Source organism: Rhincodon typus, chromosome 15 (genome assembly GCF_021869965.1).
Source record: "Rhincodon typus isolate 14 chromosome 15, sRhiTyp1.1, whole genome shotgun sequence".
In the NCBI taxonomy this organism is placed as follows: domain Eukaryota; kingdom Metazoa; phylum Chordata; class Chondrichthyes; order Orectolobiformes; family Rhincodontidae; genus Rhincodon; species Rhincodon typus.
Genome location: NC_063346.1, coordinates 41636095 through 41708183, shown reverse-complemented (window position 1 = coordinate 41708183; position 72089 = coordinate 41636095). Strand labels below are relative to the sequence as shown.

General features: G+C 38.6%; 1 long non-coding RNA gene across 1 annotated transcript; it reads right to left on the bottom strand.

Moving 5' to 3' along the window:
- Window positions 1-12632: 12632 nt before the first annotated feature.
- Window positions 12633-70857, bottom strand: LOC125485072. The gene is made up of 3 exons (XR_007263837.1): window positions 70789-70857; window positions 62568-62741; window positions 12633-13133 (listed from the first exon to the last, which is right to left on the bottom strand). It is a non-coding gene; the product is annotated as an uncharacterized LOC125485072 (long non-coding RNA).
- Window positions 70858-72089: the final 1232 nt, after the last annotated feature.

Sequence of the window (72089 nt, the reverse complement as noted above, 5' to 3'; positions counted from 1 at the left end):
GGACATAGGTGTCATTGTCAATTTTCCACAGCTACAGAACGTTATCAACTGCATGCATGTGGTGATCAGAAATGTCTGCAAACAGCCTTTCAAACTTCATAAACAGAAAAGTGTTTCACTCACTAAATGTGCAGTTGTTCTGGGACAGTAGTTGTGCATGGTTCCCAGAGAGCTTTCTTTATTCATACATTCTTCATAACTCCCAGGTATCATAGCTATTCAAGACCTATACTTGTCAGCAGGGTTGGAGTTTGGGAGGCAGGGGGTTTTCAGTCATGACTGGTTGATGACCCTAGCCAGAAATACCCAAACTCAAGCTGAAGAGCACTGCAGTGTTTCCATAAGGGTTACAATACAGGAGACCTTCAGAATGTAAAAACTGTCCAGTTTGTCTTCAAGAGTTTTGAGGATTATAGTTATCTGCTGTACCTGCACAACCTACTAATACAGAGGGAATGGACTTACCAGCTACAGACATAGAGGAACCACACTCATCAGCTGAGGATGATGACAGGATACATCAGAGCGGGAAGACCTGCATGTTGGAGTTTTAGTATAACATGAAGAGATGCATGAGGGAGGCTCAAAAAACACTCTGAATAGGTTTCAGCAAGCACAATGCCTTTTACAACCAATCAGTTCTGGGTCTTGCACCCAAGTGATCCCTGCATTTCCACCTGAAATCAAATCACCAATGAATGCAAACAAGTGTCTCCATCTTTGCTACCACAGTCATTGAAGGTGAGGGACAAAGATAGAGGAGGCAGGAAGGAACCTTTCTGCTTGGTGGATCTACCTAGGGGACATTGATTTAAGGTAAAGGGAAGGAGATTTAGAGGGGATGTGAGTAAAAGATTTTTCACTCAGAGGGTGGTGCAAATTCGGAACTCACTGCCTGAAAAGGTGATCGAACTAGAAACCCTCTTAATGTTTAAGAAGTATTTAAATGTACACTTGCAGTGCCAAGGCACACAAGGCTATGGGCCAAGTGCTGGAACATGGGATTCATTAAGTGCTTGTTTTTTACTGGTGCAGAATCAATAGATCAAAGGGCTTTTTTCTGTGCTGTAGATCTTTATGATTCTATGATTCGGTGACAATACTTGCCTTTCAGGAGTGCCACTGATCACACAAGCGATTACTCTGCTAACCATGTCCCACCATATGAATAAAGTAACTAAGGCAATTTAATCAAACAAATAATGCAATCTAACATTGGAGCATCTGTGCCAGCTTTGTTCAACTACCAGCTCTTAGGTTTGTAGTCACGATGATGTGGCATGATCCTGTCTTTTCATGTTCTTTCTATGGAAAAAAAGATGCACAACTCTAAACAGAAGGGGAGATCAAATTTCAATCAAATTTCAAATCGATGGACGTGTAATCTCTGTATCAAGCAGCATTCCTCTGACAGACAATGAGATCTCCTGAGTTACATCAACACTCACATTCTCTTACCACTTTTACCATGATGGAAGTATGAGCCTGCAAATTCTGGTCCACATGCATCCAGGCCTCATGATGCTGATGAGCCTTACACTGCATTCTATTGCTTGCCAGCTCTATCTCACTGAAAAACATTGGTTGTTGTCTATTTAAAACTATAATAATCTATCACCACCATTCTGCTCCCCTGTTGTACAGTAAGTGATTGAGCCTTTGAATGCATTGTACCCAATTGAACCCCAGAACTGCTAACTTCCACTACAGTCTCCATCAAGTTTCTTTTGTCAGAGGGGATAATCTCCTGATGTTGTCATTGGAGAAGAAACCCTGCTTCCCAGACAGCCTAGAGGAGAACTTACAAGAGGCAATATGAATGACAAGCTTGAATGGAAAGGTCATGGTGATGTCCCAAGGGTCACCAGTAGAGAGAAAGGCTGTGAGGTCCGCCTGAAGCCCTTGGCCTCAGCAGTAGAGAGGAAGGTTGAGGTCAGCGATGTTCCTGGGGTTTATATCAGTCTGTGCCATACCAATGCTTCTGACTTGTAGGCGCTGCAAGCATGTCCAGGTGCTGCTTAACAATGACACCTGGATCTCTGAACCTGTTACCTGACAGCATGTTCAGTAACTTCCCGCTGGCCACTGCCGCATAATTAGCCACATTGCACACCTCCACATATATTTCATTGCTAGCATTGGAAGTTCTGAAATGGACCCGAAAGTGGCTGGGACCAAGCCAGGAAAACCAAGTTATGGTGGTTTTTCTCTCCAGATACTTTCTGACCTGCTGAGTATTTCCAACATTTCCTGTTTTTGTTCCAGATTTCAAGCAACTGCAGTTTTGCTTTTGTAAGACAAAGCTCTTGTTTCCCAGCACTCTGGAAATGTTCTTCAAATTCAAATACAGTACAAACAGAGAGTTCTGAATTCCCAACAATTGGCTCATGTAGAATTAATCATTTATGTGACATTACAATGTGGAAATTTTGCCTCTCCTGTCCTTTGCAAATGAAACTTGTCCCAAAAAAGGCAATGGAAATGAATATGGACAATCTGAACTGAGTTGTTGGTGTGCATGATTTCACTGTAAAACTTTTCATATAACAAAATTATTTCATAATTTACAGTAGAATGGCTAGTGTGGAAAATAAAATGCCATTTTAGTACATTAAGGAGTGTACTTTTGGAGTTGTAATTGAGCATCAGTTATTGGAGAGAGTGCTTTCTGCTTGAACTTACAAAATATCTCACCAGATGTTGGTTCTGACACGAGGCACTGGAGAAGAACTAACTTGTTCCTCTCTAGTACTTTCTCAGGATGATGAACACAATATTCATAACTCAAGATGATAATTGGAAAGCGTATAGAAGAAGAGTTGTAGGCTTTAGGATATTGCAGAACAGAAATAGGCCATTTTGAGTCTCTGCACTTTCCTTTCCTCTGCATGAGTCACTTAGTTGAGGACTATGCTTCTGCTCTCTCTTTGCAATCCCACTAATACACCCATTTCTCAAAAAGCAGTGCAATTTTTTAAAAAAACATTATGGAATCTGTTTTGTTAGTTTACATTTTATGAATAAAATTGTATTTTCAAAATACTTGTTATTATGACCACTTTACTGTGTATTTGCAATTATATTGTTTGATATTAACACTAATGTTGAAGGATGCTTGATTTGATTTTAACTGAACAATCCAGACTTATTGCTGTCATGCAAATAACAGAAGATGATATCAGAACCACTTGACTATCTACAGCACAGAAAAATGTTAATACCTTTTCATTGTGACTTGTGGTGTTATGCTATATTTCATTATAAAAGATACTTCATTTTAATAATGTCATGTCATTGAGGTATGAATACTCAATGAAGACTATTGTAAGTTTGCTATGTAAATTCTTTATTTGATTTAGAATGGCTACAAAACAAATGTTAAATTATTTTGTAGTTTAATCAAATGGAGATATTCTGGCCGTGATTTAAACTTTAAATCAACTTTTCTTCAGTTATGTTTTTATTAATGGTAACAAAGCAAGGATTTAGTGAACCTTATCTGATCACTATCTTAGCAAACCTTGTTGTAAGTGCATGTGTCAAATGAAAACAGGATTGAACTTTGTCATGAAGGCCCCTGTGGTAAAATAGCCTGCCAACATTCACTGTTCAGGCTCTCACGTAAATAAATGGCAGTATTTACAATAAAGATGAAGACTACTTGTGGAACTGCATCCCAGCAAGATATCAGTACTTTCCGGAGAGGACGAGAAGGGAGACAATTAGCAAGAGATAAAAAGAACTTTGTTGAACTTTGTTCTTTTTAAGGGAAAAAAAGGTGTTCATATCTATTTGAATAAAAGGGCATTGAACTTAATGCATTTCTTTGATTATCTGCAGAATAACCACAAATCAGAACTGAAAAAGTATGACACCTGGTGGGATCTGAGCTGTGATGCACAATTGCTGAGAAATGAAATGAGGCCTCTTGTGAATTAAGTTGTTGCAGCTGTGTCTTTAAAGGTAACTATTTCAAACTTTTTTGATTAATGTTTACAATAATCGCATAAATGCTAGAATTCAAAGCAAAAAATACAAATAATTCTGAGCAGGAATGTTTTGGGAAATACAATATGTGCAGAGACTTTGCAAATCATGTTACACTGTCTCTGAAATACCTTAGGTCACAATCCTGACTGTTATCTTGGAATTGTGCTTAAGGGTATTCTCCACCAGAGTTTGCGGGATCATTGCGAGAATACTTCATTGTATAGGGTAGGGAGCATTTTGGATCCTTCCTGCTCATAATCTAGAAACTCTAACCTATGCATGCCTAAGGGGAGTTGGCTGCCAGAATTGCCCATGTTTTCCCGTTATCAATGGTCTATTTTACTACTGGGCATGGTGGCCACTAAGATATTTGGAAAAAAAATGAAATTTATCTGGGTGAAGTTCATGTGGCTTCTGGAGTCATTTTTAATGTTCATAATGAGCCAATGTTTCTCAATCAGTGTTTTAGCTGCCACATAAACATCAGGTCCCACAAGAGTCTGAGGAGGGAGCCCCTGAATTAGGAAGTCTCAGCCTCCACTCTGTCCTTTTCAAATATTTATACAAAGTAGTCAGGAGCCTACTGGAAATTGCAGAGACCTGACACATCCAAGTGTAAGTGTCGAAAATGTGAATTCAAACAACTGAACACCATGTTGTTTGATTTGTGCCGTGTAGTTTTCAGTTTTTATTGGATGTATGACGAGCCCTTCACATTTCTCCATTAACATCACTTATGGTTAGTTATATTGTTCAAATTTATTTCTCTGAATATTTATTTTTGAGTTAGTACATTGATTATATAAAAGTGTAATTACAATTGTGTCCTCATATAATTTAAACTTTAGAAAATCTTATTTATTATTTACCTCCAATATCAGCTGCTAAAACCCTTCAGGCAGAAAGGTGATTCAGATATAAGTCACAGCTTATCATTTTTATAAGGGTTTAAGTGATGCTTTATAAATAATTTGCCTTTGCAACAATGAAGAAAGAAGTTGCAGTGATGATTTTGCAATTAGTTGATTGATTGGGTTTTGATATCATCTTCAGAACTTGTGTCAACAATGATTAATGATGTGTGGCAATCTATTGGTTAATTTAACTCATTTCCTGGTTATTTAGGGAATTCCTTCCAAGCAAACTACTAAACTTACACACACACACACACACACACACACACACACACGTACAGACGACACGTATATTATATATATAAATAACATGCAAGTGATAGTTAATGCAAAACTCTTATTTCGTGCAGCTGGTGGTACAATTTTGCTTTGGAATTGAACTGGAATAAACCAGTCATCTAAATCACTGCCCATCACCTAGAAATATATTTGAATTAATTTCACGGATGGTTGCTGAATGCTGGCACCAAATATTCCATTCCCAGTATAGTTAGTCCTTACGTAAAGGAGTAGAAAAAATGTAAGCTTCTTCCTTACCTTGCCATTGCTGCAGTTTTCCTGAGCTTTTCTCCTTTGTGTGCTCGATATGAAACTCTGCCTCATTTAGTCTCTTTTTCCATGTCACTGAACTTTCATATTGGTAATACTACATTTTAATTTTTATTTCTCTCTCTTTACTGGGCTTCTCATTTACCTAAGTTGTCACATTAGATTGCTAGGTCCCTGTTTCGGACATCCATCTTAATAAATGCTCATCAGCTCAATGCCTCCAAAAAGTAATCAAGGGACCAGGGAAGAGTTTAAAAAAGAGGCTGCTTAAACAGTCGGAAGAAATTCATATCAGGAATTTCTGATTTTTATTCCATCTAATCCAGAATTAAATGCTTGCAAGTTGATCTCTTGTAGCATTGTAATGGATAAAAATAAAATGTACCACTTTCTCTTCTGCATTTGGTCTCTGTTCTCACGAGTAGTGCTTGTTTGTTATTGCATCTGTTTTTAAATTTGCTGTTTTTAAATTTCAAATTCTGGTTTTGTTTACTGCATCCCACATCATTGTCTGAAAGCTTGCTGTGCACCAATACATTTTATCAAGGTATAAGAATCCGAAACGGTTAATATTGAGGAGTGGCTATTATCGAGGTCTACCTCGTAGACTTATGTAACAATGTTTATCATGTCAGTGTAACTTGTATATAGCTACTGTGTTTAAGACAAGATCCTCTTCTCATTCAACCACTCAAGCTTAAACAATATGATGGGCATTTGTGAGAATTCATCTTACAACACAAGACATGTTACTCTTAATGTTGGCTAGATACTTTTGTCCCAGTACGGGAAGTATGAAGTGACAAAGTCAATCTTGATCTCATGTACAGGATCAAGACAAATTTGAAAAGCAGCAGTTAAAAATAAGCATACAGAAAATATTAAATGTTAGATGAAAAGAGTGCAATAAAGGACAGACAAAAATGATACAATATTTTTGAAAAAATGCAAGATCAGTAGTTGGACTCTTGCAGAGAATAGGGTCCCATATGTGAGTGCTGACTGCAAGACCAAACAAGGCCTGAAAATACAACAGAATCTGTGCACAAGAAAAAAAGACATAGATCAGATTGTATCTCAGAAATGAAAGAGTCATCTGAGAATGAGCAACACCACACAGACAATTATATAAGTTTAATGATTTTTGAGGAATTCATTAACTTTTATATTTTTGCTATGGATGTCTTAAAGTTTTGTTCAACATGTAGCAATCGTGGATTTCTTAGAGATTTACCAAGAAATAGAATTGATGAAAGCTTGACAACAGGTTCCTACCTTCTGAGCTATAATTTCATGCTGCAAATGAAATTCAGAAATGAGTATTAGCTGGTTGGACTCTCGCCTCTGTAACAGAAGGTGGTGGGTTCAAGTTCCACCCTAGGAGTTGAGCACAAAAGTCAAGCTTCACTGCAGTACTGAGAGATTGCTGAACTGTCAAAGGTGTCATCTTTCAAATGAGATGTTAAACTGAAGTCCCACCTCCCCTGTCATGTGGATTTAGAAGATGCCATAGAGTTATGTGAAGAGAAGCATGGCACTTGTCCTTGTCAACCTGGCCAATCTCTCGATCAACAACACAAAAGCTGATTATCTTTTGTTGCATATCACATTGCCATTGTGTGAGCTTGCTGTGCATAGTTGGCTGCTGCATTTCATAAATTACAGCAATGGTTACACTTCAGTACTTCATGGATTGCAAGGTAGCTTGGGAAGTCCAGTGGCTGTGCAAGACATAATATGAATGCAAATCTTTCTTTCCAACTACAAACAAAAGTTGAAGCCATTTTTGAACATAATATGAGCTTGGTGATTGAAATTATAGTCATTGAAGTTGTCACCTTATTGTGCAATCTTTGATAATTTACCTTTGAATGAATTTATGTAAGTTAGTTATTTACTTTGAGTCAATGGCAGTGTATGATGTGCTTCCTTTTTCTCGCACAGAAAGATTTATTGTGCTTCCCTACATCATTAATAATAGCAAGAGCTTTCATTATGTTTGGAAGTTTCATACAAAAAAAAACTACTGCATTCTCTATCAACCAGGTTTTAGGATTTAATTTGAGAAACTCAAGCAGCATTCCACAACTGGAATCTCAATAAAAAAGTGAGATGTAACATACATGATATAGAAATTGTAAAGTATCACTTTACCATGAAAACATTGAATGCTGCAGAGATTTTTTTTTTGCCTCAAACCATAGGTTCAGTGGCCATAAGCAAATATATTCAGATGGAACTGAAGGAAAATAATCAGGCACCCTGAATCACGTAGGGAATAGTACAAGTATGACTAATAACGGGTTCTAGCGCAGATTGTCAGCAGTGCATGACAAGGTCCAGGCTCATCTGGGAGATAGTAATTGAGATATTTTGCCTGATCGACAAACGCAAGTATGGACACAATTGACCCTAAACAGGCAGGGACCATGCAAGTTATTCAACTGCTCTGAATTTTATAACACAGCGTTTACAAACATTTCTAAAATTTGTGCAGTTAAATAGTTTTTTTAAGCTAATTTTAAAATGTATCAGAGAAGGCTATTACAAAACCAATGGGACTGATTGACTGCTCTTTTTGTTGCTTCTAGTCCCATTTCATTCTCGTAACTTGCCCATGTAAAATCCATGTTTCCCTGTGACTTCAATATTATTTTATTAAAGCAGTCAAAAATGCTTAATTCCTTTGGTATTGCAATCCCTGTGCATCATTTTTTTATTTACAACACCTTGTTAATTTCTTGTTTCTCACCTGATTTTATTTCTAATCTCCTACACTTGGCACCTCACCCTATATTCGCCTTATAAAATTGAATTGGCCACCACATATAAGGAAAATCTATGTAACTCCTCCTAAAATCCTGTGATTCAACCATGGTTGTTCAAACTTCTATGTCACATGCTGTAATCCTTCATATTCTTTTAATCAGTGTTGCAGTCAGTGGTTGTAAGTTGAGACGTACTTTGCCAGGGAATTTAGTATTCCCTAGTTTGCCCTTTTGTTTAGTTGATAGGTCATTCGTTGTAAGGTTTTTGGAAATCTTAGATCAGAAAGGGATTTACACTATATTTAAGCTGTTCTGACGCCTGAATTTCCCTCAAGAATTCTTCAGTTATCCATACATCTGATTTTTCTACAATGTTTCCACATAGTATTAATAGCCTTGCTAAAGGTTGCTACTTTGAATTAAATGAAATGCTACCATGAATCTGGCTTCCTGAACCATAACTTTCATTTGAAGAAGAGAAAGAATTTGGCAGTTACTCTTTTTAAGTCAAGTGGATCTTGCTTTTAGATGATCAAAAGAAATTTTTCTTCCTGGCATACTTAATTCTATCCATGAGAAATGGAAGTCAGGGGTTCTTGAAATTCCAGGCTTAGACTGTAACTAGTTACAGGGCAATTAGCAAACTATCGGTAACTCTGGTTTAAACACCTTTAGGTGTTTTTTTCATTTGATACTTCAATTTTGCTAAGAGGAACTGAACCATTCTTTGAGATTTCTAAGTTAGTGTTTCATTTGCTTTCTTTAGGTCTTGAAAATAAGCTTTGTTTTTGCAGGCTTTTAGGTGGGATACTTACCTTAATCCTCTTATGTTTGTGTGCCTGGAAGTCAGACTGTTTGAATGGCTTAGGATTTAATGATTCTGACATTGCTGGAATTTTGAGGTCAAACAAACTTGTTTTTGTTGAATCTATATACAATTGTATATTTTTACGTTTTGTATTGGCAGACTTAGGCTTTTCAGTTTAAATCTAAAATAATAGTGGGTAAATAATACATACAATGGTGTGACTTATTTATTCTTCCAATATTTATTTTGCTAAACTAAATTGTTCAGTTTAAAATAGTGAGAATGATAGGAACAAATGCCACAGACATTCATCCAGTTCCATTTTCATCCCTCTTCCACAACAACCCAACATAAAACATTGATGAGATAGGGAAGATAGTTCATATGTATAAGTGGACATGTGTACGACCATTTGAAGCTGGAACTTTTTGTTCTACTTTGCATTCAAGAATATCTCACCTAAGGGATAGTCGGAAGAAATGGGAGGGGATGTGCCCCACTTCAGCAACTGGGAATCTCCAGATCCTAAATTGTTTTATGTGAAAGATAATGTTTGCTAAAACTTCCAAGTAGCAACCAATGCAGAGGATGACCTGCCAAATGAATATAGCAGGGTATAGTGGAAGTTCACGGGTGCAATGCAGGAAAGGGTTCCATAACCTACTGCACTCCAGCATGGTAAGTTTTTCAGCACAAGCACTGAGGTCCAAGTGCTGTTCACAAGTGAATTCTACACCTGTTATAGGTGACCTGGCACATAATTCCTCTGTGTTATAAGAGAAGAATGTTGAATAGAATTAGGTTTATTGTCACATGTACTCAAGTACAAGGATACATGAATACAGTGAAAAGTGTGCAAAGTTGCTGTTTCCATCACCATCTTAGGTATAAAGATACCTAGGTACAAAATCTTAGGTATAAATTAGAAAAATAATAAAAAAGATAAAAGTTCAACAAGTTTTTCTAAAGCAGGGAGCCCACAGTGGACATCACGTCGAGGCCAGGAGTCTGAGCTGGGCTACTTCGAGGAGGCCAGAGCTCCGTGCTAGGCTTCCTTGAGCCCAGGACTCCCCAGTGGGCTTCCTCAAGGGGTCCAGGAGCTCACCCTTCCTTGAGAAGGCTGGAATATGTGCTGGGCTTCCTCGAGGAGGCCAGAGGTACAAGCTGAGCTTCCGTGAGCCCAGGAGTCTGCGCTGGGCTTCCTCAAGAACCAGAGTCCACGCTGGGCTTCCTCAAGACCCGGAGTCCGTGCTGTGCTTCCTCAAGACCCAGAGTCCATGCTGGGCTTCCTCAAGATCCGGAGTCCATTTTGGGCTTCCTCGAGACCTGGAGTCCATGCTGGGCTTCCTTGAGAACTGGAGTCCCTTGTTTCTGTGCCTGATCAACCATCCATCATTGATGCCCTCCAAGGAATGGAGGTAGTAGAGAGAAAAAATAGAAGAAAAGAGAAAACTAAAAGAGGAAAAAGAAGAAAACAATTGGATGGAGTAGACGAGCTCTGGCTCAGGAGCCTACTCCACTGCCATGTCCTCTCGATGAAATATCTAAGCCACTCCTGTAGGTACACACTGAGATGTCATACATTACCACATTCACGATATTTGTCCCTGGTGGAAATACATATTAGGCCAACATCACTCTCTGTTGTATGTGCATGAAAAGAGGGTGCATGGGGATGGCTTGGCAAAGCATAGGTGCATGAGCCTATGAGCAATGTGGAAAGTGGATGAGAGGGGGCGGAGGTAGCAAGGGTGCTGCTAGCTTGGCAGTTTGTTAAGGATGGAGAATTTTGTCTATTGCAGATGCTAGAGGCATCTTTGAAATAGTGGTAATGGTGGTTGTAGTTCGCTGAGCAGAAGTTGCTGATATGAGAGGGTGTGTAAAAATTGGCTTGGATGACATTATAATTGAATGTGAGGGCATGTGTCAAAACGTGCTTCACAATATGAAAGGTTACATCTCATTCTCATTTCTTATTAATGTCTCATGTTGTTCCCAGCACTGCTCACAGAAACTCACCTCCCTATTGCCCACTCCCCCCTTACCCTTTGCCAACTCATCCCTTGGGCTTCAGGAGAAGGAAGAGATATCTGAGAAGTCAGACTCACATGTGATTTGCTGATATTCAACCAGCACAAATACAAGCACATCAGAGGGATATAGTGTATATTTAAAATCAAGGTTGTGTAGTGAACAGCATCACAGCAGAATCCACAAGGGAGACATCTGTGAACAGTTCCCCTTCAAGGAGGTGGAAATTCACCATGATGCTCCAGTGGGCAAGGAGGGAGAGTTTCAGGAGTCAGCCTATTGAGAGCACAGTAATTAAACCATCAGTCCTAAATGTGGTTTTCAAACAGCATGTGAGCTCATTCATGCAAATGGAGGAGTCCATTGCAGTGATAAATTCCATCTTGTCTGAGGGACATGACCATATGGCTTCAACCACAAGACAATGGCCAATCTCACGGAGTGATACATGCTGCATCACTTGGAATACATGCCACAGCAACATATATGTCTGTGGAAAGGTTAGGGCTCACTCAGTAGTTTGGAGCTGTCCATTCTGAGGATGAGCACTGACAGTCATCAAAAACATGGGGAGTTGCATTTCCTTCACAGGATGTTTGCAGGGTTGGATAATGTTGCTGGAATGGATGACTGCCCAGAAGCTAGCCCCACCAAATCCACTAAAAGCCAACTTAGGGCTGTGAATTCATGAATGAGCAGGGTCAAGAAACTGAAATCATCTCAGCACCTTCATCTTCTGCCAGCTCCCCAACCCTTTTGCCAGAGCTCTCATCTGTTCTACTTCTGCCAGTGACAACTGCCACCTTTGAAATATAGAGGTTGCAGACTGAATTAAGGTACCTGCATGATGATGCTGTCCACCACGCTCCTCAATGCCATACGATACAACAGTTGAGCAGCTTGTCTTCACCTTGTCTGAGGTCACATGGGAGGACACTTGGAAGGGGGGCTGGTGCCATTTTACCTTACTGGGTTCACAATAGTAACATTTCATTTCACCCTGTAAATATCACAGTTTAGAACTTTGTAAATATATACCCAAAATTGTGCTATGTCTGCTTTTGTGCACTTGTACCATCTATAGGAAAGTCTGCAGGATGAAGATTGTTCTTGCCAGTGACATTGAAGACTGCATGCTTAAGTCCATCTCTCATTGTCATCATCAAGAGCAATGATGTGCCCATGCATCTTTGGCAGTGAAAGGCTGCTTCCTTCTCCAGACCTACAGATAAGATTTACAGATTGAGATCTCTTTGCAATGTTTCTTATCCATCAATGATTGTCTTTTAAGAGAGGATCAGTGATTATATTGAAGTATCATCTCCCAGTTTAGCAAGTGCACTTCAAGATATTGTAGCTATTGTTATTATATGATATGATGCCTGGGTACCAACCACTAGTAGTTTGTAGTTGGAGTAGAGAGCTGCTACCAATCCTCCTCCATATACTAATCTAAGGGTCTTTCAGTGGCCTGTGCTGGAGGATAGACCATCATTTTGTATCGCCAGAAGAGCACTTATTTTTCATGATAAGATATAGTTTATTACATTACAGTAATTTTGTACACATTACTTCATTCTTAGACATGTGACTAGACTCTAGCTGATTCTTCACCCAGAGGCTGTGTACAGCACAGACTGGGCAGAGGTCAGTATACCTCAAACATTAATCTTTTGGAATGATTATTTTGTATAACATCTTCCTTTAGTTTTCCTTTAGTTTTAACCCAGAATACATTAATGTATATAACTGTACTATATTTATCCCTACCAATACACTCCAAAATCTCTGACTTCACAAATTCAAACTCAAATTCAAATTCGGAGCAATCTCAGCATCTCATAATCCTTCTGGAAAGTGTTTTTTTTTTGGACTTGGAAGACTGGTGGATCTTTGGAGTGATGATTGTTTTGATCTTGATTCTAATCTTCATCTTGAATGGTCTGTGAACAATTACTGTCATGACGTTCCTCGTTAGTTTCATCTCAATGGAATGCTATTGGTCTGAACCAGGAGGCCTAGGTTCAAGTCCCCAACCTGCTCCAGAGGTGTAAGATGACATCTCTGAACAGTCTGAAAAACAACATGAAATGTTAATGGCTAATGGTAATGGTGAGACAAGGTTCCTGTGTTTCCTCTCCACAACTATCCTCACTATATGGACAATGTACAATTACTGCTAGTCCATCAACTCTTGCACACCGTACCACTCCTTTTGAGGTCCCTTCTCCGTACCCAATGCCATTGTTCCAGGTCTGGTAACCATTATGTATGGTGACATCTATCATAGCTGCCGACAGTACTGTTCATAGAGCCATAGCCATCCAGCACGGAAACAGACCCTTCGGTCTAACTTGTCCAGACAATCCAATCTGACCTCGTCCCATTTCCCAGCATTTGGCCCACATCCCTCTGATCCCTTCCTATTCATATACCCATCTAGATGCCTTTCAAATATTGTAATTGTATCTGCCTCCACCACTTTCTCTGGCAGCTTGTTCCATACACACACCACCATCTGTGTGAAAATGTTACCCCTCAGGTCCTTTTAAAATCTTACCCTTCTTACTTTAAACTATGCACTCTAATTTTGGACTTTTTAGAAACGTTTTTACAGTCTTTTGGACTGTATTATAAATTTAGTCTTTTTGATACATCGTGAAGTTAAGTATTCAGTTTTCACCCCACGCTGGAGTTGGGTGGCCCAGTAATGTAGCAATGCTGTATAAAAGTCGATAACTTTTCTCTAAAGGGATTTGATCATCTGTACCCCCTGTTCAGCTTTTCCATTTGATTGTGGATATCTTGGGAAGCTGGTTACTTGTTGAAATCCAGAAGTGGCTGTATACTGACTAAAAAACCCATCAAGTTGTGTCATTGTCAGATATGACTACGGATCCCATGTGTAGTAAACATTTCACAAAAGACCCCGATAACTGCATTCATGGTCACAGTATAAAATCTTTTTAACTTCCAGTGGGGGAAGTACATTCCATGGCACTAGAATAAGGACTGCCAAACATAAATAGGTAAGTTCCCACTCATTCCCATGGCCTGGTGTAGTAAGAACTGAGGATCAGTAGTGGTGTGTGTTCAGGTCTATAAATAGCACAAGTTTCCCAGTCAGCAATGAGGCCCTTAAATAAAAGCAAAATACTGCAGGATGCTGGAAATATGAAACAAACACAGAATATGTTGGAGAAACTCAGCAGGTCTGGTAACATCTGTTGAGACAAACAGAGTCAACATTTCGAGACAAGTGTGACTTCTTCAGAATGAATGAGGCCTTCAATCTCTTTTGGGAATCCCTGACCACTACATCAGTGTCTGAGATCTGGTTCTGTACTTGGTAAACCCAAGTATTTCTGGTGCAATTTGCCTAGGATATCATCTTTGAGTGAAGCTGCAACAACTAGCCTGTCATCCAGTACCAACAAGCCATCTGCATTGGTGAAATGATTAAAATAAATCTTCATGGCTAACCCACTGGGCCTTTTGTCTGGCCAACCTTCGACTAGATACCAATAAATAGCAACACATTACAGGTCTTTTTTTATTCTTGACAGATTTGATTGAACTTGTTTTGGATTATTTCCCACTGTAGTATTGTGACCTGAGGGTATGATTCACAAGGGATTTCCTCATCAGACATTGTAAGGTCTTGGTCAGTCTGAAGAGGACATCCACTGTCTATTGCAGCCTCTCCTGCAAATATTTGGTCTCATGGGCAAACCTTGTAGGGTGGAGATGAAACCTCTTTCAATCCTGGTCTCTCTGTTAGTTTAGAAAATGAGAAGGCTGAGGGCAAAACACAAGGTTTTGCTCAAAAGTGAAGTTTACTGATTCTGAACTGCGCATCCATTCTCTATTATCTGACATTCTTAATTTTTTAGTGTAACTTACAGCATTCAAAGGAAGGTAAAGGTGGATGCAGGAGGAGCAGGATTGGTGGCAAGGCCAGGAGCAGTAGCAGGAATCTGCAGAAGACAAGGAGCACCTGGCTCAGGGAGAGCTAGCTACGGAAGGGCCCCTCAGGATGTATGGGATGCTCAGAGGTCCAGAGTTTTCTGGCACCAACTCAATTTGAATCCCCCAAGACAAGGTCAGTGCTGCAGCCCGTCAATTGGATTCAGGAAGATTGGTGGGTTCTGTCATGTGCAGGATGCCATCAATTGCACACATGTGGCACCAAGAGGTCTGTCATACAACACTGCAAAGTTCATCAACAGGAAGGGATTCCATTCCATTAATGTTCAGGTGATGTGTCATCACTGTCCTACTTCCTGGAGGTATGTACCTACTTTTCTGGCAGCTGCCATGATTTCTGCATCCTGGAGCACTCTTGAGAAGTTGATGTTCGGGGATCTGCAGACCTTACAATGCTGTTTTCTGGGAGACAAGGTATACCCACTGCATTAATGGCTCATGACAGCTTTACACAATCCCATGACTACGTGCAGCCTTACTGCTGCCCAAGCCTCAACCAGAGCTCTGGTGGAGCAGATGGTGGAGCTGCTGAAGATGTAATTTTGCTGTTTGGATCTGGATGGGGGTGGGATGGCCTCCTGTATAGTATTTTTTTTTACTTACTCAGGCAACATGAACATTGCTGGCTGGTCCCACCCCGAGTTGCTCAAGAAGATGGTGGAGAGCTGTCCATTTGAACCGCTGCAGTCCATGATACATCCGGGTATGGAAATGACACATGATGAAATGGGATAAAAATTGAACAAAAGAAATGCGTAGGGGTGTGTTAGATAATTAATGAGGAGAGTTTGGCAAAATATGATGAGAGAACTCACTCAACCTCATGGCATCAAAATATCAAAAAAAAACTCAACTCAACTTGGGCTTAGCTATAAAAACATAAGATTCAGCCCTAGGTAATTTCACAGCTTGTGTGGACATAAAGGAACAGCGTTTCAGATTCTTTCCACTGCAGAAGAGTGCGGCTGCCATTAATTGTGGGAAACCCCTAATTTCCAAACAGATTATTATTCAGTGTCTCAAAATGACATATTTGCTGATACATGTAAAAAATGCAAACATCTATTTTTAACACTGTGCCTTGCAGTAATTGGGAAAATCCCTTTATGGTGAGGACTGTTATCTAACAGTATGTTTATAAATATAGGTCACTTCAAGGCTTTTGCATCATTTCAGACCAAAATTTACTTATGGCAATAGTAACACTAATTCTCCTCTCTCCTTCCCCTCCACATTCATTCACGTGCACTAATATATTCAGATGACATTCTTTTAACTACCGTTTTAGCTAAATTGTGTTAGTGCATCATCCATTAACATCATTAACAGCAATCACTGTGTGTTAATGATTAAGTAATGTTTGAAGTGCATTTTCAAACACTGTTAATGGTTCCCAATAGACATCCAGGGGTGAGTTTTATTTTTCTCTAATCAGAGGAAATTGGTGTGGTGGCATTTAAAATGTAGTAGGCAACTTACCTGCTGGCTTCTCACTCCAAACACACAGACTGCAATTTTAAATTGCAGGCAACAACACACACGCAAAATCAGTAGGGTTTTGTTTTAAATATAGCCCCACTGAGACTTGACTGCCTTCTTACCACTGGCCTGAGTACGACCAAATAGAGCAGACGATTATTAGAAATTTAGCCAGCAGCGTGTTACTGAAATTCAGCTGCTAAAATTGTAAGGCCTCATACTACTGCTTCCAGATGGGCTCGCCCTACACTGGGCTACTTTTCTGACTGTGAGTTAACATTCCCCAACTACCTTCCACCTCCACATTTGTGTTTGTCCCCTAAACAGATCGAACTACCATTTTATTTATCATGTTACATCTAAAGAGAAGATTTAAACCAAGTTAGATTTGTAATGAAATTAAGCCAATAAATTATTGTATGCTCTGATACTGAACAAAAATAAGCCTTTAACTGAAACATGGCCCCATTCTAAAGTAACACTGAAGCTGCTGAAGGTTGTTAATCTAAATGTAACCAGCAAATCCTTTCACTGAATCTAAGAAAACTGAAACAATTTGATGGAAATAATTTGAAATCAATTCATTGAGAAGTACTGCACGCTAAGGTCACAACCTTCTATGATTTGGGCTAAATATTGACTGATTCATGGCTAATAAGCAGAAAATTTATTTGGTTGTATTTTATATTTTGAATTGTCCATTGCTCCCTTGGAAAAAATTTAACATGCCTATGCATCTTACAAAAATTCCAAAGAAAAGATCCCATTAAAATACTTAATACCACTATAATAATAAATTAAATATTGCGTAAAATTTTTATTTATGTTTCAAAGAAATAATTACTCGGAACAGATTTGTAACCTTTGATCCCACAGCAAGTGAGCTTTTTACTGCTTACTGCTTTAAATAGCTGCATGTATTACTTTCGTGAAGATGAATACATTGAATCTTAAACTAAATTAAACTTTTGCTATATTTTTAAAAGTTGTGTACATAAGGTGTTTTGAAATAGCCATGCGAAACATTTGAGCAACATATATCCTTTTGCGTTCATAGCAACCAGGAGAAAGTTTTTGCCTGTCCTATTGCTGATTGTCCAGCTGCATAGATCAAGAGATATGCCTATCGTTTTTGTTGTGTGTGTCAAATATGGGAGGATTAAATGTCTCTCAGGTGACCTGCTGAAAGGAAGGGGTGTAGTATTTGTCTGGCAAATATGTCCTACGATTTATATCTGTGAGCAATCCTCATCATTTCCCTGACATGACAACCTTTGTGTATTCAACAGGGGGCAATGCTTGGAGCACAGGGGCAAGGTGTGGCTGATGAGGCCCAGATAAATATACAAAAAGGCCACTGTGTTGCTGAACGGGTTTTCAGTGTCGTTTTTTTAATTTCACTTGGTGAAAATGTTTCGCCCTTTTCATCCTGCTGCTTTATCTTTACTTTTGATCTAAGTGAAGCAGCAGCCTTTCAAATTGAACAAACCTTGTTTCAAATAGCCTCTTCAGCTTCTGACAAGATGTACCTCATTTTCACTTAGAGCCCTCAGCAAGGTCACACCTTTTTAATTTATTTTCTGTAAGGAAATCTACCAGGTTGATAGAACAACTGCCAAAGCTAGCTGGAGGTCAGTCCTGTGGCTAGTCATACAGTGAAAGGATAAAAAGCAGTTAAATACTATGGATCACAAAATGGAATGTTATTAACTATAGCAGGTTTCATTTATTGAAGGCATTGTTTATCGTAACTATTTTTAGGATTTTGTGAGAAAAATGCATTGAAAAATTCTATGAAGTTGATTTTGGTTAATGCTGTTCAGGTTGGCTTGTGAAATTCACATAAACTGTAGATATTGAAAAAGACCATGATTAGCACAAGGTACAAATTTATTGCAGCCATTTTGTTTTAGTTCAAGTTATGGGAAATGATATGGCCATGGTTAGCTTATTGTTTAACAAAGAACTTCCTGACAGGAAAAGCCAGCTGACTAGGTTCGGTAGGTACGTTACTTTTTAAATATTTTTTTAATATTCTTATTTTTCTACACTTGAATGGCTTAGACCTATATTAATTAGAGTTTGGAAAAATGAGAGGTGGTCTTATTAAAACATATAAATTCCTGAAGGAATTTGACAGAGTGGATAGTACAAAATTTTTTCCTCTTACAGGGTAGTGTAGAACTAGGGGATATAGTTCAAAAATAAGAGATTTCCCATTTAATATGGAGATGAAGAATTTTTTTTTCTTTCAGATGGTCATTAATCTGGAAATTAGCTCCCTTGGAGAGGACTGAAAGTAGAGTTGGATAGATTCTTGATTGACAAGGAGTTGCATGTTATTAAAACAGGCAAAAAAGTGAAGTTAAGGCCACATTCAGATCAGCTATGATCTTATCAAATGGTAATTTTTGACTGAGCCCAAGATGAAAGTGAGGTTCTGAGTCTAAATTGCTCTGGGGGGACCTTGCAGTACACTCCAGTCAGAGTGTGATGCACCATGCAAACTTGAAGCAGCTAAGGAGGGGACGTGATGTACACTGAAGAGCTGAGAGAGCAATAGCAGTCTTCCAAGGAGGCAGATGAAGATATCGAACATTGCCTTATGCAATGTAGAATTCTTTGGCATTGGCTGCAAATGCCAGAAAGGATTTAATTGGCATCCAATCCTAGTAGATGAGATCTGGGTGCAGTGATCGTTCATTGACAGTGAATTTGTTAGCACTTGAAAGGCAAGCAATCCATTTCTATTCTGAGAGGCAAATGCAGTTTCTCTTTGTTTATTATTCACTTCTGTTGGTGCTGAATAAAAGTGAGAACTTTCAACCGTTTGAAGGCTTCCCTGGACATGATGGCCCCAAGTTGAATGATGGTTAGGTTTAGGATAACACTGAGCATTGAGGAAAGTGAAACACTCCCTCAGACGGGAGGCTAAACAGGTAAGCTGGGTGGCTTGGACGCTAAATAACAATATATTTGAGACTATGACACATATATGTGTAATGAAGTGTCAGCCATGCCATCTATGTGCCCTGGAAGAATTGGTTTGTGGTTACTCTCCCACGATGGGTATGGTGAAGAGCAATTCCAGATGGCCAACACTTGACCAGGTGCATAAGGGCTGGACCTCAAAGATTATGCCAGTGCCAGAATCCCAGGATGTCCCAGCAGAAATGGATTGCTAGCATTTCAAGTGCTAACAAATTCACTGTCAGTGAATGATCACTGCACCCAGATCTCATCTACTAGGATTGAATGCCAATTAAATCCTGTCTGGCATATTGCAGCCAACTGTTGCAAGTGGCAGAATATAATGAAGAGGACATTATATTCTTGTGCTATCATCCCATACTCACATCATTACCATGTATGCGGATCCACATACATATGAGGAAGGGTCACCGGACCCAAAATGTTAACTCTGATTTTTTCTTCGCAGATGCTGCCCGATCTGCTGAGCTTTTCCAGCAACTTTTTGTTCCTGGTTTACAGCATCCACAGTTCTTTCATTTTTTTTAAACAAGAAACTTGACGTCTTTTTTTAGTTAATGGACAGGTTATTAGACTCAAATTGCCCACTCAGATATGGTTTAATATAATTGAATTGAAGTAGGAAGTGGTAAAATGTGATATTATAATAAGCACAACAGATCACCAGTATGTGGAGGTGTTTTGTCTTTTGAGGTTGTTTTGTCTTTATGTACTTAAAAAGGATTCTATGGACATAACAAAAATCCAAAAAGTGAAACATGCTAGACTCTCAAAGAAGCTCCTGTAACCTCCAAAGTCTTATCTGAACAATATAGTAGCCTTTTGGGGGTGAGGGCCACTTTACCTATTATGACTTTTGCTAGTAATATATACTGTTATGACCGTGAAGTTGTTGAAAACGTTTGCGTGCATTAAAAGTGCACATGGCCTTCTTACATTTTCACACATTTAATACAGTGTTTGTAAAATTTGGGTTTATGGTTAATGTTACATAAGTCAGAAAAAAACTCAATTGTCGATTACGTCTTAATAACTGAGTAGTTCTCCCAAGGTTTCTACTCTTTGTGAACAAGTAATATTCTCGAGCATTTGAGCTCCTGCTAGTTACAATTCCATAGAAAGATTGTGGGAAATATCCTTTGAAGTTCATGGTTAAAGAATGTTTACTGTAGTTTGATAGAATGAGGCATGGTGTACATTGCATTCTATTCCACTTTTGCAACTATGTATACACAATATCAGTTTTCGATTGTAAAGTAAGTATAGCTGTGCACCAGAAGTGAGCTCTTACATTTGGTTAGGACAGGCTATGTATCATTTATTATAGGTTCATAGATTCTATAAAATTTTAAGTTCTCTAATTTTATGTTAAAGGATCAAGTTTCACATAAATGAGATAAAATCCTTATTTTTTTGAAAAAGGTGCATACTAATTCAGCCATAAATTAACTTGAGGATAAACAAATTGTTATCTGTTCTTTTCATGGATTTTGTCTGAAGAATGGCTATCACTCTCATCATTTGTAAAATTAGAGATGTAGCATTTTTGCCTGTTGACATGGGTTAATGTATCACATTCTGTGAAGTGGAAAGTATTCTGAAAAACATCAGAACTCACAGCCATCCATTTTTGATTTGACTTCTACCTGGCTGAATGTAGTTGGCAGATCTTCCTGTCACTGCATAGTTATCTAAGAAATGCCTCCTTGCTTTATCCTTCACCCCCTCCTTTTAATGGTGAGCAATTAAAATTGGGATGCACAAGAGGCCAGAATCGAAGGAGCACAGATATCTCAAAGGGTTTTGGGGTTAAGAGTTTACAGAACCTGGCAGAGTCAAAACCATAGAGAGATTTCAAAATAGACATTTTAAAATATTTTAAAAGATTTTAAAATAGAGACTTTGAGCTGGGAGCCTATGTAAATCACCCATCACAGGGCTTCAGGTCGAATGAGATTTAATGCAAATTACCATGTAGGCAACAAAGTTTGTATGAGCTCCAGTTTTCATGAGGAAGACGATGGGAAGCTGGTCAGAAGTGCCTAGAAAAAGTGTCAAGTTTCGAGGTGACAAAGCCATGGATGAGAGTTTCAGCTGCAGATGAGGTATGGTAGCATAGTGCCAGATGACTTTATATAGGAAGTGGGTAGTCCCAATGCCAAATATGACTTCAAAGTTGCAAACGGTTAAATTCCGGTTCAGAAAACCTCTAAGGAAAGGATTAGGCTCAATGGTTAAGGGATGCAGTTTGTGGCAGAAACCATAGTCAATAGTTTTGATCTTCCCATTATTTAGTACTAGAAGTCATTCAAGTATTTGTTCCTTGTTTATCAACATGCTAAAAAGTTTCAGGCACTCTTTCTTCTTCGACCTATGCAATATTTTCCATGATCCTGAACCATATGTCTTAGTCAGTACCTGTTCAGTCCATCACCGACAGAGCTTTCAACAGTTGCAGCTGTACTATCTGAAAGTCCCACAATAAACCTCTTCACTGTACTATTTCATTAACTTTAAAATTTCTCTCAATCAATCTATTCAAACATGATTTTGGCTGTCATTCCCAGTCTTTATGGAAGTAGGGCATCAATTTCTCTTCTGTACTATGCAATACAATACCTTTGGCTTCAAAGGCATAAAATATACATGTAATTTGTAGCTCCTAACTAGATATGATAATTAAATGCCTTTAAATGTTTGCCTTTTATTTAAAATAGACCAATGTTTACACACACAAAAGAATTTAGGTCTTCTGTATAGTTATTCTGGATTTTTACCCATATTGTCAGCCATGGCTCAGTTGTGATTATTCTTGCTTCGAATCAGAATGTTGTGAGTTCAAGTCCCACTCCAGTGCATTACTGAGTCAGTACTACACTGTCAGAGTTTCTGCCTTTCAGATGAGATGTGAAACAAGGGCCTATCCACCCTCTTTAGGTGAATGTTAAAGATCTCATGGCATTGTTCAAAAGGAATAGGGGACTTCTCACCTGGTCCATATTTCATATCCTGGTCCATATTTCATATATGTTCATGGGACTTATGCAAATTTGCTACTGTGTTTCTAAAACTACAGCAGTGACTACACTTCAAAAGTGCTTTATTGGTTCTAAAGCACTGCACAGTTTTGAGAGTTTCGGAATCGTGCTGTATAACTTCAAGCCTCTCCTGTCTTTTCCCTTCCATTTAGAAATTGTGCATTTTGGCTAAAATTTACATTGAAGAGAGTACCTGGCAAGATTTGTCTGGTCACCTTCTTAAAACATAAGACAACTAGACTATTGACTGTGAAATGATACACTTTTATTTCTGCTGTAACAGTTGCTTGCACCTGTTTAATTTCCTGGTTTGGTTTTGATTTCAAACATCTCAGACCAATTTTGCAGCTATTGATCATTTTTTAATGTTAATTGTTTGAATTTTGTGTGCTTTCTTTATTGATTTGTCCCTTTTGAAGAAAGCTTGAAATATGTAGGTAATAAAAAGAAGTCCAAAATATTCACTTATTGAACTATTTATGCCCATTATCTAAATTTCCAATTACTAAATAATTTTATTCCTCTATTCAAATATTTTTCTAAATTACACATTCTCAAATTACATGTTTTATTATGTTTGCAATCTAGAATACTCACCATGGTTTTCTGTGTCACTTTCTATTGGCAATTACCTATTGCATTAAATAGTTTTTGAAGAAGTAACAAATCATTTTTGATAGCACGGTAGATCCAATTTAAAATAATATCATAAGCCAGTTTGTTTTTGTCTCCTTTACATTGTATTTCACAGTCAAACAGACATTTTCTATTAAAACCCACTTTCCACAATTTGTATGAAATGCTTTCAGGTGAATATTCCTGAAAATCAAACAGAATTTCTGCTAAAACAGTTATTCCTACAGTTAGAATTGCCGTCCAAATGAAGGCAGTAGTGATTACAGGTTATGATTAAAGAAGGTATTTTCCATGAATGTTTTAAGAAAATAATGAAACAGCAACAACTGTTTTAATGTCTTCTGTAGGTTCTTTAATCTGAAAAAGACTTTTGAGCCTAATAACAGGTTTAAGCTAGTCAATTAATGACATCTTGGCAAAAACTATTTTCTTATTGCTTCAAAAGAATTTAGATCCAGTTGCTAAATTAACTGATTTATTTTAAAGTAGCATGACAATAAAATTGAGGTGCTTTTATCATTCCATTCTAAATATCAATCTCTGTAATTTTATATTTTTAACATAGCTAGTGTATATCATTGCATGGCTGGAGATTTAAATAATGATTAATTGCCATAGTCTTGCCAGTCAAGAATTACTGGTCTGGTCATGAAATTAGAAAATGTACACAATGCAAGAAAAAAAATTGAAGTGTTCAAAACAATGAAGGCCTCAGATGGAGTGTCCAGGAAAGACCTGTTTCCCCTCATAGGTAGGTCAAATACCAAGGGGCACAGATTGAAGATAATTCTGGAAAGATTAGAAGAAACATGATGAAAATCATTTTGACCCTGAGGGTGGCTGGGTGTCTGAAATTTTCTGCCCGGTTTGCTGGTTGAGAAGAAAATCCTTACCTACTTTAAAAGAAAACCTTGATCTGCTTTAACCTGCAAGGCTATGGACCAATGCTGGAAAGTGGGATTAGAATGAATGACTGGTTTATTTCAGCCAAAGCAGACACAATGTGCCGAATGGTTCACTTACAAATATACTTCATTTACATCTATTGTCCAAACTCTAACTTTCAAGAAGAAAAAATGGGACAGACTCCTCTGGGATATATTCAGATAGGTAGAGTCATTGCTCCCAATATAACTCAAGTGCGTCTGAGAGCTGGAAAATCAGGAGAGGATACATTTCACAGGATGTCTACTGAGAATATGCAGGAGATTCCAGCTGATAAAACACTATTTAAGTGGAAAGGTCGGCATTGTTTTCCTTGGAGAACAGAAAATTGAGAGGAGATTGGATAAATGTATTCAAAACCAGTGGGTCGGGCAAAATTAGATAATGAGAAATTGTTCTCATTAATGGAAGGTTTGAAAACCAGAGAGGACAGGCTGAATGTATTTGGCAAAAGAAGCAATAACGAATGAGGAGAAACTTCTCATGTAGTAAGATCTAGAATGCACTGCACAAGAGTGTGGAGAAGGTAGGTTTAGTCAAGGCATTGAAGAGGAAATTCATTTGTTATCTGAAAAGAGAGAATCTATAGGGTTACTGGGAGAAAGCAGGGCAACAACACTAGATGAATTGCTCCTTCAGAGAGCCAGTACTGACACAACAGGTTACATAGCCTCATGTGCTGTAAGTATTCGGGAATTTTGTGACTCTGAGAGTACATTTGATGTCAAGATGCATCAGGAAGTAAAAGCCCTACATGTTTCCCGTGATCATTGTTGTTCATTATCCTGTCATAATCCAGAGCAGCCTGTTGAGTCAGTGGAGGAGGAGACCCTTACATATTAGTTGCGTCTTGCTCATTACCCTCAAGGTATCCTTGCTGATGAATTGTAACAATCTAGAAGAGTTGGACACCAGACTTTTACTGAAAAAACCTTAAGCTAAACACCTGAGCTACCAAATAATCCTGTCCCCATATGCTTAAGCACCACAGTGCTTTGGTGTATGAGCTCATTTATTATGTATGTACAGCCTTTAATTTACTGCTCACTTTAATCTGTGCAATCAAAAGTAAATTCTTATGACAATATTCAAATGAATTTGAAAAGTTGAACTAAATTGTAACTGATTCCCTTATTAGTGATGTGTGGTGATCAAAAGGTATGTTTCTTCCTGAATTTTAGCATTGCCATGTTTTGTGTTAGCAAAAGGGAATTTTATTAATTTCAGTGTAAACGAACAGGTTGAACTTTCCTATTTTCATGGCAATGTGTTTGCTTCTGTGATATTCCTGATAATCCCATGCTGACTGTTTTCATACAATCTTCATCTTTTCAGCTCATTCATTATGCAACTGACCTCTCCAGTGGCAGTCTGGTGGAATTATGTGGCAGGAGAGGCAGAAGTACTTGCCGATGTGGGTGCCTTGTAACATTCATGCCGTATTTAAATCCCTACTCCAAAGTGTTTCAAGTTTGCAAACCAAGGACTGCTCTTCCTACTATAGTCCAGCACTTTTATCCCAAAGAAAATGCTTCAGAAAGATGAGTTTGCACCTTAGATCACCAACTGGATCTGGAGGCATGTGGTAGAAAGGAGGGTAGTGCTTTTCCTGCTGACTAGCAAAGTATACCAGGCCACCAGACTCAGCCAGCCTGGAATGAGATAGCAGCCTGCCAACATCCCAAGGTGAAATGCAGCACACAGTGGTACAGAGAGAAAGTTAATGATTTTCAATGCTCTGCAAGGGCAAGTGCCTCCATCTTCTAATTGGAGAGTGGCAAATGTACCCTACTGTTTAAAAAAGAGACGGTGAGAAGAATCAGGGAGTTACCAATGAGTTAGCCTGACATCAGTAGCAGTGAAAATACTAAAGCTTATTCTAAAAGGTGCATTAACAGAACACTTGGAAAACATTAAAGACATTTAACAAAACCAGAAGGGGTTTATGAATGATAAATCATGCTTAATAAATCCACTGGAGTCTTTTGAAGATGCAACTCATAGAATAAATAGGGGAGAACCAATGGATATAGCGTATTTAGATTTTCTGAAGGCTTTTGATAAGGTTCCACGTAAGTGTTTAGTGAGCAAAATTAAAGCACATGGAATAGGCGATATTGGAATGGATTGAAAATTGGATGACAGATAGGAAACAGAGAATGGAAATAAATGGGTATTTTTCCAGCCGGCATGCAGTGCCTAGTGGGATACTGCAAGGATGAGTGCTTGAGCCCCAGTTATTCACAATATATGTAAATGACCTGGATGAGCGAACCAAATGCAACATTTCCAAGTTTGCCAATGACATAAAACTGGTTGGGATTAAAAGTTGTGAAGAGGGTGCAAGGAAGCTTCACTGTGATTTAGACTACTTGAGTGAGTGGGCTAACAAATGGCAGGTACAGTACAACATAGCTAAATGTGAAGTTATATACTTCAGTGTGAAATGCATGAACAAGAGTATTATGTAAATGGTGATATATTGATAAATGTGGATTATCAAAGGGGAATCCCCCTCGTCCTCACGTACCACCCCACCAACCTCCGGATCCAACGCATCATCCTCTGACACTTCTGCCATCTGCAATCCGACCCCACCACCAAAGACATTTTTCCCTCCCCACCCTTATCTGCTTTCTGGAGGGACCACTCTTTCCCTGACTCCCTTGTCCGCTCCACACTCCCCTCCAGCTGCACCACACCCGGCACTTTTCCCTGCAACCGCAGGAAGTGCTACACCTGCTCCTACACCTCCCCCCTCACCCCCATCCCAGTCCCCAAGAAGACTTTCCACATCAAGCAGATGTTCACCTGCACATCTGCTAATATGGTATACTGCATCCGCTGTACCCATTGTGGCCTCCTCTACATTGGGGAAACCAAGCGGAGGCTTGGGGACCGCTTTGCAGAACACCTACGCTCAGTTCACACTAAACAACTGCACCTCCCAGTTGCGAACCATTTCAACTCCCCCTCCCATTCCTCAGACGACATGTCCATCCTGGGCCTCCTGCAGTGCCACAACGATGCTACCCGAAGGTTGTAGGAACAGCAACTCATATTCCGCTTGGGAACCCTGCAGCCCAATGGTATCAATGTGAACTTCACAAGCTTCAAAATCTCCCCTCCCCCTACCGCATCCCAAAACCAGCTCAGCTCGTCCCCACCTCCCTAACCTGTCCTTCCTCCCACCTATCCCCTCCTCCCACCTCAAGCCCCACCCCCATCTCCTACCTATTAACCTCAGCCCGGCCCCTTGACCTGTCCGTCCTCCCTGGACTGACCTATCCCCTCCCTAACTCCCCACCTACACTCACCTTTACTGGCTCCATCCCCGCCTCTTTGACCTGTCTGTCTCCTCTCCATCTATCTTCTCCTCTATCCATCTTCTATCTGCCTCCCACTCTCTCCCTATTTATTTCAGAAGCCCCTTCCCCTCCCCCATTTCTGAAGAAGGGTCTAGGCCCGAAACGTCAGCCTTGCTGCTCCTCTGATGCTGCTTGACCTGCTGTGTTCATCCAGCTCTACACCTTGTTATCTCAGATTCTCCAGCATCTGCAGTTCCTGCTATCTCTGAAGCAAGCTGCTGATGTCAAGTAGCCACACTGACTTTCACGGAATCGGTGCCATTGCTTTTTTCAGGAAATAGATAGGAGTTGAGAGCCGCATAGAAATGAGGTGAGAGTAACTAATAATGAACTATAAATGCATGGGAACAAGGTAATCACCACTCATTAACAAGAATCAGAACTCACCATTTAATTCTAAGGGGAAAACCAAAAATGTTTCTCTTAGTGTTCAGAATCTGATTTTCTATCTTTGAAGTATTTTACCAACTTTCTCACTTTTGCCACTACCACTTGAGGAAACAGAAAATTCTGCCCACCACCTTTGTTCAATGAAGCCCACTTGAACCATTTGTGCGGACATTGCAATATTTGGGTCTAAGTTTTATCCGCAAAGTTACTCCCTGTTAGTCAGAATTTATTAATACATTTTGTATTGCTTTTTGATAGCATATCCTGAGGTGCTTACAATAGGAGGAATGCACACAGGAAATGTTTTGATTCTGAGTTTTGGAAAGATTAATGTGCCAGGTTAAAAGATTATTAGGCTTCTCTATTTATTGTCAGTAATTTGCTTGAATACTTCTCCTTCTTTCTCTTTGAAAAGAATACCAAGCTGAGGCAGCAAAGGTTTTTCACCACTACCAATAACTTTTCGTAACTGGAAACTGCTTCTGTGCCTCAAAACAAATAAAGTTCTTGCTTGAAAGCATAAACTCAGTGGAAATCTTGCTACATTATTTGCCTCTTGTGTTATGGAAGTAGTTGAATGTTCCAATAAAAACAGCTGCAATTGCTTTTTGCGTTGTATATTCTTCAGACTTGTGTAACTTAATAACATTGGGCCCAGTATCTCATAAATAGTAGATTTAAAATAATTTGTATTAAATAACCTGTTTTAGTTATTCAAAACATATTATAAGAAGCTGTGATCTGGATTTTCTTGTGTATTAATTTGGAATTCTTTAGTAGCAATGCTAATTGTAGAAATCTTGCTGCAGGAAATATATTTAATTTACAAACTGTAATTAAAAAGAGTTCAAAGTGTTGGTTGCTGGCAGAGTTCTTCAAATGTTACTACCTTTTCTTGAGGCTACACTTTGACATTAAATGACTTATTGCTGAAGGTAATCTACATGTAAATTGCATTTGTGTTAGTGACTGATCAATCCTTTTATGTAAACAATACAGAATTTTAAATATTTTTAGATATCAACCATAAAAAACTTAGAAGTCTTGCATGCATATTCAGTGATGAAGCTGCAAAGTTTGATATTCATTCTTCCCTATGCCATTTTACTGTGGTTCTTTGTATGGTTTATAAACTCATGTTAACTATACTTAGTTCAACAACTTGTTAGAAAGTTGTGCAAACTTTGTTTATTGGGAAAAATTGTCTTTAACATGTAGAATTTACCATTTGCATTTTATGATTTTCATTCCAATTCAGTTAAATTCAGACCTTATTTGTTCAGAATTGTTGAGCTTTTTTTAAAGATTTGTCACTCTTCTGTTTATTTCAGAATTTCTTGTGCAAATAGTGTTTTCTATAGTGTCATCCATGAGAAGTTGTTTAGAGTTCCATACCTGGAATATCTTCATTCTGACAGCTGTTCTTGAAGATACAATGGGCCAAATGGCTGTTTGCTTCTTGTACACTTTGCACTGGCAGTTACTGTTAGCCAAGTGTCAAGAAAGTGCAGCACCCCCTGCTGAACATTTAAGATCTCTATCAACAGGGGAAGCAATTGCATGTTTGAAGCAATTGCATCAGCCAATCTGATTTATGAATGGCTGATGTGTATCACCAATTCTGAACGAGGAAATGTTAGTAATATTTATTCAAATGAGAAATCAGGTACAGTAAGCAAAACAAAGAGCAGGGAAAACAGATTGGAATAAAAGAGAGAGAAAAAATGTATTCCAATTGCTTTTTAAAACTCTAAATATAATCAAAATCTGGAAGTATGAGATTCTATACCCTTAACAGTTCAATTTCAGTACCAGAAAGGTTATTTGTTCGTAATTAAGAATCCCCATACTATTAAAGGGTATACGTTATGCTCCAGTATATGGAAATATCACATTTTTAAACAGTACCAAATTTATTTAAACAATATTTTCAGTCGTAGTTAGTTTATCTTCCTTTCATGATAATGTTCAGTAGATGCCTGAACTGTTAGCTTTTTATCTCAAGAAAACTGTAATATTTATACATTTGACATATGCTGATTTCTATGCAGACATCCTGGAGTAGATTTGAATCTTCAGTATCTAAATGTGGCATCATCTAGGCGGAGAAAATCTGGTGGGAATTTTTTAAAAATTTGTTATGAAATACTGCTGTGCTCTGAAGTGGGACTTGAACCTGCACTTTCTGATCCAGAGGTAGGATGCTACTTCTGCACAACAGGACCCTGAGATGGAGATAGTTGCATGCCTCTTCATTTAAATGAAATGGAAATCAGGTGAGTTCTGTTCTTGCTACTCACCCCCCTCCTCCCCAAACCCAACCACCACCCAGTGATGCATAATGCTCATGTAGTAAAGATGAAAACCCGCATGAATGACTAAATCGTCTTTACTGGAATATAATAGCGCATAGAGTCATAGAGCTGTGCAGCATGGAAACAGACTTGTTGGTCCAAATCATCCATGCTGACCAGATATCTTAAATAAATCTAACCCCATTTGCCAGCATTTGGCTCATATCCCTCTAACCCCTTCCTATTCATATACCCATCCAGATACCTTTTAAATGCCATAATTGTACCAGCCTCCACCACTTCCTCTGGCATCTCATTCCATACACGCACTACCCTCTGCGTGAAAAAGTTGCCCCTTAGGTCCCTTTTAAATCTTTCCCCTCTCACCTTAAACCTACGTCCTCTAGTTTTGGACTCCCCCACCCTGGGAAAAGATCATGTCTATTCACCCTATCCATGCTCCTCATGATTTTATGAACCTCTATGACTCTCAGCCTCCGATGCTGCAGGGAAAATAGCCCCAGCTTATTCACCATCTCCCGATAGCTCAAACCCTCTAACCCTGGCAATATCCTTGTAAATCTTTTCTGAACCCTTTTGACTTTCACAACATCCTTCCTATAGCAGGGAAAGCAGAATTGAACACAGCATTCCAAAAGTAGCCTAACTGATACAGCTGCAACATGACCTCCCAACTTCTGTACTCAGTGCACTGACCAATAAAGGCATGCATACCAAACACCTTCTTCACTATCCTATCTACCTGGAACTCCACTTTCAAGGAATTTTGAAGCTGTACTCCAAGGTCTTTTTGTTCATCAATACTCCCCAGGACTCTACCATTAAGTCCTGCCCTGATTTACCTTTCCAAAATGCAGCACCTCACATTTATCTAAATTAAACTCCATCTGCCACTCCTTGGCCCATTGGTCCACCTGATCAAGATCCCATTGTATTCTGAGGTAACCTTCTTCACTGTCCACTACATCTTTAATTTTGGTGTCATCTGCAAACTTACTAGCCATACTTCCTATGTTCACATCCAAATCATTTATAGAAATGATGAAAAGCAGTGGGACCAGCACCGATCCTTGTGGCACACCTCTGGTCACAGGCCTCCAGTCCGAAATGCAACACTTCACCACCACTCTCTGTCTTCCACTTTTGAGACCGTTCTGTATCCAAATGGCTAGTTCCCCCTGTATTCCATGTGATCTAACCATGCTAACCAATCTACCATGAGGAGCTTTGTCAACCACCTTACTGAAGTCCATTTAGATCACGTCTACCATACTGCCCTCATCAATCCTCTTCATTATTTCTTCAAAAAACTCAAGTTAATGAGACACGATTTCCCACACATAAAGCCATGCTGACTATCCCTAATCAGTCATTGCCTTTCCAAATACATGTGAATCCTGTCCCTCAGGATTCCCTCCAACAACTCACCCACCACTGATGTCAGGTTCACCGGCCTATAGTTCCCCAGCTTTTCCTCACCACGTTTCTTAAAGGGTGACACCACTTAAGCCAATCTCCAGTCTTCCAACACCTCGCCTGTGTCTATCAATGATACATATATCTCAGCAATTGGCCCAGCAATCACTTCCCTAGCTTCCCACAGAGTTCTAGGGTACACCTGATCAGACCCCAGGGATTTATCCAACTTTATGTGTTTTAAGCCATCCAGCACCACCTCTTCAGTAACATGGACCCTTTTCAAGATATCAAAGAACAAAGAACAGAGAAAATTACAGCACAGGAACAGGCCCTTCGGCCCTCCAAGTCTGCACCGATCCAGATCCTCTATCTAAACCTGTCCCTATTTTCCAAGGATCTGTATCCCTCTGCTCCCTGCCCATTCATGTATCTGTCTAGGTACATCTTAAATGACGCTATCGTGCCTGCCTCTACCACTTCCACTGGCAACGCATTCCAGGCACCCACCACCCTCTGCGTAGAGAACTTTCCACGCATATCTCCCTTAAACTTTACCCCTCTCACCTTGAAATTGTGACCCCTAGTAATTGAGTCCCCCACTCTGGGAAAAAGCTTCTTGCTATCCACCCTGTCTATACCTCTCATGATTTTGTAGACCTCAATCAGGTCCCCCCTCAACCTCCGTCTTTCTAATGTAAATAATCCTAATCTACTCAACCTCTCTTCATAGCTAGTGCCCTCCATACCAGGCAACATCCTGATGAACCTCCTCTGCACCCTCTCCAAAGCATTCTCATCCTTTTGGTAATGTGGCGACCAGAACTGTACGCAGTATTCCAAATGTGGTCGAACCAAAGTCCTATACAACTGTAACATGACCTGCCAACTCTTGTACTCAATATCCTGTCCGATGAATGAAAGCATGCCGTATGCCTTCTTGACCACTCTATCGACCTGCGTTGCCACCTTCAGGGTACAATGTACCTGAACACCCAGATCTCTCTGTGCATCAATTTTCCCCAGGGCTTTTCCATTTACTGTATAGTTCGCTCTTGAATTGGATCTTCCAAAATGCATCACCTCGCATTTGCCTGGATTGAACTCCATCTGCCATTTCTCCGCCCAACTCTCCAATCTATCTTTATTCTGCTGCATTCTCCGACAGTCCCCTTCACTATCTGCTACTCCACCAATCTTAGTGTCATCTGCAACTTGCTAATCAGACCATCTATACCTTCCTCCAGATCATTTATGTATATCACAAACGTGGTCCCAACGTGGATCCCTGTGGAACACCACTGGTCACAGTTCTCCGTTTTGAGAAACTCCCTTCCACTACAACTCTCTGTCTCCTGTTGCCCAGCCAGTTCTCTATCCATCTAGCTAGTACACCCTGGACCCCATGCAACTTCACTTTCTCCATCAGCCTACCATGGGGAACCTTATCAAATGCCTTACTGAAGTCCATGTATATGACATCTACAGCCCTTCCCTCATCTATCAACTTTGTCACTTCCTCAAAGAATTCTATCAAGTTGGTAAGACATGACCTTTCCTGCACAAAACCATGCTGCCTATCACTAATAAGCCCATTTTCTTCCAAATGTAAGTAGATCCTATCCCTCAGTATCTTCTCCAGCAGCTTCCCCACCACTGACGTCAGGCTCACTGGTCTATAATTACCTGGATTATCCTTGCTACACTTCTTAAACAAGGGGACAACATTAGCAATTCTCCAGTCCTCCACTATCGCTATTTATTTCTCCATGTTCTCTATTTCCCATGTCCTTTTCCACAGTAAACACTGATGCAAAATACTCTTTCATTATCTCCCCCATTTCCTCGGTACCATACATAGGTGGCCTTGCTGATCTTTAAGGGGCCCTATCCTTTCCTTAGTTACCCTTTTGTCCTTAATGTAGTTGTAGAATCCCTTTGGATTCTCCTTAATCCTATTTGCCAAAGTTATCTCATGTCCCCTAAGTGCCCTCCTGATTTCTCTCATGTATACTCCTACTGCCTTTATACTCTTCTAGGGATTCACTCTATCTCTGCAGTCTATACCTGACATATGTTTCCTTCTTTTTCTTGGCCAAAACCTCAATTTCTCTAGTCATCAGCATTCCCCATATCTACCGGACTTGCCATTTACCCTAACAGGAACATACTGTCTCTGGACTCTTATAATCTCATTTTTTGAAGGCTTCCCACTTTCCAGCTGTCCCTTTACCCGCAAACATCCGCCCCCAATCAACTTTTGAAAGTTCTTGCCTAATACCGCCAAAATTGGCCTTCCTTCGATTTAGAACTTTTAGCTCTGGCCTATCCTTTCCCATCACTGTTTTAAAACTAATATAATTTATGTTTGAAAGAACCCAACCGTTTTGCATGATTATATATTCAGATTCAGAGATGCAAACGCTAAGTGAAAACACAAATGTTTCTCTAAGTAATCAAATTAGACAGCACGCAGCTCATCACCCAGCCTCAATTTTGAAATTGGTATTGGAAGGCATCTTCTATTTTAACTTCAGCTGTATCAACTATATTGTGTACACCTCACATGTGTGATCCTAGTTTGCAAGGCTGGTTCTGTCTGTGTTAAAAAGGTTCACAAGGAGACACAAGCTAAAAAAAAACAACTGGGTGGAGGTGAGAACAGAAAAATGATTGCAATACGCCGGGATTCTCTGGATCAAAACTGAGACCATAAAGAGCCTTAACATTATATGATGCATGTGGAAGAAAATTCAGGAAATTGTGGCAACACTTGAAGCCTTTAACATATGTATTGGATAACAAATGTCAATCAGTTGATATATTGCTCAAAATAGTTCAGGCATTGCACCAAAGAAAGTGCCTAACTGAGAGGATTATGTACACTCATTCAAACTACAGATTCAGAATGTCTATGAACTTAAGAATAAAGTTCACAACAATGTTCCCTTCTGTCAAGTTTAAGGAAATTTGTTATACAAGATGTATCCGGTGAAAATGAATAAATTTTCAGACGCTGATTAGAGATGGAGGGTGATTGAGTGGGAGAATCGACATCAAATTGGGTACAGTAAAAGTATCAAGAAGAAAATAAAGATTGTATTGAAAGAGAAAGAAAAACAGGATGGAAAAGTAAGAACAAGAATTAAAACATTAAAATGTTAAAGCACATCTTTAAAATATCTGATGAAAATTTACTGCAAGACAATAAGACTAAACACTTGAAAATTGTTTCCTTTCTATGTTGAAGAGGTTCTATGACTTTGCATTAATGTTGCAATACCTCACTGTGTTACTGTTTTCTCTAACTCTTGATTGTGGTTCTCTCATATCCCAAATGTCTTGTTGCCCTCATCATGGTATTACATGTTTGCGCTGCCAACAAGTTATGACACACGTTGAAACACACAGGAAAATGTCAAACTAATGGCATGTTAACTAACTTTCTGCAGTGAACTTAATAGGTAGCTAACAGGAAATTCGGGCAATTTCTTAAAATTAACAGATAAGTTACGGGTAAGATGCGATTTATATGAAGCAAATGATGGTGCTGCAGTAAAAAAGCAACAAGGAGATCCACAATGGACATCAAATCTTTTATTCCTCTGAAATTGTTGACGGACATCAAATCCCTTATTCCTCTGAAATTGCTGGCCAATTTGTACATTAAAAAAATATGCTTAGCCCTTGGTCTTGCTGTACTTCTGAGCTTCATGCATAACTTTAATAATACATTTTTGCCTCAAACAAAGACAGGGGCTGTTGCTTTATTTACTTGTAATTCTGTATCATTTTTGGTGGCTCAGTCTATCCAAGGCAACTTCCACAGGCTGGACCGTTGAACAACCACTGTTTTTCCTTGTACACATTGTTTATATAGTTCTCATAAAAGAAAGCATTATCTTACTGAATATTGGATGTTTGAAATTGTTATTGAAACCAAGATTTCTTGGCAACACTGCCTTCATGTCTCAAGTGTAGAACACCAGATATTTAGGGTAGACTTGTAAAGCTAAACAGGTACCTGACATCTCCAATTATGTCATCTGTGTAAAGTTTTTTTTTAATACAAGAATCCCTTGATTAGTGCTTCTGTCTTTCATGCAACTCTTCATAGGTTCTATTAAATCTGCCTGATAAAAATCTGTAAATATATGTCAGTGTTTCCAGTGAAACTGGCAAACCTTAGGATGATTTCTAACCTATCAGTGCCCTGGAAATAGCTGAACAATCTACACAGTCAGTACAAATTAATTTGCGGACACAAAAATATTTAGTGAAATACTTAAGATCAAAGTCTCAACATTCATTCCTGAAGTAGTCAACATTAATGTTTGTTTAACCTGCAAATACATGACTTCAACTTTATCTGCCAGAAGCACCACTTGACTGCTTTAACTTAACAGTCATAGTTTCCTTTTGTTCACTATATCTCTGAATTACTCTTAATGGTGCATTAAATTAAAAAGAAATTCCTCAGGATGTTGCATTCCTGTAGCATGATTAGGTGGATATCTTCACTTATCTTTACTAAAAGTAAATTGATTTGAACAAAAAGCCATAATTATTTGAGGTGAAATTGGTCCCTGCTGAGTGCAAAATGGACAATAACAAATAGGCAGTCTGATTCACGCCCCACACCTGTTTCCATTCCACTAATGTTTTCTGAAAACAATTACAGTGCATAGACCCATTTGTGTCTATTAGGATACCCTTCTAATTTTGCAGATGATAATTTTACACTGTGTTAAGACCATAAAATATAAGAGCAAAATTAGACCATTCAGCCCATCAAGTCTGGTCTACCATGTGATCATGGCTGATATATTTCTCAACTCTATTCCCTTGCTGTCTGCCTGTTACCCATGATCCCCTTACTAATGAAGAGTCTGTCTATCTCTGTCTTAAATACACTCATGACTTCGCTTCCACAGCCTTCTGTAGAAATGAGTTCCACACATTCGTCACCCTCTGGCTGAAGAAATTCCTCCTCATCTCAGTTCTAAAAGGTTGTTCCCTCACTCTGAGGCTGTGCCCTTGGGTCTTAGTCTTTCCTACTTGTGGAAACATCTCTCCACTCTGTCCACTTCTGTCAGTGTTCTGTAAGTTTCTGCAAGTGTTGAAGTTGTAAATTTGTTAATATTGAGTTAGTCCTCTAAGTGCAAAATTTTTCCTGTTACCTCATCAAAATACACCTAAGAATAATGAAGAGAAGAACTGGCAGGAAAAAGACATCTAAAACCAGCAGTACAAGTAGCCTCACATTGGCAGATATCCACCCATTGGTATGTAAGTTCATAATTCTCAAGGTTCTTTGTAGTGTGCACATTCGGCCTTCTGCTTTTGATGTGTATGCACTAATAGAAATAAACATTGATGATCAATTAGTTCACTACGTTGAAATTAATTCCAGTTCAAGTGATCAGCAGATGTCAAAGTTTCTACTGGAAAGAAGCTTTCAGCTATCCATTGCCTCCCTTTGGAAGTGTGCTGAAACGTTCTTTAAATCCACATTTGGAAACGTCCTCAGTCTCGTTCCCAAGTGGGCCTTCTGAGCACCAAACAGCAAGCTGGCGCAATGGACCTAGACTGGGAATGCAGAAATTCACAGCTTGGATCCTAGCCCTGCCCTAAACAAGAAATGAGCATAACTTTCAACATACTTATAGGTTGATGCTAAATACCACATGGGAACCTGAATTTCTGAATAAATGGAAGTGCAAACTGGATGGTTTTCAGAGGAAGAAAAATGCTTACTAAGTTTAAGTTACTTAATAGGGGATGAAAGGGGCTTCCCTCCTATATATAAAGTTTTGGTTTCTTCCTTTTTGGTTTTGATCCCCTCCTCCTCAACTGTCCTTCTCTGAAAGTACCTATCAATGCTAAATCATTGAATCCATGGGTACAGGTTGCTTGCCAGTATGGATTCTGACCTGTAATCCTCCTTTTGTGGCCCTCTTCAACCAATGTTGGCAGGATTGTGGAAGAAACCCAGTTGCACTCTCATCTGTTTTCCATGTTCTAATAGATATTAAAAAGCAACCAAGTGAAGAAACCTTGGCTGACTTTTCCCTTCCCCGGTCAAAGGGAATCCTTTAACTAATCTAGCTGAAATTAGCTAACAGCCTAGACCTAGAACTGTGTGATTCAGTCGCTGTCACAATGGATGTACTGAAACCTGCTGAGACATTGAGGGACTTGCTTTCTACAGATGAAATGGAAGCAGAAAATATGGCAAATATACAGCAGCCTTTGTGACAAGAGAGAGACATGGGGTTAACAGATCAGGGCAAGATCATTGAGCTGCATTTATTTCATTAAGGAACTCTATGTGTTTTTATAACGCACAATCTTAGGGACATTACATCGGAAATCAGCTAATCCCTGAGAAAGTTGGTCAAATGAATAACCTCATCCCATTTAAATGTCATCAACTATATTCAGAAATTGTAAAAAAGCTTTACCTTATTACAAATATGATTAAAGTGTATTAAAGGTATGTTGAGATGAAGAAAAGTGTAAAATTATACCTAAGTACAACAATATTGTCCAACAATATTGTGATCAAAAGTAAGGCCACTCCTGTGGTTGTCAATATTGCTGAAAATAAGTAACTATCATTTATCAACACATTCTGAACAATTCCATTATGCTTGAAGCTACTGTTTCTTCAAACTTTAATTTCAGTCCAAGGAAAATTATGAATACTATAAAAAATGTTCAATTTGCATTATTTTCATTTCTTATCAAAATTGTAATATTCTGGAGGAAAGAATTCATATTTACTGTTAAACTCTTAATTAAGTTAATATTTATCTATAAGTTGTAAATACCTTCTTGACTTAGCTATGACCATTAAATGCAATGATTATCATGAACACCCCTGTGTTTCCAATGTTCCTGCAAAGGTCAAAGGAGAAGGTTAGTTTATGAGCTTATTCTGCCATGTATCAATGCAGGCAGCACCACTGAACAGCAGGATGGATAAACGCCACTCACCTCTCCATTTATTACCCCTGTCAAATGGTAAGGGATTTCTTATGTTGTGAAAAGCCCATCAACAATGAATCAGTGGAGTGAATATGACAGTTGATTTGTGAATTCAGATTATATGAAGTGACTAGATTTCAGTGGACTATGTAGATAAAGAAACTGTCATGATAAAATGGGATGTGCAATTCAGCAAACAAAATTCATCATATGTCTAAAAATGCTATTTCAATGCCAGGAAATAATTTGAAAATGTAAATTATTTGACACTTCATTTCTTTTTGCTTTTATTTGGTGCACAAAGACTGTAAAACATGTTCATTGACACTAATTATACTGCACATTAACATTTATTACCTCGCTTAATCTGTGTATGAATCATCATTTGTTTCCGATTTTGACCAACACAAGATGTTAATCGTCTGAAATATGTCGTTTGAAAAGTTAGTCTGAAGAAATACCTTTACATGTTTTAAGATATCAAATATATAGTTGTTCCAACCAATAGATTAGAAATGTTTACTAAATTATTATCTCCAATATTCCAATATTCATTTTTATTAAAATGTGCCTATGTGCCAAACATATTAAATGGAATGTTGATTTGCATTTGGGCTCATAGCATACTCAAGATTTTGCTGATAGCTACCCACTGATTTTTGTTCATGTGAAGAAAGGTATTAGATACCATAAATATTGTACAGAGCATATATAATTCATTGATAAGATAGAATTTAACTATGATTAATTATTTTTCTCTGCATTTTGGCATAGGTTTGGGTTAATGGCTGTGTTACAGTGTAAATTTTGATTGACCCCATTGACATTTAATTTCATTGATCCCACACACAATTAATATCAGCTTATTTATTTAGATGTAGTCATATTTTCTCTTTCTCTAGCTGAGAATCACTCAGAATTCTCTTTCTGTAAACTGACAGCTTTGAAAGGTGGCTTTAATGTGAATATCAGCTACTTTATTGCCTTGACTCGTGTGACCTCATCTACTCGAATGAAGTCATTCACTGAGCTAAGGAAGACAAACCTTCGTTCCAGGGAATTAATCAAGTCCATCAAGTGCCCCGCTTTACAGCCTTATCTCTAGCTAGTGAGAGAATGAGCAGTTAGAAACTTGACAGCCACCAGATAGCCTCCTGTCCTTCACGTTATGCCAACATCAAAGGGGAACAAAGAGGTTTCCAGAAGCTGAAACTATCTCTGGATAAGTACAGCTGACATAATTTCTAGCTTGGGGATTACATTGTTTTAGAACAAGGTATTTTAGGGAGAATGACTACAATACATTGCACTGAACTTTAACTTTTTGACGATTAACTCCTCCGATAGGAATGCTCAGCACATAATCGCTTGGCCTGCCTTTTCATCCCAAGCTATCGCAGAAGCCATAAACATTCCAATTAGGCAGCCAATTAAAATGAGAAAGAACCTCCTGAATTATACAGCAGTTGGAAGCTGTTCTGCCTTTTAGTTGTCAGACTGTGAAAGGTTTTTATTGCATTTGAACTGAAGGAGGTGAAAGAATTAAGTGAAACAGTTGTTTGAAAGGATTGTATGAAGGGGCAGAGCAGTGATAATAGTTCTCAGCACTAGTGTTAGAGAGCCATTAGCAGGATATAAAAAAAGCATTGTTATGCTAAGGGTGGACATTGTAGAAGTTAGACAGATCCATTGACACAGTGAAACTAAAATCAAATTTTATTTTATTGTCGCCTTACTGGTGAGGGACAGAGGAAGGTAGCCATCAGCAGCTTCCAAATAATAGGAATGTGCTTTAATATCACATATTATCCTTGTAAATCTTCTCTGAGATATGCTGGAAAAATAAATTGAACTTCTTGCAGGATTTTTAAAAATAAAACTCAAATTATAAACAAAATAAGGAAATCCCAACCTTCAGTACGGAACCCGAGTATTATCAAAAAGAGATGTTTTCTTTTACATTATATAGATTACTTACTGTAATTCATTTAGTCATTGTTGGCATATTGGAAAGTTAAACAAATGATACCATGAGTGAAGCTTCCTTTGAAGTGCTGAAGCAACCACTTGCAGTAATTAGGATATCCTTGAACAAGTGTTTCTGAAGTATTGGCTGGTTTGTTGGCATTTGCCTCCTTTCCTGCCTACTAACTAGGAAGGCTTGATCTTAGATAATTATCCACCCACTAAGCATCCAACTATGACAGTCAGTTCCCAGGGGATTCTGGGATGCCTGTACTGTTGACTGATGACTTCAAAATGCCAGAAGCGTTAGGTCTGAATGTTAAGCAACAAAATTATCTGTTTTCACTGCCTTCAATCAAAGTTATTATGGATTTTGTAATTACTTACTGTGGGAACAATTTTCCACAGTAAGAGTGGATGAAGAACAAATAGCACAAATGAAAAGCCTCCTGTATAGAAGGTTTCATTATCTTATGCATTCAAATCAACTCTAAAAATAAGTGCCTTTGCCACAGATGTACAGCATCATTGATATGATGTACATTTCTTTCCTCATTTATATTAAGCCTCTGATCAATCATTGCTGACAGTGCAGTGTCTTTGTGTGAGAGACTGGAGGACAAATGTTTTACCTTGTGAGAAGAAATTGTTAGCATTTGAAACGAGAACAGTGCAGAGAGGATTAATGGCCCACTTTGATGGATTATAATGTAGGGAAATTGCTCAATATTGATATGAAAATGTTTGTGAATTGGCTGCATGGAGCTGCCAATGGAAAATGAAGGCTGTTAATTTCATCTTGTCACTGTTATCAGTCCAAGCTCAGCTCGCATGAAAGGCTGGTCAACAAAGAACGATGAGAGTGCTTGAAAAACAGATGAATAGGGCTGCAGTGAAAATCGATGTAATCAAAACACTGAACTGCCCAGTGTTACAATGTCAATTATTTTGTACTTTGTAATAATATGATTATATGAAAGAACAGTTTTCTGCTAAATACCAATTATGGAAGGCTAGAGAGGCTGCAGTGTTTGTTTCCGAACAATATAATTGTCGACTTTGAATGCAGTATTTATAAAATACTGTAATTATAATCTGCATCCTTGTGATGTGTACACACACTCCTATTACTTGGACTTGGAACTGCCAGTAATTGGATAATTTGAATATAAAGGTATCTTCAAGAATGCATTCAGGTATCAAATGTGAAACAGTTTAATTTTTGTCAATTTAGATCTCCACGATGCAGGAAATTTTATCGTAAATCTTCACCATCAATGTAAAGATTTCATCAATATTATGCATGTGCACTTAATGCAGCACAGTGCTTCTTAATTAATGCTTATTCTCTAATGGATGCCAAAATGCCCATATAAGAAAACATTTTATTTAAATATTTATTGTTTTGCTGTTAATAACATTGTAGGATAAAGTATTTTTTTAAAAGGGTATGTTCTTGGGATATGAATGTCGCAAAGTCAGTACTAATTGCCCATCCCTAATTGTCCATTAGGTGGTGAGTTGCCTCCTTGAACTGGTACAGTCAATGTTTTACTTGCACCTATAATGTTTACTCTTATGCTGGTTTGATACAACTGAGTGTCTTTTCTGCCTTTAGAAAGATCAATTTAAGAAGCAACCAAGCTGCTATGTATCTGCAATTGCACGTAGACCAGACTTGGTAAGGTGGCAGATTTCCTGCCCTGAAGTGAATCAAGTAGGTTTTCTAACAATCTGGTAGTTTCATGATTTGTTTTAATTTGACAAGCATTTTTATTCCAGATTGTTAATTGACTTCTAAATTCTTCCAGTATGTGCCACAGCTGAAGTTAGGTGCTTGGAAGTCCAGGACTCTGATTTAATACCCCAGTAACATTACCACGATGATACCTTATTCATGTCATCAAAATCAAACTGTTTCTGATTCATTTTTTTATGAAGACTTTCAAAATTTCCAAATGGAAGTTCTTGTGGCACTCCTACCTCTTAACCAGAAGCTCCAGTTGTCCCATACCAGCATGTGTTGGACATGGGATGTGCCTTCCAAATGCAGCAAGCAATTTGATTATTAACCTGTCATCACACTTATAACAGGCAATAAGAGTGGGAGAAAATACTGGTCAGCCATGAGTGGAGTGGCACCCTCAAGCTAGCCTCTGGTGACCGGTTAGTGACCCGTTGCAAGAAAAACTAGGTGCAGAAACATACATAGGCATGTATTTTGAATGCCTCATGTGTTTCTTATTGAATGGCAGAGCAGGCTCGAAGGGCCAGACGGCCTACTCCTGCTCCTAGTTCTTGTGTTCTTGTGTTCTTGTGTTCTAGGCAAAGGATGTATTCTGAATTGAACAAGATCTTCTTATTTCTGCAGAGAGTATTTTTATTTTAAAAGATGTCACATAAATATGCTGAAATTCAGAAACAAATTGTTCCATATCTAGCCTCAGTATGAAAGATACAATAATTCATTCTACAAAAAGGATGGGTGGAAAACTGGGTCTCTGGATTTTTAAATTATTGCTTCGTGATATTCTTGTTTTTTCTTGCTTAATTATTTGACCTCCTTGCAATGCTCACTCAATTGCTTTTGTTTCTTTCTAAACATGTTAGATTTTTTATTTGTGCTTCACAAATCTGCTCAGTTATAGCTTTACTGTCCTTGTCCTATAATCTTTGCCCCAAGATAGGATTGGTAATGAACAGCTCCAGAACAGTGGAACTTATAAACATTTGTATTATATAATTTAAGAGTGTATTTAAATTTCAAATCATTGCTTTGATACAGAAACATTTTAAAATGATAATTTCATAGATTCATGGAGAGATACAGCACAGAGCATAAGAAATAGGAGCAGGAGTAGGCTATTTGGCCCCTCAAGCCTACCCCACCATTCAACAAGATCATGATTGATCTGCACCGGGCCTTAATTCCTTTCTCATCTTCAAAAGGAGGCCATTCAACCTGTGTAGGTGCATTGCTATCTGATTATCCCAATTCTCCTTCTCTTTTTCCATTCTTCTCTTAAAAATAATCCTTACATGTTTATCCAATTCTCTTTTAAATATTTTTATTGAATTTGCTAACTTTTGTGAAAGTATATTCCATTTCATAGCAACTCATGTTGCCTCTGCTTCTTTTGGCGATCACTTTATATTGGTGTCTTCTGGTTGCCGACCCTTCTACCACTGCAGTCAATCTGTCCTGATTTCCCCAATCAATCCATTCCTAAGTTTTAACACCTTTGTCAACTCTGGTCTAGGGAGAACAAGCCCAGCTAATCCCATCTCTCCATATAATTGAACTCCATTATTCCTGCTTTTCTTGCCCCTTCTTGTTTTTTTTAATCTATATGCTGTCCCTCAATAATATCCTTCAAAAGCAGTGTTAGTTTTCATAAACACATATTGACCCTAGCTCTGCCTCACCATGATATTTCTCAATTCCTCCACTATTGCTAAATTCTGACCTTCTGAACTGGATATGCAGATGTTTTCTAAAGTTAAATGTCAGGAAGAAATGAAACCATTGTTTTGGTCCCCATCATACTCTGTTTCCAATCTGTTCACAACCTTGGTGTCTTATTTGACCCCAAGATAAGCTTCTGACATAGTTTCACCATCCACCTATTTTCACCTCTCGAACTTCACTGGATCTTGCCCCTATCACAGCTCATTGATTGCCTAAACCTTCATTCATACTTGTGTAATCTCGAGACATGACAATTTCAAAACACTCCTGCCTGTTCTTGCACATTCCACCGTCAATGAATTTAAGGTCATCCAAAATTCTGCTGCCTGCATCTTAGTTCACAGTAAATCTCATTCGCCTGTCAGCTCTGTGCTTGCTGACCCCATTGGCACCCAGTCGAGTAACATCTTCATTTTAAAATTCTCATACTTCGTTTCTAATTTCTCCATGGTTCCATCCATCCTTATCTTGTAATTTCCTCCCGACCCACAATATATTTGTGCATATTTAGTTTATGGCCCTTGAGCATCCCTCATTTTAATTACTCCAGTGGTGGACATGTCTTCGATTGCATAGGTTTTAAGGTCTGGATTTTGTTCACTACACTTTTTTGTATTTCGGCTTCACCTTCTCTTAAGACACTCCTTAAAACTTAACTCCTTGATCAAACTTTTGACCATCTATCATCATCTTATGTGGCTTCTTCATGAAACACAGAAAGCTAGCACGCAGGTAATCAGAAAGGCAAATGCAATGTTGACCCCTATTTCAAGGGATTTGGAGTATAAGAGTAGGGAAATCTTACTGCCACTGTACAAGGTGCTGGTAGGACCACATCTGGAGTAATGTGAGCAGTTTTGGTCCCCTCATTTAAAGAAGGCTATTATTTCTTTGGAGGCAATTCAGAGAAGGTTCAATAGGATGACCCCTGGCACGGAGGGATTACCTAATGAGTACAGGCCAAACAGGTTGGGACTCTACTTGCTGAAGTTTAGAAGAATGAGAGATGGTCTCATTAAAAGATATAGATTCTTATGGAATTTGACATGGTAAATGTAGTGAGGATGTTTCCCCTTATGGGAGATTCTAGAATCAGAGGACATAGCTTCCCATTGACCCATGTTTTGCTAGAACTCCTGCTAACATGCTTGGTCGCATGCAGCCTTGATGTCCAGGGCAGTTGCTCTAACCTCATCTCTAGAATTCAGTTCTTTTTGTCCATATTTGTATAAACGTTACAATGAAGCCAGGAGTGTAGTGGCCCAAGCAGAACTCAAACTGTGCAGCAGTGAGTAGGTTTTGCTGAATAATTGTTATTAGATAATACTATTGATAATACCATCACTTTGAGAATAGCCGAAGTCATGGTAATTGACCTAATTGGATTAGTCCTGGTTTTAATACACAGGATATACCTGGGTCATTTTTTTATATTGTCACGTAAATGCCAGTGTTGCAGCTGTACTGGAACAGCTTTGCTAGGACTTTGCTGCTTCTGGAGGATGAGTCCTCAGTATTATTGCCAGAATGTTGTCAAGGCCTATAGCTTTTGCACTCTACAGTGCCATCAACAGTTTCTTGGAATGACATGAAGTTAATCAAAATGGCATAAGTCTGGCATTTGTGATACTGAAAACCTCAGGAGGATACCAAGATGGATCATCCACTTAGCATTTCTGGCTGATAATGGTTGCAAATGCTAAAGCCTTCTCATTTGCATTGATGTGCTGGGCACTACCATCATCGAGACTGGTATATTTGTGGTGCCTGCTCCTCTAATTAGTAGTTTATTGTCCATCACTATTCATGATTGGATTTTGGAAGATTAGAGAAACCAGATCTAGGTCCACTTTTTGTGGGGTCACTTCTTTCTGTTACAAGTAGTCCTCTGTTGTAGTTTCACCAGGTTGATACCTCAGTTTTAGGCATGTCTGGTGCTGCGAGCAGCACAAGTTCTGTATTGGTCATTGAATCAGAGTTGATCCTCTGGCTTGAAGATGATGGTAGAGGGTGGTGTTTGCAATGGGCCTCAAGATAATAAATAGCGGTTGAATACAATTCTGCTGCTAAAGATAACTCACAGTGCTTCTTGGTTGCCCATGATTGGTTGACCTGTTCTGAATGTATTCCATTTAGCAGAGGCGTAGTGCCACATAACCAAATGGAGTGTATTCTCAATGTGAAGGCTAACAAGTAACAGTACTTGGCTAGTCAAGTCAATTCCTCATAGAAATGTATAGATTATTTTCTGTAATGATTCTATCTAATTTTTGTATTTAATTCCCTAATATTGCCTCCGTCATGTGTAGGGAGGCAAGTGTTTCTTTAGTATGGGGGGAGTTGTTTTGGATTGTGATCCCACAACAATCTCCATGACCTCAGTGGGAGCTGTCCAGTATTAATTAAAATCTCAATTTATATTGTTACTTTTAGACTTAGTGATTTAGCAAAACAATGCTATATTCATTTTTTATTCCCCTTTTGTCTGTGATATATCTATAAGTCGTGCCAGCTTTACATGGTAACTGTCCCCTCTGAGTCAAAGGATGTACATTCAGATCCCATTCCAGGGACTTGAGCACAGAAATATAGACTGATATTCCAGTGCAGTACTGAGGGAGCACTGCATTGTTACTTTTCCCCTCTTCAGATGTCATGCTAAACAAAGAAGTGATAGCTCCTCTTAGTGGCATGGAATTTTTTCTGTCCACGTATTTAGAAGAGCAGGAGATTTAATCTCTGGTGTCCTAGTTAATATTCATCTCTCTAAAAACATCTCTAAAACAGATAACCTGGGACAGAAGGCAAAAACATTGGATGGGCTACAAGGTTCCATTTCCCCATCACCATTTACATGCATATAGTGTCTGATGGCATTCCTTTCTATGGAGAGGAAGAGACAATTAAGGTTTGATAGTTGATCCTCGGATCAATTTTCCAGCTGATTCCACTGCTAATTTAGAAGAATGACCCATGTATTTCCATAGCAGAAGAGTCATGATTCCTCTCATCTTCTTTCCCTCTCTCCTCTGCCAGGATCTGGCACATTCTGTCAGGATTCCCTGTTTCCTCAGGCAGGTGCTCTGCTTTCATCAAACCCTTCCATTTTGTTCTTTTATTCCTTCTCTCTTTCAACAGCATGAAACCATCAGATTTCCTTCAGATTTGAAGAAATCAAATTCAACTCAAAATGATAACTCTGTTTCTCTCTCTACAGATGCTGCCAGTTTGCTGAGTATTTGAAACACTTTCAATTTTTTATTTCATGTTCATAGCTGGTCCTGAATTGCTGGTTACATTCACTAATCAGTAATAGCAGTACTATAAAGTATAGGTTTCTTCAATTGTTGAATGTTGACTTTGCTCCCATATTCTAAACACTTCCAAAAAATGCTATCCCCTATTCCCAATTCCTTCGCCTCCGCTGCATCTGCTCCCAGGATGAGGCATTCCACTCCCGTACATCTCAGTTGTCCTCGTTTTTCAAGGACCGTAACTTCCCCTCCTCGGTGGTCGAGAACGCCCTCAACCGTGTCTCCCACATCTCCCGCACCTCATCCCTCACACCCCGTCCACGCAATAAAAACCAAAAAAGAATCCCCCTCGTCCTCACGTACCACCCCACCAACCTCCGGATCCAACGCATCATCCTCCGACACTTCCGCCATCTGCAATCCGACCCCACCACCAAAGACATCTTTCCCTCCCCACCCTTATCTGCTTTCCGGAGGGACAACTCTCTCCGTGACTCCCTTGTCCGCTCCACACTCCCCTCCAGCTCTACCACACCGGGCACTTTTCCCTGCAACCGCAGGAAGTGCTACACCTGCCCCCATACCTCCTCCCTCACCCCCATCCCAGGCCCCAAGAAGACTTTCCACATCAAGCAGATGTTCACCTGCACATCTGCCAATGTGGTATACTGCATCCGCTGTACCCGGTGTGGCTTCCTCTACATCGGGGAAACCAAGCGGAGACTCGGGGACCGCTTTGCAGAACACCTACGCTCGGTTCGCAACAAACAACTGCACCTCCCAGTCGCGAACCATTTCAACTCCCCCTCCCATTCCTCAGACGACATGTCCATCCTGGGCCTCCTGCAGTGCCACAACGATGCCACCCGAAGGTTGCAGGAACAGCAACTCATATTCCGCTTGGGAACCCTGCAGCCCAATGGTATCAATGTGGATTTCACAAGTTTCAAAATCTCCCCTCCCCCTACCGCATCCCAAAACCAGTCCAGCTCGTCCCTGCCTCCCTAACCTGTTCTTCCTCCCACCTATCCCCTCCTCCCACCTCAAGCCGCACCTCCATCTCCTACCGACCAACCTCATCCCGCCCCCTTGACCTGTCCGTCCTCCCTGGACTGACCTATCCCCTTCCTAACTCCCTACCTACACTCACCTTTACTGGCTCCATCCCCGCCTCTTCGACCTGTTTGTTTCCTCTCCACCTATCCTCTCCTCTATCCCTCTTCTATCCGCCTCCCACTCTCTCCCTATTTATTTCAAAACCCCCTTCCCCTCCCCCTTTTCTGATGACGGGTCTAGGCCCGAAACGTCAGCCTCTCTGCTCCTCTGATGCTGCTAGGCCTGCTGTGTTCATCCAGCCCTGCACGTTGTTGTCTCGGATTCTCCAGCATCTGCAGTTCCTACTATCTCTGAAAAAATATCATGTCATTTTAAGATAATACCTTCTCCAAAGCAAATAAGTAAATTAAGGTGGAAATTTATCCAAATTGTAGTGAACAAAGACAGGATTATTTTCAAGTTTAATTCTAATTTTTTTGCAAAGTGTAAAGGGTGCATCATCATACAGGGTGTTGCATGACAAGTAGATTTTGCTTTAGAAATCGTAGAAGCACATTTATGTTAAATCACTGTTTTGAAATTGCTGGAAACCAAAGGAGCTACTTTTTGCAATTTATTTGGAATTTTAAACTTGTAAATCATCGCTCATAAAATTCTTATTATTTTTTAAAATCTTAATTCAAATTTAATTGAAAATATTGACAGATACCCTGGTCCATTACAGTACTGGAATATGAAATAATTGAGAAACATACAAGATTGGATCAGTAACAGTTTGAAAAAATAGATTGTCCTTGATTGTAGTCTACATCCTTCTGGATCATTTAGGTGGAACTGGAGCAGGTCCAATAAAAGGTCAATTTGACATTGTGCTTAAAACCTTAACAAACTGACAGCATGGTATTTTTTAGGTATAGTTAATATTTTTGTTCACTCCTGTTGATTGCACAAGTCCTGGCAAAAACATCTTAAATTGTCACCATGCTGAAACTGTTCTCTAATTCCAGATTCATGCCATCATCTACCGTCACCACTTGAATTTACCTGAGTGCATTTGAGATACAGCCCCACTAAAGAAATACAAATATCATTTTGAAATGCATCTTTAAGCTAAATGTGCATGTGGGCATGATGGCCCACCAGCAGTTTATGCAGCTGGAATTTCCATTCAAGTTGGTCACTGCTTTACTATTTTGGAACTTTCTGTTTGGAGTGGAGGACAGGTATTGTTTTTGAAATGAAACATAATTGTATGGTTAGATTTTAAATGAAAGAGAGGAATAGAGTGTTTGTAAACTCAGGGATCACAGAAGTATTTTAGATAAGATCATTAAAATAACATAAATCTTTTATTTTGTATCTAGAGACATACAATACAGGAGCAGGAACTTTTTTTCCCTACATTCATTAATGGGATGAGGGCGTCACTGGCTAGGCAGCATTTATTGCCCATCCCTAATTGCCCAGAGGGCAGTTCAGAGTCAACCACATTGCTGGGGGTCTGGAGTCATTTGTAGTCCAGACCAGGTAAGGATGGCAGCTTCCTTCCCTAAAGGATATTAGTGAACCAGATGGGTTTTTCCAACAAAGGACAATGGATTCATGGTCATCATTAGATTCTTAATTCCAGGTATTTTTACTGAATTCAAATTCCACCATCTGCCGTAGTGGGATTTGAACCTGGGTCCCCAGGATGTTATCTGGGTCCCTGGATTAAAAGTCCAGCGATAATACCGTTAGGCCATCGCCTCCCCATTTGTTAAGTGTTGAGTGATATTAAATTTTTGGAAAACCTTAGGGAGCACTTCACATAGTTCTATAATTTTGAGCACTCCTTACAGGAAAGACATAAAAACATTTTTAAAAGTATATTAGAGCGTTACCAGAAATGGGTCATGACCATATTGATTTTAAAGCTTCCACCTGGCAGGAAGAGAATTAAATATTGGTTAAAAAGGTAAAAATGAGATTGCAGCCCCATTACCACCAGAAACCTGAAAACCACCGTTTTAACTCACCATCAAGGAATCCATCAAGGACAGGCATGTGACTCATTAAAAAATATAGATCTTGGCCAAGTGATGTTAGCAGGATCCAAACACATAATTTTAACTGGTGAAATCAAAAGTGCTGCCCAGTGGCAAACACAGAGTGAAATGTAACAGGATTGGCTCCAGTGAGCTTACTGATATGTTGGGAATCAATATTTCAAGGGTCAATGGCTTGCAGGTAATAAAGTTAATAATTTTAACCTCAAGCACAGTTATTATGGTGAATTCTTCAAGAAGGTTTGCCAACATTATCTTTTGGTAGAGCTGATGGAAAGTTGTTCTTGCTGAGGGGATCCTTGTAATGTCTGTGGATGATAACTTCAGGAACCTCAAAACAGACAGGGTTCAGCTGCCAACTGCAGCAAGTTAGCTACTGCCAGGGCAGTATGGTTCAACTGGCTTTCTGGCTGTGATTGGTATTGGTTTTGGAAGTGATAAGGAAACGAGTGTGCAGCCATACTTATGGAAGGAATGATCTCTGGAAGACAGACTTCTCAAAATGAGCAAATGCCTGAACTTCTCTATGTATTATTGCTAGAAAATACATATTGCTTCTGGATCAACTAATGAGCCAAAGACCAGGATGAAAATATATGACCAACTGCCATATGCAATCCAGCAGAAGCATGCAGATTGTAATCTGAGTTGTGGAAAAAAACCTGCATGAAACTTTCAAGTAAATTGAATCCATATTTATTGATTTGTGTTACTTACCAATAACATAAAGAATACAACATGGTGATCAACGTTCAAAAATTTTCTTCCAGTTTCTTTATGATGGACACCCAACTGTCCAAGATGGAGCCCTATCCTGCAGGACAGCTTCTTGATCTTCTTCCGTTTCCTTAGTTGTGAGGATTTGGCTGCAGCATTCCGGCAGGTGATAACTCTTTGCCAAACAGATTGTAGAATGTTGTTGCCATATGAAAAGTTACCACACAGACTAAAAGCAGTCTGTTCCATATTTTCAGTCAGTATTGTTGGTAGGACCCCATGGCAGACCTTCTGATACAATGGTATATAACTGTTTACATGAAACAAGTAGTTTTCTTGGCAGAATGGGAAGAAGGCCTAAGCCCATTATGACTTATTTCCTGGGATAGTAGGAACTGCAGATGCTGGAGAATCTGAGATAACAAGGTGTAGAGCTGGATAAACACAGCAGGCCAAGCAGCAGCCTTCCTGCTCCTCTGATGCTGCTTGGCCTGCTGTGTTCATCCAGCTCTACACCTTGTTATCCCATGACTTATTTCCTAGTCTGTTTGCAGCACAGTACTGTACCAGCTCACCTGAGCTGAATGGTGCAGCATACGTGGAGAATCAAGATTTATTCTTTAAACTAGCCACAAAGTGTGTTTGCTGGTGCATGGCTGTGATACAATGCTGCCTTCTCAGAAGGATTTCACTCACTCTGGTGATCAAGAACAACATTCGAAGGGGGTGGAAAATAAGTTGTCCAACCCTTCTTGATGACCATTACACTTTCAAAAAAAAATGTTAAAACAATTTCTACAAGCTGAATCATATACTTTTATATGCAAGCAGCTTGTGTAGAATTTTAATTGCTGAAATAGATAGATATAGAACAGACATTTCCACTCATGAGGGAACCATAGGTTCCATAACAATAAATATAAGACATTCAATAAGAATTGCAACAAGATAGTCAGGATAAACTTCATTGCCCAGTGACTGACTATGTGGAACTCACTATCACAAGAAGCATTTCAGACAAAAGCGTAAATGTATTTAAAAGGTAGATGAATAAACATGAAGGAGAACTAATTAAGAATTTATACTGGTTAAGTAAATTGAAGAGGGGAGGGAGGGCAAGGCTTTTTGAAGTTATTCATTGGCATGAACCAGTTGGGTTGAATGGTTCGTTTCAGTACTATACCATTGTAGATAACCTGTTAGATTTTAACACTGATTGTCAAGATACAAAGGGTGGTTCTGAAATTTCCTTGAGCATATATTGAAGTGTTTTCCAACTAATACCGTGATTACACTAGAATTAGGATTAGGTTTATTGTCACATGTATTCAAGTACAAGGATACATGAGTACAACAAAAAGTGTATAAAGTTGCCATTTCTGGCACCATCTTAGGTGCAAAATCTTAGTAAGAAAAATAAAGAAGTACAAGTAAAAGTTCAGCATTACAGTCTTTCTAAAGAAGCTTGTGAGCACATGCATTTCATGCTTGTATGAGTTTAACGTGTACAATTCAGCAGGATTTCTTCTGCCAAGTTTATGCAAGAATGTTGTCTAGGCCAAAATCCCTCTGCGCTAATCCTGACAAACAAACAGTGTATGGGATTTGACTGTGGAATGGGATTGGCTCTGAAATCAGTCAGACAATATGACATAAAACCTTGTTGTATTTCCCAAAAGGTTAATATATGAGGAACTCACTTTCTTCATTCAAGAAAGGTTCTATGTATCTTTTATTTTCAGTGAAAATTTAGCTTCTAACACAGTTTCACTCGTTACAGTTCCTGTCATCGTTTTTTGATTATTCGTAAAGAATATTGAACTCCAGTTTACAAAGCTCATGGATGTGATTAAAATTCTAAATTCTATACTTCTAAGAGTATATTGCATGGACTAGAAATGTTCTTTGACCTTAACATGTTAATTATATAACAAGCTTTCCTTTGAATACATTAGCGATAGCATAAATACAGATTTTTTTTGGATACTTAAAAGAAACTAATAATTTATCAACAGCACTTGAAATGGTGGTTAGTTGGTGAACTACAGAGACCTTTGATTGAGACAAATCTTCAAACAGTGCTCAACATGCATGGGGAGGATGGGGATGTCAGTGAAAAGCAGCCCATAAAAATTCTATTGTCTTGAAAAATTAGAGAAAAGTCACTCCTATTTGTGAGAGAGGCAGGAACTGTGAGCAGCTAATCCTCCAAATAATTCTTTATTTTTCATAGTCACTATCCAGATCCACCAATCACAGATTCTCTTCCTCCTATTCTTCTTGCTCCTAAAGAGACTGTGTCAATAATTAGAGGAGGAGCAAGGATGAGAGAGATTGGAGGAGTGGAGAACAATTATTTTGATCTGACCTGCTGCCACTATCCAGGAGACTTTTGGCAGCACCATCATCAATTGTTTCTCAACATCCTCCAGGAGGGTAAGGAGCAGAAGCAGAAAGTAAAGAAAGAGGAGCAAGTTTTGGCCTTTGTACAGACGTCAAGTGAAGCAGTTCCTTATGGGGCCAGGTGTGGTAATGGTGGACCTGAGTCTTGGTTGAAGAGTGAGATGGGCAATTAAACTAATGTTACTGGGTCAGAAGGGCACATTCACATTGGGAAGGGAAAACAGTGCATGAGCAGTGAAGATGTCTAGATATTCTGGAATGCCTTATAAATCAACAAATAATTATGGAAAACTTTACCCAGAGAGAAGGGGTTGCAGTTGTTCGGGGGCAAGATGACAGTGGCTGTTGAGTGAATAGGGGTCATAACATTTGAAAGACAGGCAAATATGTGTATGGTGGAGGGAACGGGTCTGATGACGATGTGTATTTAACTTTGAGTATAACTTTTATTTCATATTTTACCTTAAAAATTGCTTGAAATTAATACAGTTCATTTTTAATTATTAGATTTTCATTTAGAAAGTCCTGTCCAGATTCTTCATCTGAAGTTGAACAATTAAACATCAACTGCAACAATTCAGGTTTTTCCAATGTTCCATTTCAGAATCAAAGGGTGGGATATTAATTTATCTTAAATTAACAAAATTTATAAATTCCAGGTAAAAGGTGCATAATAGGTGCATTTTTACAATCTTATGAAACTTATTCTATCTTAAATATAATTTAACACATCTACAGAAGATAATCTTACTATATGTCAGCATCATCTCATTAGTGAGAATGAAATCAAGCCCCTGAAAAACAAAACATAGCCCCATAAATCGAAAAATAACACTTTAGAAAGTCACACGAAGATCGCTGAAACAAAAACCACACTGACAACTTAACTGATTTTTGTATTTTTTGTTATCTTATTACACTTCACATGGAGTGTTCTGGTGCAGTATCCTAAATTAAAGGTGTTATATGCAGGTAAACTTTCAATAGTGATAAGTTAATGGATCGTATCAACTAGTTTTATCTGTTCTGATCTACGAATTCTGCTGGCTATTATTTACTATCTGTGCTATAAAGTTATCCAGAAAGGGCATGTGTTCATATACAACAATTGAAATTAAAACTTCAAATCTCCTATTTATATTGGGAAGTACGATATAAAGATCAGTTATTTTCTGCCTTCGTGCGTGTATTGTTTGGTTAGGTTTACTGCAGTCATTAGTAAAACTTTTCATAAAGACTCACTATAGGGCTATTCTTTACAAGATTGCATGATCACAAGTCTTGAGCACATTAAAATAAGTAGCAACATATCATCACAGCAAAAAAAAAACTCAAGGGTGCTTTGTGAATTATGGTGAATAAGATTCAATTTTGCTTGATATTTTTTGCTTCATAACTAATGAATGCATGCTTTCCTTGTCTTATCATCGTCTAGCTATAATATATACTAGTGATAAATTTGTTCCTTGTCATTCATGGCTACAAATTGCATTATCATAACACATCCCTTACAAGCTTGTATTTTGTACAGGACAGGGTCTAGGTATAATGGAACCCAAAATCATTGGGCACCCAAACCAGCAGCATGGAGAAACAGTTCACTTGAAAGAAGAGAATCAAACTAAATTTGTCGTCATGCCTCATGATAATACGAGCATTAATTAGATGCTCTAATACTATTTTTCTAGACAATCTCAGTTGCAGTAAGGCCAATTTGTTATTTCAAAAGAGCCGAGCTAATTGAAAGGGCATGGCAAGGATGGGTTAGCAGCAACACAGGATTTTTGTTTTGTTGAGTCAGAAGAAGCATTTCTGCCCCCTTCTGATTCAGCAAAAATTGAAATTTTTTTAAGTTAAAGGCCTCCTTTTTTGATGCCCGCCAATGGTCCATTTAAGATCTGTTGCTTTGGTCGTTCAAGTATCCAAAAAAACTAGATAGGCAAATGATTGATTTTTGAGGGTGGAAAGATGTTGGTCATGACTGTTAATACAAGGATAAATGATGGTTAGACACTTTTGATTGAGTATATCTGCAAACCACTATGAAATACTTCTTGTAGGGTGCCTTTTAGGAAACCAACAGACTTGACCAGGCAGGAGATTACTTTTTAAGCTATCAAAAGGTTTTTTTTATAAAAATAGTAATATTCTACTGTGTTATCAATGAAGTCTTGCTAACCTCAAGTTATGTTGTATATGGGCTAATAGAAGATACATTTACTTTGAAAATAATTCTATTTTGATCAGTGTAATAATAAACTAGAGGTTGAGGATGACTTCCACAGTGTTAAACTTGTTTGTGTTAAAGTGTTAACATCTTTGTTACATTTCTTAAATGCTGTTAAGTTTATATTTTTGTGGATATTAAAATGTTATTTATATTTGATTAGCTCCTTGTTTCAATGTTTGTCCCTTTTGCCCTCAGGAGTCGTCTGATGAATTGTTGTAGAAATTGGCAGGGATAGGGCTGAATCTCATTGACTTTCAAAGATAATTGTAACTTTATAAAAGATGGAACTTCCACCTTCCAAACTAATGCTAAGGGCAGGAGGTGCAGGTGGGACTTTACATTAAACTTCAGATCGTGAAGAAGGGTGAGCTATGTTAGTTTGCAGAAGGGTGTAAGTGAGCCCATTGGGTAGGTGGAGAAAGTGGTGAGAGTTCCATGTCTTGAAAGCATCTTAGATCCCCAAGAATGAGGTAAAACCTTTTTAAAAGTCTGTGGAACTATGGGTTGGTCTCCTTTGTTCACAGTGGCAACCAAATGACAGATTTTCTAGAACTTTATACCAGGGCTACACCTGCCTGACACATTCCAACTTGGTGTACTTCCACTTCCATTATATATTACATAATGCTGAAAAGAGAGATATCTGATCGAAGCTTCTCATCTTGCACTCATTAGGAAAAACACACAAATGACAAATTTCAAATAATCACAATAAGTTATTCTACAGGAGAAAAGAGTACTGAATAGTTGACAAGTTAACTCTAGAAGCAGTGTTGCCATGAAGAAAGAAATAGGGAAATAGAAGCTCCCAGAGCTCCCAGGTAATTCAGCAAGCTCAAGGCTTGGGCATATTTTTATTGCAGAGGATGGATTCCTAGGTATGAACCACATTACAAGTTCAACTGATCTCTTTGACAGTTTCTAATCAACCTGTTTAGAGATATTAATATGCATCTCTGGAGCAGGTGACACTTGAACTTGGGTCACCTGGTTCAGAAGTAGGGACACTACCACAAGAGTCCGAGTTCAACTGAATATCTTAAATTTGTTGTTAGAGTAGTTAATAGCACACTCAGGATTGTTCAGCACATGCTGTCCGATAGCTGGAGCACACGTAACAGTAGAAACTCTGTTTCTATATGCCATATTTTTAATTACTCTAATTGCTTTCTTTATTGACTTAGAGTTTTTTTTATTAACAACCTTTTTATTAAACTCTGCAATAGAAGCAAAGAGTTAGATTATACAATGCAGTATGAATTAAGAATTTTAATCAAAAAATACTTTTTTGTGGGGGCCAAAGCAAACAATAAATGACCATGAGAGCCCAGAGTTAAAATCATTAACATGCCCAAACACAGTCTCGAAACCAAATCTGGTGGGTCTGAAATCAACATTGGCAGCTGGAAGTTAAAATTGATGACCCCCTGGGAAAGATAATAAGATTGTCCTGTCAATGTAAGTAAGTACTGAGGGGGAAGAATACATCTGCAACCATGATTGTACTTGGGTATTTGCCAGTGGTAAATAGTATAGTGATATAGTGATAGGTAAATAGGATAATGGTATACATGGTGCACAATGTATAGAAACAACAAGACAAGGCAGTATTAGATCTGAACTTGCCATAAGTTTGACTTCACCATGTCTAACTTACTCTATGCCCTCCATGATGGTAATTTCTTCAATGACCTTTTCCAAGACACCTGCCACTGCCTATTTCTGCTTGCTTTTATATATTGCTTTGTTGCAAATGAAGAAGCAGAATCATAAAATGGTATGAAATTGCACAAATGGATGTGCTATTTCAACAGCTTATCATGGGTGTGAGTACATGGGCATGATACATTTAGTCACAGCCATGATGATATTTGAAATAACTTTTTTGGGGCGGACAACCTTTAAAGGATATAATTTTGGCAAATGTTGTTAATATACATCCCAGAAATGAACTGTGCTGTACTTCACAGTTGTCATTCATGATGAGCATTCCAAAACTTTTATGTTCATCAGAGTGGAAGGAATCTCTGTGTGACATGCCTGTTTCCCCATCTACTTTGTGTAAAGTCATCATGGACGATATTACCTTGCTGATGTTCCGAAAGCTCTAAGCATTTTTGTAAATTATGGTAGGATCCTCTCTTGTCATAGCAACCACAGTGTCATTGCTCCTATTCACTCTATCCAGTTTTCCTGTTGGGGAATGTGAGACTCCCTTTCCCAAACTCAGTTCTTTCAGGTTAGCAATTTTTTATCTAATGCAACAGTAAATTAAGGAGTGTATTTCGACTTTATTATGTCAGTAATTTTAAGGTAGTGAAATTTTAATTCAGCGAAACCTTTACCTTGGAACTTGCTTCTACAAGACATTTTAACCTTGCAGCATCAAGTATCCCATGCCACCCCCAAAAGTAACATTCCAGTAATTGGAATATTGCAGACAACTGCCCGGTGTGCCTGCAAAATCTAATTTCATCTTGGAAGAGTTGGTAGTGTCAGGTGTATGCTGTAGTAGGCAGGAAAGTGTATGTGCAGAACTCTCCTTTTATTGTGAAAATCTATTCTTGGTTTAGGAATTCAGGAATTCTTCCAACCTTGGCATAGAGTATTCCTACAAGATATTCTCATCATGAGAACAGAGAAATAAATAGTAAACAAAGTGAGGATTCAGGCTTTGAGAACAATGGAGTTTCTATTTGGACTGTTTTGAAGTACATCCGAGGTATAATGCCAGGAAGGCAATCAATCTCTTTAAGCTGGATGGATACTTTTGCTATCTTAACTGAGCCAGCTCTGCTTCACCAAATGACCTCTTTTGTATTTTTAAAACCAAAATTGTTTCCTTTGACCTTTGGACGTTGCATAAGAGTAACTGTGGGAAAAAGTGTAACACTGCACCACATGTCATTTGCAGTGCCAGGAATAAGAAGAATTTTTGCATATTGACATTGAGTTGTGAACCATGAAAAGTTATAGCTCTGCCAGTTTCCAGTTTGCTCACAGTATTCCCTTCCGTTTCTGGTTAAAGAAGCTTTATAACAAAACCCGATCTGTTTAGCCTGGACAGAAAGCCTTAGCTGTCCTTCCTGTGCGACCACGGAGAGAATGAGAAATGAAGGTTGAAGGCCTAGACAGTTTGCAAGGGGAAATGCACACAAGTTCAGGAAGAAATGAGAACTTGTTCGCTTTGTGCTCCCTGGGTGATATTCAATAACCCTTTCAGCTTTCAAACTGTAAAACACGGATTCATTTGCTCAATTCAGAAAGACAGGAGCAGATTTTGTCAGAAGCTTAGCTGGAGTTAAATATGTCAGACCCTTACATAGTCAAAGAAACACTTCCTTTATCTAAGCAACTGGAGGGCATGAAAATGTAAGCACTTGGCAAAAATAACATAAATTCAGTGTTTTTCTGATCTGACCCAGACCGGGTGAAAGGAATGCACCATTTTCCATTGACGGTCTGATTTCCTGACTGACGTTTGAGAAGTTGTCTAGCCTGGATGCGAACGTAAGTCTACATCAATTACTTAAAAGGAAGCCAGCCTTGTGTCTGAAAGCTTGGCTGGAGAAGTAGTTATTGTTGAAGTAGAGCTAATGAACTTACTCCTTTTCTTGTATTTTCAAAGACTCAATTATTTGACTTAAGGTCACAAGACCCTTAAGAACTTGAAACAGAGCCTGCTTTGGAGCTGAAATCTCATTAGATCAGATAACTCACAGCAGGCTCTTTATGGTTTACTATGCAGCTTTCTTTTCTCCAGTTTACCATTTTCCACCTAAAATTTTTCTTAATTATAGTTAGCTATTTTAATAAGATTCTGACAAAATCTCACCTTCGCATCTTCCAACTGGCAGTTTTGTTTCACAAGTAGGAATGAGATTTATCCCCTTAAACATCCACAATTGCTGCTGTATGATGGAGAGTTTACAAAGTGGTATATCTCCCGCCACCACACTGGTCCAGAAGTTGTTGATGCTTGCGCTTATTGATGTGTACCTGGAACAGGAAGTTGGCACCTACTGCACGATATGTGCATGTGCACTGTCACTGACATCATCGTTGTGCTTGCACTGCCATTTCCTGCCTAGCTCCACTGAGCGCTTGGTTTGCTGCCCTGATTCTCTCGGTGCTTGATTCACCGGCCAGCTACACTTGGGACTTGTCTGGCCACCGTGCTACCTGTTTGGTGCACTGCGCCTCCCTGGCTTGCTGCCCTGCTCATGGTCCACTAGCCACTCACCTCACTGCTCCACATGGCTCTATAAAAGCTACAATTCTCAACTTTGATACAAGGCTGGCAGAGTAAGTTCTCATAACAATTAAGTCACTGCACATGAGACAAATCTTTGAAAGGAATACATTTTGCTGTTCCACAGTTGTTAAAATAGCTTTGAATTGGTCAGTGTTACAGATGGCCCTAATCTTTGATGCAGGAAATAGCATCTCTGGCATTGATGTCTCAGGCACTGTGCACACCCTATGGTTTTACAAAATTCTTTTCATTCACTTTTTCACATTTTGAAAGCGTGAGAATATTTGATTATGTTTGACCATTATTGGTGAACGTCATGTTTCCTGAATGTATGTTTTGGTCAAACCCAAAAAATTTCTGAATAATGTTCTGTCCTTTTGGATATCTTTTCTAAATTCATTCATGTGATGAGGACATCACAAGGGCTAGGCCAGCATTTATTGTCCATCCCTAATTGCCCAGTTTAAGAGTCAACCAGATTATTGTGGGTCACATGTAAGTCAGACCAAGGGTGGCATTTCCCTTCCCTATAGGATGTTAGTGAACCAGATGCATTTTTCCAACATTCAACAGTGGATTCATGGTCATCATTAGACTCTTAATTCCAGAATTTTATTGAAATTCTATCATCTGCTGTAGCAGGATTTGAACCCAAGTCCCCAGGATATTACCTAGATCTCTGGGTTAATAGTCTTGTGATAATACCACTGAGCCATCACCTCCCCAGTGTGGATAATCATAATCATTGGAAACAGTGTGCACCAGGCAATTTTGGATTGAGCATTAGTTATATTCTGAATTCTCCCTCCTGTTTAAAAGTTGAGAATTTGATGAGCACTAAATCACTTTCAAAACCTGCTTTAAAGTCATGTATTTATTAATTTGTGATGATGACCAATAAACATATTTTTTAAATAATGACTTGTAACTCATGCCTCTAGCCTAAGACAATGTCCTCAAACATTGCATAAAAGTGTAATCAGACCAAAATTCTCACTGGAAATAAAGGAAGGGTTATTAAGATATTCAGTCAAGTGAAAGCTGGGCCAACAAGGAAAGGTTTTCAGGAGGACAGAGAGAAATAGACAAACAGCGATATAGAGAGGGAATTCCAGACCTGAGGCTTTATGTAAATGAAGTATGGCTGCCAAGTATTTGTAACGGAAGTAAAGGATGAACAAGTTGGAAGAGCACAGAGCATGAAATCTCTGAATTCCACCTGGAGCTCTTGGAATGCCATGAACACCATAGCCTGCTAAAATTACATTGACAGGCACAATCTTGTTAGGCAAAAAAGAGAAAAGTGTTTGTTCACAAGCTTTATTAAATCAAAGCAAAGTAGACTTCATATGGTGAGCAGGATGCAGACTACCAGCTCAACTCAACTCATCAGCGGTCTCATTCATAATTGGCCTTTGTTGCTGTCTACTCTTAGCAGTGTACGGGATGCAGACCTTGCAGCCTGCCCAAGTGAGGCAGCCACACCGGCTGATACCTACAAACCTATGCAGGGCAGGAATGGGAGATTCAACAGAAAAGACGCTCAATAGAAAAGTTATGGAAAGTATGACAGGTATGAGATAAATTTAAAGAATGTGTTTGGGAATCTTGGGAAATTGAAGTATGCAACTAGGAGTCAGTGGGGAGAATCACAATGATAGGGGCATGGGAGACACGGGAAAGGCGGGGGGAGCTCCATATTCAAAGTAGGAAACACAATGAGGATATGAAGTAAGCTGGTGAGTGTGAGGAAGGTAAATTGAAAAAGGAATGGTGCACGGCCAAGGTTGGACATGTGGCTGTGTGCTTAGGGGGAAGATCAGGAAATTGTGCATAGGGCTTTAGGTATAGCAGGAAATTGAAACAAGATCGTGGGGACACCAGAGGAAAGAAGAACCTCTACCGTGATGGCATGGGGAGTTTGATTTGAGGGGGAAGATTCGGGGTGAATCTCAACCCTTGTTCAGAACATGCTGTAGAAATGGGAGGGGCTTAAGGTCAATTTCCATAAGTGCCCACATAGCTCAAATACCCAAATATGTTTAAAGTGCAACAGAAACCAAAAACAGATTGTATTCAGTAAAGGACTATACGTTGAAATGAAGCATTCACTGCACCATCAAGGTAAACAGGCTACTCATAACACTAACATCTCTACCAGGCCCCCTAACACATTGAACTCTGAGCCCAAGGTTAACTCACAGTCAAAAACGTAGGAGATGGTGGTGGTGTTGTTGGTTTATGTGAAGCTATGTAGGAGCTGAATCTTATGGACATGGGGGTAAAGCCAGGCTGGGTGTGGTTGATTCCAAGGTTTCAGGGCTGCAATGCAGCCACCAAGAGTCACTAAATTTACAGCAATGTGGTTGGGAGGAAATGGCTGTGCTTATGGTGTGGAAGGTTACAGCAGAGCTGAATTTGCTGGCCACAGGCTCCTTTCTAGTATCATGTGGTATCTCTGATTCAGTCAAACAGAAGTGAATTTGTGAGTTAACAGATGGTCTTCTGAGGAAAGCACATTTATCTGTTCACATTGAACCAGAGAGCCAAGTTACCTGAGTCACTGGATTTGTCTCATTTACTGGGTTCCTTAAGATTCAAGGGACCATCAAGAGCATACGTGGTGCTTCCAGCTCCCTCGCAACATCCAGTTTCTTCATGGCTGGTTTGTTAGCATTCATCCTCAGGCAACACTTGGTCCAGGTTCTCCTTTGCTGATCATGAGTGCCCTGGTAGGAATTCAACAAGATTTTACGAAAGGGCATTCTAATGGAAGTACTGCAAGATATATTTCATTGAGCATGAATCCTAATTGTCCAAGTCAGATTTGTACATTCTAAAGCGCATATCAAGCTTGAGAGCAAACTAGGATGTAAACAGATTCCCATAGACCAGATAAGGGAAAGACCTAGGGTGGAAGATTTCTGTTTATTGTACAATAATGAAATGTAAACAATACATTCATATAAAGATTGAGGATTTTCTTTATGTATTGGACAGACATCAGACCAGGATTGGACAGAGGTGGAACAGAGACAGGCTGATCTAGGACAGGGTATTAGACAGAATTCTGTTTAGTCTGTCTAAACTGAGATTGTTTGAATAAACATGAAGTTAACCTGCATACTTGAGTCTTTCTGGGGTCTGCTTAAGGAGAATGACCACAACAAGCACTGACCTCTGTACCCACATGAGTTCAGTCAGGATGGCTTCTCCTGTTGCCATTTCGTGGAAAAAGTGTTCCCCTTCTCTTCCAGACAGGCTGCAAAGGAACATCTAGGGAAGTATTTCTGAAGCATGGAGCAACTTTCTATGTGGTGTCAGACACCTTTGAAGTGGGTGAGGCAACTTGCAGAAAATAAAGTGGAGTCTGGGATCTCAGGGCCTTCAGAACTTCCTGCCTGCCTGCCAACATAAGATTTGGTGTTTCAATCGTGCAGGCATATGCAATGAGCTGAGAAGAACATACTCATGTGAGGCAACCTGACTTGCCCCCGCGCAGGAGTATCTCCCACTTTTCAGATCCACGCCAAAACCTAATCTCAAAAATAGATTCCATCCAAAGTTTCTTTTTTGTGATAGGATAGGGGTAATATGTGGGTTTGAAGATACAGAGGTAGAGAGAGAGAGATGGGGGACTTGAACAAGAGGCTGTGATTCTAATTTGAAGGCATTGGGGAATGAGGAATTATTGTAGGTCAGTACAGAGAAGGGTAAAAGATGAACACGACTTGGTACAGACCAGGATAAAAACTATACCTTTGGATGATTGTCATTTGTGAAAGATGAATTTATGAATGCAGACTGGCCTGGAGAACACTGGAATAGTTAGTCTGAAAATAGAAAAGGCTAGAAATAGAAAAGGGTTGAGATAATGTTAGAGAGCTTGGCGTAGATGGTCTTTGTGATATATAGATTATGAAGTTGGAAGTTTAGTTCTGTGCCAGCCAGTTGACCTCAGTCTGATACAATGGTCAATAAGGGAAATAAAATCAGTCATAGGGACAGAGTTTGTCGCAAAGGCTTGAGAATTCCCACTACTTAACTGGAAGAAACTGTAGCTCACTCACCCAAAACTCAATGTTGGACAAGCAGGTTAATAATGCAGCAAGGGCCAAAGAGGAAATGAAGAGGTAGCACTGTATTTCCTCAGCTTTTATGTGGAATTGGACCCTATGAACAGTATATAGTTGATAAACAACCAAGGACCAACAATTCATATTTGGAGTACCCAATGGTAACAGTGCAGAGGCCAGCAAGAGGAAGTCATTGCAGCAGATACTCTGGTTATGATTGGATAGATAGGAACTAGAAGCAAGTGAGGACAGCCCCACTGAGCTGAAATAAAGTATATTAACTGACCATCAGGCAGCCACCTTCAGGTGAATAAAGTCCAGACAAGATGGAGGAAGATTGGTGGAGCTGCGGGGAGAGAGATCTCTAACATTTTGGCTTGAGAGCAGATTACTAACAAGCAACTATGGCACATATTGTGCCAACCATTCATTTATTCTCTGGGACCAATCAACTGTTCTGAATGATCAGGAGTCATTAACTATTCCTGTCTATTTACTTAATGCATCAGATCTAAGCTGTTGCTTCTTAATAAATGTAATAAACTACCTTAAAAATACCTACAATTTCTCAATTGCCTATGTTGGGTATCTGTGGCTCTCGACACAAAAAAATTACATGATGTTCGAGGAGGATGATGTGACCAACTAATTGTATCAAAGGCTGAAGAAAGGTTTATAAGGATGAGGAGAGATGAATCACCAAATTTACAAATTATATAGTTCCTGACTTTGTTTCTATATCTTTCTATGAGTGGCAGGGTGGAAACCTAATTGGAAAGATTCAAACAAAGGGTTAGAACAAGATTGACATGGATTTCGGGTGACAATGCATTCAAGAAATTTAGAGAGGGATGGGATTTTGGAAATGGACTGTTATTTTAGGAGGAGATGGATGGACAGCACATTGATAAAACAATCACTGTGAATTTAACAGTTAGACAAACATTGATCAAGGCTTTTTTCTGAGAAAAATATTTTGGTGTGTGAACATGTTCATACAACCTCAGCATGAGCCTTCCTTCACAAATCAAATCTTTGTCTCTGCAAGTCCTTCATAAGAAACAGACTTAGATTTTCAGAGGTGGTGAACTAAGCACATTCAGTGCTCATAGACACTGTAGATGGGAAGAAACAGGGGGTAAACTCCAAGCCCTGGCATTGTTTGAAATATTGGTCTGAATTTTATCTGTCTCTGGGTGGCAGGAATGGAGATGGGCACACAAAGTAGTATCAATAAAATTTTAAAAATTTACTAATAAATTCAGGAAGGACAGTGAAGTGGTGTGGATTAGAGACGGTAAGTTTAATGTTGAATGCAAAAGAGAAAAAAGAGAGAGAGAGATGGTTGGTTTAAAAGAGTGTTTGAAAAAAACATAAAAAAACATAAAAATTGATGTGGTAAAAATCTCCTGCAACAATTCACAAAGCTGGATATGAGAGATTAATTGGCAATCATTACCCTTTTAAAGATATGATAATTGTTGCTTGCACTGTTATTAGATGTAATTTTGTATGGCTTGTTTGATGGGTAGTGAAAATCATGGAGAGGTTAACCACAAGTTCTCATTTTCACAAAGCTAATGGCGGAGTACAACACAAATGGGCTGCCAACTCGTGGTGATTCACAGTTGAAACTATTTCTTCTTTGCCACAGTTGCTGATCATTTTGCGTGTAATAATTGTGTATATTATTCAGAAACTGTTAATTTTTAAGCAAAATTTGCCCCCCTTTGTTTGATTTGGTCATCTTTCATCCTCATTGCATTCACCATTGCACCTTCAATTGAAAGAAAAATAAGGTGAGAACCTAGAAGGGTCGTAGGAGTGCTGTGTAAATCTGTAAAAATGGACTGTCATCATGAGCATAAAGAATGAAGCATTCAATGCACAATGTCTCTATCATTTGGTGGTTTAATGGTATTTGGAAACAAAATCACATGAAGACTGAGGACAGCTTCATCTATTGTGAGTAATTTGCTGTATTTTCAGTCTGAGACCTCATTTGTGGCATAGTTATGACCTTTGGTTCCTGTAGTCACAACAAGCACTTAGGTACTTTCTCACAGAAGATGTTTCGGTATATTGAACATCATTTTCTGTACTGATTTGGTGCACATTCAGTACTTCATGTCATTTTATCTGATGCCTTTACAGTGTAGTTCACAAAGTAGGAGTGCAACAAGCTGAAACACTTATTTTATAAGGTCAATGAAATATATATCCCTTCTTCGACAGTTTCAAACATATATCTAGGTCAGATATACATATTTTGATACATTTTTAATATATTCTTCTCCATGAAATCACCATTTAAAAGACAGTTTGCATTTATAGAGTTCTATTAACCTTGCTTTTCTCAAACTGCTTCAATACTAGGCATAAGAGAAATGGACTCCCTACCAAGGGGGTAGATTAAGAGTATGACTGAAAGCTTTGTGAAAGAGATGGATTTTGAAGACGGTTTTGAAAATTGTAGATAGATCCCAAGAAGATTTAAGGAGGAGTGCCATAGATCAACTGCAGATCCAGCACTCATGGTGGGCTGCAGGAGGAGGAATATAGTTCAAGGGAATTGATGTGGGATATGTACAGAACCATTGCAGTTTGCCAAGAAAAGTGGGGCAATGTTACATGGGCGGGGGTGGTGCCCTTTGGATGAAGACAAAAAATTTAAATTTAATATTGGAAAACGGGAAGGCAATGTAGGTCAGAAGGATGTATCAGGAGGCAGCATGACTCAGCCTGAGATCAATCAGTAGAATTTACAGATTGACCTGTTTCGGAGATAAAAAAAATGCTCACAAACTTTTACAAGAACATAAAAAACATAAGAAATAGGAGCAGGAGTAGGCCATCTGGCCCCTCAAACCTGCTCCGCCATTCAATAAGATCATGGCTGATCTTCTCATCGGCTCAGCTCCGCTTACCCACCCACTCACCATAACCCAAATTCCTTTACTGTTCAAAAATTGCTATTAATGTCAGTCCATGATCTGTGAACAGTTCTTAAGATTCAAAAGTACATCTGCTTTGCTGACTCCACATAACTCACTTGATTTCATATGGTGCTTCATCCACAAATCTAAAAGAAAATGTGAGAGCTTAATACTGTTTTTTGATATAGCTTGTAACAATACATAATTTTATTTATATAGAGGAGAACAAATGTAGATCATACAGCAAATCCAAAATTCTTCGGTATAATTTTAAAATTTGCATTGGACTTCTGTATTTTTCAGTAGTTGTAAACTAAGTTAACAATGGTCTTTTATTTTAGTATATCTTTACAAGTGCACCTTTCTTTTACTCCTTAACTATGCTTTTCACTTTCAGACTTTTTCTACTGATCAAAGGTGTGAAATTTCTAATTATTGAGTCCAAAAACACACAGTTTCAATGTTGAAGAATAAAGACTCTGACAACTGACAGAATTTAAATAATGCCTTAAATTAAATGCCTAATAAATAAATAGAAGGTTTACAATATGCAGCTGTTGTCAACGTGAAGTATTTTGTATACTAGAAAGAATGTAAGAAACATAGCCAAACAATATAACCACAGTCGGTTAAAGGGCTGTCTAGTCTCTATGGATTCTTCATGCTGCTCATTGTCTGAGCTTATTTTTTCTCTCCGATTCATTTGCATTTGAGGGACAAAGACCTTCTGTTAGAGACCCACAGCAGCTCTTCACATTTTATCTTTCAATAAACATTGGTATCCATAGGGTGGGGAGTTTTCATTACTTCACTCCTTAAGAGTCTACAGGAACCAATACAAATCTGCCTTTTAACACAACTAACAGCACAAAAGTGGTGCTTTCTCCAAGAATAAAGCTGATGGTTTGAAAGGCTGCATCAAGAATAGAAGCCTTTACTGTGAAGGGTTGAGGATAGGAAGAATGACCAGGATGATGGTCAGATTGCTTACACAAACAAGATTGTTAGGGGGTCTATTCAGGCTGTCTGCTCTTTAGTTTATACTGTAAGGAAGTTGTGACTTCTGGAATGACAACAGAGGATTCCCAGCTTCCGATGCTTACATGTGTTATAGGGCTCTGAATTATGTATGTGACTTTTATTAATACTCAGCAACAAGCTGCGTGCTAAGCATATCTTGTAGTTGGCAACCTATTAAGTAGCAAATACATACAGCTTTTAACACTTGTGAATGGTTGAATTAGATGTTTATCCATTGAGTAGCTTTAATGCAGTGGCTTGAAATGTGAAATCAACACTTTTCCCTTTTGATGGGTTGTAGCTGCAAAAAGTATTAAAACTGCTTCGTACAAGTTGCACCATAACACAATAAATTAAACTGGTGTCCACTGGTGGTCTGGAATACCTCTAAACTGCATGTGGATTATACTCAAAAAATCTTGAACTCATACCATAAAAGAAATGACCACTAAGACATTATTTAAGTATCAAATTACAGTCTGTTTTTACTAGTGTGCTGTGATACATTTCCATTATGGCCTTATTCTTGGAGTTCACTGTTACTTGGGAATTCTACCAACAGAGCAACACTGCTTTTTGTGTTTTTCAGGCAGTTTCTGATCTGTGTTAGCAGACCTTCCAACCTGACAGTAGTGACCTTTATCAGGATAATGTCCACTGGTTGTTGAAGATATGAAGCATAACCAAATTTGATGATGATCCAGGGAGTAGAGTTGGATCACAGAAACTTTTAAACTTTTTTTGTTTAATGCAAAATTTAACAGTAAACTAAGTAAACTCATATGTATTTGCAAAGAAAGTGGGCTGTTTGTTCAGAAATAAAGATTATTAGTGATTTTAATGGAATCATTGATAATTCCTCTTGGGCCATACTGTGTTGCTAAATTCTTACGCTGTCACCTAAAAACAGGCAAGAACTTTGACACTCACACAGCATGAAGCTACTTAAATCAGGGCCTCATATACAGGACCCTGCTGCCTGCAAAATGGCTCTAATGCCATTATCCTTGGGCCTGAGGAGCAAGCTGCATAACAAAACTCTAAACGCTCTCTTATGTGGAAAATAAAGCTAATCTCTGACAGTATAACCAAATCGCCTCTTTCTCTGTTCTCAAGATCCTTCAGGTTTGAGCAAAAAAAAGTTGAAAATATTATAGAGCTGCAGCATAATGTATGTAAGCATTTCTCAGAGAAGAATCATTTAAGACTTTTGCATACCATTACCGTCAGCTGCAAAGCATTTCCAAACAACCTGTCTCACAGTGAAAAGCAAGCCTTTACATTTCTCTCACAATTAGCATGGCTGAGAGCTATCCTTCATGGATCCAATTTCGTAGTTTCATAGTTTAAACCTAACTCCAAAATATTATATCATCGTTCAGTGGGTTTCAAATATGTTTTATGGTGAAACATATACGCCTTATAGTTTCTTAGTAATCATTCACAATTTATCAAGGCTCATACAATCTTGTGTGTTCATATCAAAACAGATATTGTTTAAAAGCAAGTTTACTTGCAGTTATCCACAGCATTTCTTACGACCACAGCAATAAAATTTTATTGAGTATCCACCTGACCTCAAATTGGAAATTTGTGTTGGAACCAACCTAACCAACTATTATGGCTCTCCACTGTTGTTAATTTTACATTTGACTAATAAAACACAGCAGGAGTTACAGTAGTTCCCTGTAACAAGCAATTTTAACACCGATTGTCTTGGGCTATTTTCTGAACTTATTCCTCACACTTCTTGAAGCAAATTAAAAAATACCCTCCAGTGCTTGACTGGAATTTATTAAATCTATTTTTCCTATTTTGATAAAGCAGAAAAATGTGTTAGTGATGCACACGACGATAATTGTATAGCATGGAATGCATTTTCAGAGTCCAAAGGAAAAACATAATACAAGGAAAATAGAAATATTTTATATCATATCCTTTCAGAACAATCTGCTTGTTTCCATAAAGTGAAATCAGATAAACACAACATTTTCATTTGAATCAATTAGATCTGAGCTAAGGATACACCACAGGTATTAATTTGTGATTTGATAAGGTCTCATAAAGCCAAAAACTCATGTAAATATGGTAATTAATTCAATCAAAACAAGCAACTTTTTATGAAACCAGAAATTACACTACGTTTTGGCATGAAGAATTTCCGTCAATGTTTTGACTAGTTGATTGTCATTCTTATTCAAATTCAAAAGAATAGTACTTTTGTACTATTGTACTTTTTCTCCCCCAAAGCTACATGAAGTTTGGACAATTGCAAACTTGTACAGTATTATTTATCTATGAATTAAATGAGACTTCAGAGGAATTCCCCTTGCAAATACCAATTTAGTCCTGCAATGCAATTGAATATTAAAGCACAACATTCAAAATGCAACAATAGCTTTTCCTTCTAGAACTAAATGAATGAGATTTTTCATTTGAGTGCATAGTTAGCTTTAATTTTTGCAATGCTCTAATGATTAGTTTCCCAACAATGACCAATACTTGTATTTCTAGATTAGTTCGTATAAAGCTATTTTAGCATGATATGTCTGTTATGTTGCTGAGACATAAATGAAAATATGTCAGTAGCAATTTTTTAAGCACAAGTGAGCTTTCTACTTTCTTGTTGAAATGAACATAATTTATAGATAGCAGAGAACATCATAATGGATTGCAGAGTAAATTAAAACAACCAACAATTCAGAATAAAGATCTAAAAATTGTAAAATAATTTTGTTCTGTACCTGCTCAATTTTTTTGACTTGTAAATGACCAGAAACATATATTCATAACGAATTGCCTGAGGATTTTCTTGGCTCAGACAGGATTGATGTGTTTGTGTGCTTAATTTTCATTAACAGTTCTTTATCATTCAACAAATCGAGTACAGGAACAATGATAGCCTTGAGACTTCTCTGGGTTGTTAATGACATAAAATCGCTCACTCAATTTTGTGTGCTTTCTCCTATGAAAACTGATCTCGCAGTGAAACGCTGATGAAAAAAGTGACCTTGTAATATAATTCAAAATTTCACTATTTATCATCATTAGTGTGTGAAAGTGTCTTTGGATTCAGTTTCCTGATATGGGGAAGAATGCTGTCGGCAGTAACATGGGGCGACTATCCAATTTAGAGAAAGGCAGATTTGAAGGGAAATGATCCTTAAAGGGATGGGAGAATTAATACCGGATTGGGAGACACATTCCGTGGTTGAAAGTTTCCCTACTTGTATTTCTGCACGTGGTGGAGGAGCGTTTTAAAGAAAGACAGTTTTTTTTTCAATTCTTGCCACATATTGTCACCATCAATCATGTTCTGTTTGTTGACTGAGCAACATGTTGTCAGTGTTTATTTCATGGATGTTCTAATGGGGTTACAGAACAAAGAGCTCTCCTCCCAGCAGGCATTTGATTTTTACATCTTGCCTTTTGATTGTTAGTTCCCTTCATTTCTTGATAAGTTTTTTAAATGAACTAATGTTGCTATGTTCATGATTATTTTTGTTTGCATTATGGTATTTTAGACAGACATAAACTGTAAAATAAGGATTCTTTTTCATTTATATTCATTTATTGTATGCAGCATAGTAACTATTTAGGTAGCAGAAAAACCCCTCAATGCCAGCTAAGTAGCTTCATAGATATGTTCTCAAGTGCCCTTTCATCATATTTGTAAAAAAAAGCACTTTTAGATGTCAGCACTGCATGCACTAGATTAGTTCAAATCAGCATCACTTAACTAGCTCCATGGACTGTGTAGAACATTCCACAAAGCAATATGAGAAGCTAAAAGATGCAAATTTCATTTTTTTAAAAGAATCTTTAGAAAACAGGACTGGTGTAATTGGAATATCTGTGTGCTCAATACTTTATAGTCAAAGCTCTATGCATGAAAATGATTGTATGGATCCCTATGAATGAAGTTTTTCTGCTCTGAACTGAAAATAAGGTATTTAAATCCATTAAAAAACTCAACTAAACATTTATAAACTAAAACGGTCAGCTGCATTGCAACTGATTTGAATGGTTTCACTAAAATATAAGT